Source organism: Camelus dromedarius, chromosome 2 (assembly GCF_036321535.1).
Source record: "Camelus dromedarius isolate mCamDro1 chromosome 2, mCamDro1.pat, whole genome shotgun sequence".
NCBI classification, from domain to species: Eukaryota; Metazoa; Chordata; class Mammalia; order Artiodactyla; family Camelidae; genus Camelus; species Camelus dromedarius.
Window position 1 is genome coordinate 52876546 of NC_087437.1, and position 66326 is coordinate 52942871.

A 66326-nucleotide genomic window follows, 5' to 3' on the forward strand; every position below is an offset into this window, starting at 1 on the left:
TTTCTCCCTCCAGCCTGGATCTCTCCCCTAAACTCCAGACTTGGATATGCAAATCGACTTTCCCACTTGTATTTCTAATAGGAATCTCAAACTTAATATGGCCAAAACAGAATGCCTCTTCTCCCCTACTCCCACCCTCCATTTTTCCTCCTCAGGCTTTTCTATCTCAGTAAACGGCAACCTCATGCTTCTTTGTGTTCGGGCCCAAAACCTGGAAGTCATAATTGACTCCTTTCTTTCTCTGAATAGAGATTATGACTTCCTTGTGCTCTGGTCCAGACCACCATCTCCCCTCACCTCGATTACTGCAACAGCCTACTCCTTGGTCTTGCTTCCTTTCTTACTCCCCTACAGTCAATTTCAACTCAGCAGCCAATAATCCTTTAAAATATAAGTCAGATTATGTGACTTCTCTCCTCAAAACCTCTAGCAGATAAACATTAACAGAGCAAATGCCAGAATCCTCAAAAACCCTACAGGGCCCTGGATGACACAACCCCAGTTACTTTTCTGACTTTATCTCTTATCTGTGCCCTGTCTTGGTCTCTCTGATCCAGCATCACAATCCTTGCTATCCCATAGGTAGTCCAAGAACATTCAAAGTTTCAGGGCCTTTCTCTTCCCTCTGCTTACGTGCTTTTCCTTCAGATGTCCATGTGGCTACTTCTTTATTTATTGTCAAGTCTTTGATCAACTTTGAGGTCTTCCTCCCTATTTAAAATTGCAAACTCCCCACCCCCACCATTCATCTTATCCCTTCCCTGCTTGGTTTTTCTCCGTAGTATTTAACATGATCTAATGAATACTATTATTTATTTGTGTCATTTGCTTTTTGCCCCTTTCCTCAGATGTAAGATCCTTGAGAGCACAGATTTATATCTATTTCTTCCCCTCTTCTAATCCTAGAGCAAGACCTCGCATAGAATAGGCACTACTTACTGGATGAGTAATACTCAGGATGCTATGAATTGTATTCTAGTTTCATGTAGACAAATGTTTCCTCCACCAGCCTGTGAGCTGCTTAAGCGGAAGGTGGGTTTCACTGTGGGATCCCTTCTTCCTCTCCCTGTCCACCCTCCGCCCCCAGTTAAAGTGTCTATCCCGGTGTCTCACACACAATAGATAATTGATATATGTTTGTTAGTGGTATGATAGAAGCAAAGAATCACCCACCATAAGTATGGAGACAAGGAAATAGGTCATGGGGAAGAGCTCCGCTTGTGTTAAAGATGGGTGAAGCAAACACCACGATGCCTGCTCCAGGTCTCCTCTGCGCCCCTGGTTACTGCATCTGCCAGCTGTCCCCAGCACACTGATACCTACGCTGCTTCTCTTCCTGGTAGGAAGTACACTGAAGGGTTGGCATCCCTGGGGATAACCCTCTACCAGTAGGAATAGGAGTTGGCAGATAAATGCCCCAGCCTCCTCAGTCTCTGGTCAATGTGGTCAGAATAAGATGCCAGTAGTGTTGAAGTAAGAGCTGGTGAATAAACACTTAAGAGGTCATGAACAGGGATTTATTTGAAAATGCCATTCTAAATCTTTATTTTCAGCACCCGTCAGTGCGTGGCATCTAGTAGGTATTTAATGGATGCTTAGGGAATGAACAAATATATACCTTTCATAGTGGGAATGAGCAATCTTTAGAGTTTGCTTATAGGTGAGAATGATGTTTGTAATGGTTAAATCTGCCCCCCCCCCCACACCCCACACATACACACCCTTAGAATTCCCAAAGAACTCCTTTCTCCTTTTCCTCCTAAGAGATTTGGGAAGTAACATTTCAGTGCCCTCACTGACGTAGGCGGTTAGGCCAGGATGGCCCTATGAGATTATCTAGTCAGATCCAATCAACCCCCAAGCTGGGGCCAGAACCCCATTGTTCCGCCTCCCAGTGTCTAGTCATCTTTCCACAGTAGCCACTGAGAACATTCCAAGAAAGTAATTTTGGAGGCTAACAGCCATGAATATTTTCAGATTCAATTTCAACCAAGTGTTACCATTTAGGAAAGCCTGCCAAAAAGATAATGTGGATGAAAATGTACTGTGTAAACTGTAAAGTGCTATCCAAAGGTTAGCTGAGGTCTACTGCCAAGGTCAACAAGGCCTGGGTATAGAGCCAATTCTTAAACTGGAGGAGCTAAGGAAGGGCTGGTCATTCAAGGGGCCCCTTCTGAATGGGACTCTGGTGTATTTGCTGGGATCAGAAGGACACAGCGGCTTTTCTGTGTTCTTCTTTCACCCCACCCCCTATTTTAAGTACAATACACTCATGCTGAACAAAATCAGTGCTTACATTATACATGTGTTAAAACTGATGATTTCCTGGCATTTTTCCCTTTTGCTTGTGTTTTCAAAGCCACACACTAAGCTCCAGCCACCTGTACCCCTGGGCAATGGACTGTCTCTCCAAGGTTTCCAACTGTCTGTGTACGTGAGTGTTTTTCTTCCACATTAGTTTACATGTGTCCCAGCTGCACTAGAATTTAGATTCTGCACATACTCTGGCTCTCAAAACCACATTCTTCTGCCATCACACTACCTCTTTGTCATCTAACAACTGAACAGGCATTGTTCCTGGGCTTGGCTCAGGAAAGGGGACCTCGATGAAGAGTAAACTTCACATTTTCTGGGCTTCCTTATCCTAGCGCCCAACAGGAGAAGGGCTGCCCAGTGTTTAGTGACCTCTGCTTTGGGTTAACGATCTGGATCTGGGCCCAGGGGAATAAGGAGCCTGTGAATAAGGGGAGCTGATTGTCAACGCCTTATCGTGGAGACGCTGAGAGGCAGAGCTCGCTTTGTCCTGGCTCCCTTGCCTTCTCCCCAGCCTCTTTGAATCTGTAGAAGCCGGTGGGGTTAGGTGGCAGACATTCATTCCTCACAAGCTCCTATTCAAGCGCTGTGCACCGACTCAGGCTCAGATGTTTCTACACTTAGGGCTTGTAAAACAGTGAAAGAAAGATAGCTGATAAACTTACAGAAAGCCTTCTGTTACAGGCTTGAAAAAAAGGATTGACTTATTTTTCTACTGAAACAGGAGTCTTGAAAAGCCCAAATTAAGGTGCAGAAAAAGGATGAAATAAGAACACTAAAAGGCCTATGCATACAGCTCTGCAAGCTATTTTCTCCCACACTTTCCCCAAGTGATACATATACACCTGAAATCGTGGGTTAAATCCAATTCACCTACCTTCACTGTCAAGGTCGTTTGAAGACTCGCACGTCCTCCAAGCAGCACAGGACCAAACAACGTATTTGACTGATAGTGTCCAGGAACTTGGAGTCAGCTGTGTCTTGCTGGAGCGGAGCTGGTTAAGACTAGATGGGACCACAGACCCTCCAGCTGGTTTTGCATAGTGACCTCCTGACGTCGGAGGGCTGAAAACTCCACTCTCAGAGCATGCAGAGGCCTGTAGCCTAGTTAAGCCTGCGCAGAACCGGGATTCCCGCACCGTTTTCCAATCACCATTCCCCACGCCCCCAAAGCCCTGCCAAGCCTCAGACCCCTGCGTCTTTACTCCTTATCCCATAAGTACCCCCACCTCTTGCCTTGGGGAGGCGGTTTTGAGGTTTTCGTCATTTCTTTGCTGGGCTGTCTTGCGAACAAGTCTTTTTGCTGCAAACCTTGGCGTCTCAGCATTTTGGCTTGCCGAGTGTCAGGCAAAATGAACCTGGTTCAATAACATCATTCAAACTTGGAAAAAAGGTTTTTATTGCTGGATGGCTGGGAGGGGAACAGCCAAAACCTTCCTAAGTTTCTGTTTTTGACGGAATGGCTATAAGTAAAGCTTTTACCTGTTAAGGTCAAAACCTGTTAGGAAAACTAGGAAGTGGGTGAAATTCTTACCTCAAAGCCAAAAGTTGTTGGGGTGAGGGAAATGAGGAAATGGGAAATTTTTACCTCAAAGTCGAAACTTGTGGGGGAAACGGGAAATTTTTACCCCGAAGTCAAAACTTATTGGGGAAAACAAGGAAATCAGTGGTCCTCTTAATTACTGCTTTTCCAAGTATCCATTAAAGGGGCTGAGCTAGACTCATCCTGGAACTAGATGTCCTAGCTTAGTGATCTTTCCATACAACCAGGGCCCAAGTGTGACCTCTGTTTTAAAGTTGCTAAGAGTTGGCACGTAGGTGGGCTCAAGAGGATGGGTGGTGGTGTCAGCTCACCACTGGTTGGGAAAACCTCTCTGCCTTTCTACTCATCTGGAATAAATCTTTAGCTAGGGTTTAAGAGGTGAGGTCAGAGCAGCTGCACACTCACATAAAGATTCAACTCCACAGTCTGCTGGTGAGGCTAAACAGCTGAGAGAGGAAGGGAACGCCATGTTACTGAAGGCAAGTTCGTGTGCCCGCCGCACCATGAGGCTAAACAAATGTTGGAGTTTGGTTCTGCAATAAATCTTTCTCTGCTCCAAGCAAGGAGGACGACAGGGTGGCTCAAGCCCAAGGAGATCCCGAACTCCCTGAAGGGTTTCAGTAAAGCATATTTAAAGGCCAGGTGAGGGAGGGAGTTGCAGGGTACATGATCTGCTCATGCACAGTTCTCTGGTTGATGCTGAGGGAACAAGGTGGTCAAAACTATCAAACCCTAGGCGCCAGAAGGTCTGGAGGCCAAGTGCTCTCGATCGTCAAGTAACTTCTTCCCATTGGTGGTGGCTTTTAGCATCTGAAACTCAGGAAATATACTTGAAATACTATTATCTGGGTCCTTCAGAGGAGCTACAGCAGAGGATATAGGGGAGGGGTTTGACCCTGGAAGGCTCCACAGGGTCCTGCTCGGTTACAACCAGGTGGCTCCTGCTTGCTTTAAAATTAGACCACTGAGGGCAAGAAAGAGGCAGATTTCAGTCACTTGGTAAACCGAAAGCAAACTTCTTTATTGTACACAGTACAGAATATAACGCAGCTTGGCAGGATGCATACGGCCCTGCGCAGGGGAAAGTATTTCAAATCAACTGGCAGGTTAAAGCCTTTCTGCACTGTAGACTTTCCACGCTCTGGAAAAAAGCCAAAACAAAATAAAAAACCCAAAACCATCAGGGAGGTGCGTGGGTCTGATGGGAATGCAACGGTGATGCCGCCAGCCTCTGTCCTGTGACAGCACAGGCCACGTGGCCTCAGCGGGGGAGGGGAGCTCAGGCTACAGAGGAGTCTCTTGTACTTGCTAAGACAGCAGAAATCCATCCAAAAAACCCAACAGAACCCGAACCCGGATAAGTAAAGAAAAGAAAAACAAATCCTATACAGCATTTACAACAAATAAATCTCTAGCCAGCAGGGGGTAAAATATGCATCTATGTATAGACTATGTGTAGGTTAGAAAGCTATAAATACGGTTTGGAAAGAGTCCTTTGATTAGAATACAGTGCTAATCAAGGCCCAAGCTAAAGGTTCAATACCTTTGTGGGCTAATTAGCTTCCAAGAGAGGAAAATTTTGTTTCCATAGCTATAAAATGCACCCCTTATCTCTGTGACCCTCTTCACAAATGTGATCCTGGTCACCAGGGGGACTGTTTGAGACTACAGAGCGTTCCATCAACAGAAAAGCATTTCAAAGCACGAGTCCTACCCTCACCTGTTCAGCACTGTCCTTCGAGTATGAAGAATAGCACAGTAATTTTTTATGTACTGAGTGTTAAGGGAAGCCCAGAACTCTCAGCAGAGCAGGCAGCAAGGTGCTACCACTTTCTAGTATCTTTTCCTCTACTTTGAGCTTAACTTTCATGTAGCTTTAGCCATGTTGTTTAAAACTCTTCCAATATAACAGCAATCAGAAAAAAACTTTTTAAAAAAAATGGCAGGAAACTAAGATGCTAGTACTGTTTTACCTGTCAGTGTCCCATGTTTAAGTCTCAAACCCTATTGAATCATATGCAGGGTTTAAAGTCCGAGAATTAAAGAAAAAGGAAAACAAAAACTGAAATGGAAGTTGTCATCAGTCATACCCAGAGAAGAATCCCTAGGGTTTCCACCAGGTGACCAGGTTTCAAATGGACATGATGTGTATTATGTACATATGCTTCCCAGAGAGGGCATGTGAGGGAACATGGGGGACTATACACATAGAATCTAAATGGTGTGTCCAGGCTACCCTGCACACCTCAAAAATGTACAACTCAGGTGCAAATGTTCCATCAGGCTGTCTGGTGCAGAAAGCACAAAGCAGGCAATAAAGAGGGCTTGCACTTGGCTAAGGGGGCGCCCCCAGCAAAGCCCCTTTCAAGCTGCAGCGTCTTCATAAGTCGGCACTGCCCTGTTTAAAGGATGCAGTGTAGAGTTACCAAAAGGTTTTTTGCTTTAAATACCAAAACTACAAAAATCAGTTTATAAACTGTTTTTTCCAAAACAACCACCAAAACAAAACAATCCCCCGAATCAAAGCAAAACAAAAATACTGTCAAAAGTGTTAATTACCCTGCTCCTAAAATTAAAGCCATCCACACACAGCCATATGACTGGGAAGAGAAAGGGAGCTTGCTCTGTTTGGTGACCACGTGGCCAGAAGGTTCCCAAGAGTAGCAATGGTTTGAGAACCACAGAGTGGGTAACAGCTGTTCATACTCTTCCCCCTTTTTTCCTAGACCAAGGGGAACCGTTTCAGATTGAGCTCGAAGAGCTCTCTGAATTTTGATTTGTAACCCTTCATGGTTTGAGCCTCCCCAGCTTAGCCTATCTCTTGTTCTATGGATTTGAGATTTTTCAATAAATTGTGCAAATCGGAGCCCTTCTAGGTAAAGTCATTTAGTAGTCTGTGATCCATGCAGATTGTCTCACACTCTGTCCTGGCTTGTGGGTATCACCCTGAACAAGGTATTGCTTTGCTGTATTGTCCATGGGAAGGAGGCTCCATTTCAATCTCCTCCCAGAAACCTTGTCAGGATCAGAGCTGAGGCACCAGACTTTTGGTGGTTTTTCTGCCTCTCCCTGTTCCCACTCCTCAGCCAAGGTACCTGGCTTGAAGGGTGCCAATCCGGAGACAGCTTGGGTGCTCCAGATAATAGTCAAAGGGCAAGCTTTAGGAACAGCCAAAAACACAAACAAAACCACTGCCCTCGTTTGCCTGAATGGGAACTGCTAGCTCTAGGGTTGGCCGCTCAGCCGCTCAGAAACTTAGTAAGCAAAGCCTTCGGCATAGGGGAGGCTGCTGCAGCGGTCCACGTCCAGGAGGTAAGCTGGGTTGTCTTCAAAGTGGGTCAGTGGCAGGGTATCCTCCTCGCTGAGGTGGCACTCGGACTCCGCTTTCAGGAACGGACGCTGGTTGTCAGGGAAGGCCATGGAGAAAAGCGCATCAGGGTCACAGACAAACTTGTAGACATACCGCTCCCCAGCCACCTGAGAGAGAAAACACACCTCAGCAGAAGGCTCACCGGGCCACCTGAGAGAGCACACACCTTACAGGGCCCAGTTGGAACAGGGAGGGGCCGGGGCACCAAGGGAGGAAAAATGAGATATCTGTAAGTCATCAAGCTCTCGGGAAGCCTCAAAAGCGGCTCAGTGGTAGCTGATTATCCAAATCGCTCAGATTTATTTTGATAAGTCGTGGGGACCTGCCAAGTGTTTTGTTGACACCACAGCTCAGCAGCTGAAAAAAAATCTGCATTTCAAAGTTATACTAGAAAGGTTCTTCTAACAGAAAATCCTCACTGTGCTATACTCGCAGCTTAGAATGGTTACGCTGAGGCTGGTGCCTGGTGTTACAAGAAGGCACAAGGATTGTACAGGAATTGGACCATGTGTTTGGTTACCTCCAAAGCTGACAGTCTTCACAGCACAGCTTTGTTAGTTTGAGGGGCCAGGAATTCAATCAGAGCTATGTGGAAATTTCAAGTTTGTTCCAAAGCCAAACAGAATTGCTTTTTGGCTTACCTGCAGTTTTAAATTCCTCATTCCATGGTTCTGCTAGACTGAAAAAACTGATAACTACCTTTGTGTGGGTTTTATGCATTATATTACTAGAACTGAATGGTCTTGATCATTCAGAAGCTTCACAGAGTTGATGAGCCATCTAGGTCGATGGGGTCACCCCTTGTCTGCTGGGTGTTTTAGCATCAGCACAAGGGGACACAGATCACTGGAAATCAAACCCAAGAATCGGTTTCACTCAGGTAACACAAAGGGGCAAGGGAAAGCAGCTAAAACACTGACATTTTAGACTCAAATTCAAAATCTTGAGTTTAATCCTGCCCTTCAGTCATTCTGCTGTGATTCTAAAATCTTTTAGTTGCAGAAATATGGGTTTGTTTTCGGTCTTGGGTTTAAAAAGTATGTTGCTATGCAGCAGGTTATAGAGGTAACAGCACAATTATCCAAATATGCCTTAAACATGACTTTATGGGGACTACGTCTAGTCAGAGTGTGGGCATCTGCACCACCGTTCCTCGGAATTCAAACACCAGGAATCAGGGGCTGTGTGTGTGTGAAATTGGACGATCAGCAACTTCACCAGTAAGCTAAGTCTTAAGGATGGATGTATATAATCAAGTCACCCCTATTCATTTTTTTTCAAAGCCAGTTTTATGTTAAATCTCTGGTTCCCCACCCCAAGCCTGAGTTCATGAAGTGGAGGAGCAAGGCAGGAAGACATAGTGGAAATACTAGATCAGAAGCTAGGAGGGGATGGCTTCCAGTCCTGGTTCAGTGCCTCACAAGTCTTAACCTCTATGAACCTCAATTTCTCTTTCAAAAACTGGACGGTAGGGACTACAGCTTTCCTAAGTCCCTCCCCACACTGACATGCTACCACTCCTTCTACTTAGTTCTCATTTACTCATGAGGCATATAATAAGCGTTACAATGATCCCTTACATTGGCTAGCACATTACTGTTTCTAAAACATTTTCACATATATTACCCTTTGAGATTAGAGATTACGATCGACATTTTTATTGGAAATGTTAGGCTGACTTTCTCTAAAGCATAAATAAGTGGGAGTGTTAGGATCTGAACCCACTCAAGCCTCATTCCTGTGCCTTCCTGTTTTGTTCTCAGAGTTTTCCTCTACCTCCTTAGAAAACCTAGGAACTAGTCATAGGGACAACTCACTGCCATCCGTTCAAGTTAACTGGTTACATTCCCTCGGATATGGAGCTGGGAACAGCAAAGGAATAACAGCCCTCCTTCCTGAATTTAGGATTCCACCTGATAATGTTAACACTGACAGGGGAGAGTGGTTGTATGAAGTTTCGGGGGGAAGTGACTGGTAATGGGTTCAGGGTTTCTTTTTTGGGGTGAAAAATTCTAAAGTGGTAGTGGCTGTACTATTGTCAACATATTAAAAACCACTGAATTGTACTCTTAAAAAAAAAAAGTGGAGGGAGGTACGGTGGAGTGACCACCTGTCCTAGGGTATCTATTAACTCTGCCAGCACTGAAACCAAACCCTCAGTTCTGCCCCCGAGGAGCTGACACTCCTGTGGCAGATACTGACAAGTAATGTAGTGATTTACAATACCAGAGAGGAGGGGGTGATGGAGACGCACACAGGTGCTCTCAGAAGCAGAGAAAGGGACTGTAAAGTAACTCAGCCTGAGAACTTCAAATTCTTGGAGTGAAAAGGTGATTACTGAGAAAACAAGCAGAGGCTGGCCAGGTAATGAAGGCATTAGGAATGTTCTTAAGTAGGATGATAGTCTAATAAGGTTTTCATTTTACAGTATGCTTGACAACTTGAATGTGACTTGTATTCTTTGGTCAACAGATACTATATTAAGAGAAAGATGGCTATGCCAGTGAAAGCAGCCAAGTACAAGTTGGTAAAGGGGGGTTAGATGGTGCTCAGACTGGGAACAGCCTGTATGAAGCACTAAAAAGTCTGGATTTTATCCAGAAGACCATCCATGAACAGCTGTTTTAATAAGGTGATGAGAGGAATATGGGGCCACATTACCACCTGCCTATGAGAAAGATAAACCTGGCTTTAACATAGACAAATTCTCCGCAGCAATGACCCAGATATCTCTGCCAAATGCATCTTGGCTACTACCATGTAGACGGCCTAAATGTATAAATGCTAGAATCTGGGTAACAGTTACAGCATAAAATCTGGTGGCTAAGAAAAATCAAGGATTTGCCACTCTCAGCTCCTGCCTACCCACAGCATTTCAAACCTGTGGTCCTTTACCACTTATCAGTGAGGACTTGGTATTGGCTTCCTCAAAACACGCTTTATCCTTTATTCTGCAACCTGCTACCAGGTGATTCTGCTGCCATTTTACAAACCTTGGATTTAACTTGTTCCAGTTTCTGAGAAAGAGAAATGAGACCTTCTTACTTCTCTAATACTTAAGAGTATTTAACCAACATATTTGGAGGTCTTGGCGTTTTAATAACTAAAGACTTCAACTAAGCTCTCATGGGAGCAGAGACTTTCAAGTTGATTCCCTCACTTGTTCCTTTATGGGTATAATGGTTGTCCTAAGTGTCTGGAGTTTTCATGAGGAGAGGCAGTATAAGGAAAGAAGAGGAGCCTAATTTTCCTACAGTGTGTTCCACACATAATCCCTGGTTTTCATGTACCCAAGATCATTAAAGGTGCTCTTTATCTCATTTCACTCTTACGTTGGTTTTTCCAAGATTTTCCTACCACAGAATCACTCACGAGGCTAACATTTTCTCCCAGCCGCCATGATACCCGTCTCACTACAGAGGCCCTGAACACATCTCAGACTGGTCTGTGTCTCAGGACTGCTCACCTTCTGCATGATGCCCTTTTCATAGTAATAGCGTAGGGATCGGCTGAGCTTGTCATAGTTCATGGCCGGCCGGTTCTTCTGGATGCCCCAACGCCGAGCAACCTGAAGAGACAGGAAAGCAATGGAAACTCACTCCCTGGGCCTAGTGGTTTTTCTCCCAATCCCAAGAGAGCCAGTTCTACAACCCGACTGCTTTGGTCAGTGATCCGTTTCTCTAATCTGGAAGGAAAAGCATTTAATTCCCTCAAGACCAAACATTCAACCAAGGTGATGATTCAGTCACAATGCTAAGAAGTGAGACCTAGCGGTGGAAGAATCCTAGCACTTTAAGATAAGAGAGGGCTTGGCTGGTGTCCCAGAGGAAGCAGGCTCTCCACGGTTTCTCCACATATGAATTATTGACCAATACCCATAGACCATTAACATGTTGCCATTAAGTGCTATGGTTTCTGTAGCAGTCAATAAGGAATAATTAGAGTGGTCATTCCTGAAACATTAGAAACACACTAGTGAGTTGCTAATGGGGCCAGCAGAGCAAAAGTTCAATTCTAATAAGATTGGAGAGGGGCTGGGAGATGTTTACTTATTGCAGCTCATGGAGTAAAGGAGAATCAGATCATTTCAGCCTGCTGCCATCCAATCCCCTGCTCCCAGCAGACCTGCAGAATGGACATTAAAACACGTAGCACCATTATCTACTTAATGAAAAATTAACAAGGCTTCCCAAACAGTTCTGCAATGCATTATATCTAACCCAGTCCACCTGAGGTGCAGTGTTGGGCGATCTAATTGGAGCTTTGGGTAAAGAAGCCTTACAGCAAGAAGACTCCCTAGTAGAGTTCAGCAGGACAGCCATGCAATCTCCGTCCAAGCACCCCAACAGCCCGAATCCTACTGAAAAGGGTGACTGTCGTTTGGTAATTTTCGTTTGTATTATCTTGGATTTTATTTAGTTTTTGTGACTCACTTGTAAGTTTTTGGCTTGTGGTTACCCTTTTTTGTAAGTCTATTAAAAGGATGACTGTCAAGGCAGGAGAATTACCCCCGAAATCTGAGATCTTCAAGTGTATGCAAACCAGGGGTCATGCTTTGAACATTTCAGGTCAGTCTCGGAAACTTAAAAACCAAAATAACTATTCCTTTGGCCTTAAAAAAAAAAAAAAAAAAAAACCACCACCAGATGTTAAACGTGGAAATGAGAAGTAGGGAGACTGCAAGTGGAAAAGTAGATCATAAAATCACATTTCACTTAAAGTACTTTTAAGAAGTATTCAGGGCAGAATGAAAGCAACATCTTCCAAATTCAGGATTTTAAGGTGACCTTTAATAAACACCAGAAATGATCTGATAGATGAGGAATGCATCTGTCCTAATTATTACAGTAATTCGACAGCCATGATTCCACTCTGCCTTGCAAGAAACTGAAAGTGAAACGTCTGTTCATTTGCTCCGTGCCCCCATGGCACACACAATGTCCCTGGCCCTCCTCCTTTCTCCATATTGCATCCATTCAACTCTTTGAAATGGCCCCAAAGGCAATATTAACCAAAAATACTTTCCCCTGGTTAGAGAAGAAACATTTTAAACAAATAGAAATAGTGGTAAGAAAACCTGCTAAATCAATACATGTCCTTTTACCCTGCTCAAAAGAACTGACACTCTGAAACTGTACTTGAACTGCGATCAGCCGTAAGTGATGCAGGGATCCTAAAAAGCCCCACCTCATCATTTTACTATATTCAGTGGTGGAATATGCTTCAACTTCAGCCTTGACCTCTGCTGTCACTTGCATATGCAGTAGCTTACTGGAGAGGGGTTTTACATATGCACAGACTTCAAAGCAGCTCTGGTAGCCATAGTGACTGACTCATCCTCTTGGGCCAGGGCCCTGTGATTTGGTAGCCCTCACCAGGACTGCTCCTTTTGCAATAATCATGATGCGGCACAACTGCAGAGCAGCTGGGAATTAGGGCTGCCCCGTTTCTGGGGGAAGGGGAGCAGGCACTAGCTGGCTACTAGCTCTTTCATCTTTTACATTCATTACGTTGATAGCAGGCATCTTGAGGATGGAGGCCGAAAGAGTTTAAAAAAAAAAACAACCTTGCGTATTTCTTCCTTAAGAGAGCAGCCACAGCACAGGGAGTGGCTCTTTCTAGCAGCCTGTCCTTTTAAACTTCCCCATGCCATCAGTTATCTGCCACATGTTCAACAAACAACCCTACCCCCCAAAATATTCATTAATGCAGATTCACAGTTAAAATGGCTCCAGATTAAAGCCGAGTCAGTCATAATTGAGAGGGTGCTAAGCTGGATGCCTATCAAAAGACATTTGATTAGGGGGCCTGCCAAAACGCAGTTCTAAAACCACAATTTCCATGCACAGTGTAATGGATATTATGGATAATTACCCAGAGTGCACTACTCAGCCACACAGCTGCCTACAATTACGTCCCCAACAGCTTCCTCCTCCGCTTCACCCCTCACGCTCCCCCCGCGACAACTTAGAGCTTCTTCCAGGAGTTGGTATCTTCCTGACATCAACAAGGAGGGCCGACAGAGTTACACAAGGAGTAGAGAGGGGAAAAAACTCAAAGGCTGCCTGTCCCGAGGCTGAAGTGCACACGTGGAAGGAGCTGACCCTGGGTTAAGAGAACAGAACATGCCAAGTTCAGGGAGTGCTCAGGGATTTGAAGGTGCGATGGAAAGAAGTACTTTCTGAAGAAACAAAGCTGTCCAATCAGCTGAGGGAGGCTCAGGGCTGCCACAGGCCTCTCACGTGACTTGGCCGCTTGGCATTTATGAGCACTCTGGGTTAGTATCTCTTTCTTTATTAAGTAAGAAAGCCGAGGCCCTCTGCCATCTGTTCATCACTTTCTTTACCACTGGTAGGAGAGCAGAAGATTTAATAACAGCTTTACAAAGGGTCATAACCAGGTCTACCTGCAGCTGTACAGCCTGTGCTCGGGCCCGAGGCACCGGCAATAAAGTCATAAAAGCTCCTGTTTGTGAAATGAGATCAATCAATAAGGGCTGCCCACAAGACAGACTTTCAAAAAGCCTCAGTGAGTCTGGGCGACGTGCTCTCCTCAAGCCTCACATAAACCAGGCCATGTTGTGAGGAAAAGAACGTGGAGCGGATGGCTCTCCAGTGTGGCTGGAAGCCCAAACCACGGCTTTGCTTCTCCATGACTGAGCCAAAAAGAAACCCTTTGAAAAGCACGGCAGAACTGAACTCTGGCTCTGAAGGCAGATTGAGTCTTAACAGACCCTGTTTACAGTGAGATTTTGACACGTTTCCATCTTCATGCATGACAAGAGGCAGGGAACACCATACGTATATCTGCCTTTACTGAAGCCTTCCTCTCTCGCCTACCAGTCAGGATTCTTCCTAAGTTTCCAGTCCATACATTTTCCTTTTATCATCTTAATTTTCAGGCCATGTTCTTGTAGATCAGGTGACAGCTTGTTACCTCCTGCTGTTCACCCTGGTGCCCACCTCTCTCCCCTTGTGTGCTAAAGAGAGCCCTGGAACTGATCAACCAACATCTGCAACTGCAGTTCCTGCTCAAACGCCTTCCAAGAGCAGTGTTCTCAGTTCAGTCACACCCAACCCCAAGGCCCCTTTTACTCTGATGGCTTACTATATAACGCCACCAAAAGAAGCATATGTCAGATCTTCAGGGACGTTATTTCTCCATTCATAATCTCCCTAAATTCTAAATCAAATAGAAATGAAAAATCAACCCCTTTGAAATATGCCAAACTCATTTAAATAAGAGCCTGATTTAACTTACTCTGTTATGTGATATTCAGGAAAGGGGTTTCATGATGTGTCTTCATGTAGCCTGATACAGGCTATGCCATATGAGGGCCAACACCAAAACAAGCTGGTATCACTGAAGGAACCCTTAACAAAAGACTTTCGGTTTTGGTGGGGGGAGGTAATCAGGTTTATTTTTTAGAGGAGGTACTGGGGAGTTGAACCCAGGACCTCATGCATGCTAAGCATGTGCTCACACTTAAGCTATACCCTCCCCCATGACAAAGATTTTCTAAGAGAGAACAGACCCTATTTGACTGTGAGTCTTCATGGCCTCACTGCAGAAGTATTAATAATGCTTTTTATAAAATTCTCCAGTGGAGATCTCTGCCTGTCCGTGAAATGTAGATTATCCTACTAATAGAAAAAAAACTGCCAAGCCCACTGGCCAGGTCAGAACCTGAACAAGAAAGAGCACATTTAACACAGTAAAAAGACTCAATGGAGAACTAAACAGGAACAAATGTCATCAACAAATCAAGTCACCTGAGCCCAGCATCCAGCGCTTACCTCCTCAGGTTCTATCAGCTTGAACTCCATGCCTCTGCCTGTCCAGGCAATGAAGTGGGCATTGGCTGGGTCGTCAAGCAGGGTAACGAGGAATTGCCACAGCTGAAGGGAACCTCGCCTCTGGTAAGGGGGTCCCTCCCGATACATGGTGGGTTCCTGTTTGACTTTGCCTGTTTGGGCCAAAGATATATATGCAGTACTTTAGTCTTGGGTTTTTCAGGTGATTTGGGTAAACGCCAATTTGGCATTAATAAGACTGACTAAGGTGCTTTGATGTCTCGAACCCTCCAGCTTAGCAACAAACTGGATGAGGGGGCTACTTACCTTCCAATCTCTCAGGAACAACACAAGTGTCGTCAAAGTACAACCGGGGATCTTTTTCATATGGAAAACCTGAAGGAGAATTTAAAAAGAAAGACCACGTTGCTTAACAAACTCTATCTGTGGTCTATGAAAACTCTGGATTTAAGGACTAACACAGGATTCTACCGGTTCAGGTCCTAAGCCCTGTGAATGCTGTATCTATGACAGACGGAATTTTGGGGACTTCAAAAGGACTTAGGCATTCGTGTTCTGATGTATCACCCGCACTTGAGTCAGTGGCATCAATTCCCGCTGTTAGAGCGAAGACTGCAGGGAAGCCCTGAGTCACTGGTACGTTCCTTCACATCTTGCTTAAGAGGTCTGCATGGATCAGTGTTGCTGTGACTAAGCCTTTGTATCTGAAAAGACATCTCATCTATTTCAGTTGGCCTCCCTGGGTGGGATTTGGTTGATCTATACATAGTCTCACCACTTTCCTTTTAGCTAATATTAATTTCAACCGTTCTTACAGCTTGTCCAGGCTGCCCACACACCTCATTCAATTATGAAAGAGCTTAGAGGGTAGAAAATGATGCCAAAATGAGTAAAGACTTGGGCCTGTGGAGGACTGTGACAAGCAATAATCTTAAAGGCAAGGTGGAGGGTATTATCACCTCTAGACGCTGTGGAAGGGACCTGAAGAGATTTCCTGGCAATAAAGCTGATTCATGTATAGATAACAAATCAGAAAGAGGAACTGACTGGTCCAACAACAGATGTAAGTGGGAATGAAAGGAAGGTAGGGCAAAAAGTTGAAGGGGTCAAGGAAAAAGAAGGAGGGCCTGGCATTCTGCACCCATTTGCCCTTAATATGTATTCAACGCTGACCACCAGGCACCCTGACAAGATCAGCGGCTCAAACCAAAGCCAGTGAGTAGTCAGGCGTGATGAGACCACCTCTGCCTGTGGCCCAGCCTGTTTCAGGGATGTCCTCTCCTTTCCTCGCACACTTCTCAGGAGGAAGCACCAGGAGCTCCTGCCGGCTCAGCAGTGTTCCCTGTGCTCTGTTCTCTGATTCATCTGGCTTGTGGTCCAGGCACGTGAGTGTTGGGTATGCGGTGGGGGCAGGCAGGGGAGGCCACTCTGCTGTGAAGGGCTAGCATTAGATTTTGAGAGGGATTCGGGCTATGACTTAAAAAACCCATGGGAAAAGGCACCGAGAAATCTGTTCCTTTTTTCCTTTACAATCAGCCCAGATCAAGTTCTTGGCAGGAGGAGCACTACTTTTAAGAGGCCTGGGGTTGGGAAAACACTGCCCAACTTGGAGGAAACAAATTGTTTTAAGGTTTGGTATTACTCACTTTTGTTTCCTCAGCCCCAAGCATTATTTGTTTGCTTAACTACATCAAAGGAGGTATATTTTATTACTTAATCCAGTATTTATGCCAGGCACTGTGCTAGAAGGGGGTAGATAGGGAGAAGAATACAGACTCAATGCTTGCTCTCAGGGAGCCTATATCCTAACTGGTGGAGGCAGACAACAACGTAGGAAAAGAAAGAAATGAGACGTAGTGTGGAACAGTAAAGAGTGTGGACCTTGGAGCCAGATGGACTTAGATTAACTGTGACCTTGAACAAGTTAATCTCTCTATGCTCCAGTTTACTCATCTGAAGACTGGGGAAGATAACTCCTACCTTATAGAGTTGCTGGGAGAGTTTAATGAGTTGATATATATTCTGTTCCACTGAACTACTTATCTTTGCAACAGAGCTGGGAATAGCTCCTGCTACGTAAGTGTGCAATACATGATAGTTAAAAAAAAAAGTAAGATAGTACTTATCACGATGTGCACTTACTATGAAGATAAAGCTCTCACATTATCCAATTCTGTCATGTATTCTAAATTCCTTGAGGATAAGGACCATATCCTGAAAATCTTAGCATCTTCATAGCACCTGGTACATAAGTGCTCAATAAATATTTGAATAAATATGAGGGAATCTATAGTCTTTGTTTAAAAAAAAAAAGGTTTAAGAATGCAACACTAAGTTACAGATTCAGGGACTCCCTATAATCTTCCAGTTTGGTACTAGGAAGCTGACTTGTGTGACAAACTGTTAAACTTCATATTAGCAACAAGAATTACATAATCCATCAAACTTCATGCTTTTTAGCTTGGCTGCCAGGAAGCTATGAATTTCTTGACTTTCCACATGGATTTTGATACTCCAGTGACATTTTAATGGCTTTATTATAAAATCACAGGTAAACTACAAAGTTTTTACATGCCTATCAAACCTGCCATGTTATTTTTGGAGCTTTTCTTCCTCTGAGGTAAGGATAATACCTTCACAGTATATAAGGGAAAAAAATGTAAACCTAGATTAAATTCTAGGTCTGGTTTTCAAATTAATCAGATGAAAGTCCTGCCCATGAGAGTCATTTTGGTGTATTCTGTGGTTTCTAGTCACTGCCACATGTATTTCTCTAAAACATCTGGAAGATGCTGTTGGTTTAAGTGAAATTTAAGTCAGTTGAATTTGCACAGCAGTTACATCAGTTGTGGCCACAACCATCTAATCACTCAAAGGTGGCAGGAAGGAAGAACCTGTTTGAGGGGCAAAGTCGAAATGAAAGATTGAACATAGTATGCAAAGATTCCAGGTGAACGCTAAGGCAGGATGGCTATCTTAGAAATCACAGATGCCAATCAGAAACACTTGTCTCACTAACTGTTTCACGGGCATCTGTAGTCAAGCCTGTTTAAGAAAGAGAAAAACCATGTCAGGGTAATTTAGGGCAATTAAGAATGCAGATCGCTTTGAAACTAACTTTTTCGATGTGTGTGGGGTCAGGGGAAGGAACGGGAAAGAGAAGGGGGGGAAACACACAAGCTTGCCAGATACTGTGTGTAGTAAGCAGCCCCAATGTCTTACTAAAAATATTTCCTTTAAGAGCATGCTCCTTGCTAAATGTTGTAATTATGCAAAATGTTTTACTCCCTCCTAGTCTGCCCACTGCAGACATCGATTACTGCTGTAGAAACATTTGGGAACCTGGAAGAGAGCCCCACACAGCTGTGCCGATCATAGTCAGAGGTCCACTAGACAACCCTTCCTTCCCAAGGCTGGGCGCTCACTCAGAATATCCCTGGGTGCCTGTGGCAGCCAGGCTGTGTCTCCCCTCTAAGTCAGCAGGAAGCAGCTACTTACAGAAACCACTGTTGGGAACCAGTCACTCACAGTAACTAGCCAGTTCTTCCCAGTGCAATCTTAACCAGCTCTTTCAACCTTCCTCTAAAACTCTGGAGAACAGTGGTCGTCACCCTTGGACCCGTACTAGAATCACCTGGGAGCTTTAAACTACTGACGCCTGGGTCCCACCCCAGAATTTCTGATCTACTTGCTCTGGGTGATGCCTGGACACAAGCTTTAAAAGCTCCGCAGGTGATCCTAACGTGCAGCCAAAGCTGAGACTCAAAACTCTGTAGTAGTTCTCAAATGTGAGTGTGCATCAGGATGGCCCAAAAGGCTCATTAGAACAGAGTGCTGCCCCCCGCCCCCCCTGGAGTCTCTGATTCAGTAGATTTGGGGTGGGTCCTGAGAATTTGCATTTCTAACAAGTCCCAGATGAAGCTGATGTCACGAGTTGGGACCATGCTGCTCTGGGTATTTACAGACAGATGCATAGGACAGGAAACAAGAGCTACTTCTGGGGGATCTGTTCTAGGAAAGAAATCCTTTCCTGTTTCAATGTTCAGAAGAGATGTCCTGAAGGTTCCATCTCAAGCTGTGACATAGTTCCTAAGTTCCAGTTTATCTACAGCAGTATAACTTCCTTGTATGGAAATGTGGAAACCAGTTGATTCAGCTATTATTTCTTAAAAGTTAAGGTCATTACTACTGACACTGATGGCAGCCCTCACAGGTCAGGTGTGTGCCTCAAACCCTGTGTGCAAGGTAAATGCAGATCACAGTCAATGAGCTCTCATGTTCATGAGCCAAGGAAGGTTTAAACCATGATCTCAAAATCTTAGCCTGGTAACTTAGCAATTTTAAGCTTCCTTGAATATTATTTTTTTAAAAAGCTACTTACCCTCATGGCTGCTGGAGAAATAGCCCCCTCTCATGTAGGACGACTGGCAGTTAGGCACTTCTGAAAGAGACAGGTGTACACACTCCTGTCAATAGTTACTGCAGCTGAATCAGCACATCGGTCCAACCGCAGCTCTGCAGTAAAGCCCCTAACCCTCTTCTGATCTAAGGTCATGTCTTTTTGGTCTTGTCCTCTGAAAGAGGTATCATGCCAATAAGTATCATGGGAAGCACTGTAACCCGCCATCTGAAAGGACTCTTGACTTGCAAGCAAGAGAACTGGGAAGGAAAAATGGTATGTCGCTCTCAAAACTTGCTCAATTTAGAAATTAATTAACATCAAATCTGGTGACAGTTAATGATAGAAAAAGAAACTGGCTTTCAAAAAGTCAACGTGGTCTTCTGCCTATACTGACTCAAGGGCTTTGGTTTGGAGGGGCAGGAAGATAACTTTAGATCTTTCCCAGTTTGCAGTCCTTTACTGCTGATGGTCGTATCTAATTCTGCTCCAAGAGGTGAGGGTATTTTTGGGTCAAAGAGATTAGGGGATTTGAAGTCATGAAGCTAAGATGAGGACAGGCAGGAGTGGGGGACTGCAGCTTGGCAAGCACACTTCTGCCATGTTGGAACCGTTAGAATGAAACCCATGTTGAGGTGATCTTTTCTTCAGGCACCATGTTACCAAGGCATCCATAGAGACAGTGAGCTGAGCCCACATGGAATGGGCCTTTACCCCAGGAACATGTCTCAGATCAAAGAATTGCAGATACGGTAATATCTGTTGGGGGTCTTGCTTTAAAGGAGTTGGATGGGCTGAAAAACTCATAGGACCGATTAAAATGTCAATCTCAAAGGAAAAATGTTGCTGGTTATGCCTGCTCCTGAGAAAAAAACACATCAAACCCTTCAGGAGGAATGCCGATGAACATTTTAAGCTGTCAGTACCTACACTTGGTAATTTTTCCATCATAAAGCAACAGATATCTCCCTTCTGCCTACCTCCTAGTCTTTCCATAACCAATTTCTGCCTGAGTTGAGCAATCCCTGTATCATCTCAGAGAAGGCCAAGAGAAAATTCTATATCCTATTCCACTTGCAAAAGCCATTGAGTACATACTGCCCCACCCCTGCCCCAGGGTCTTCAAGAAAAGCACACATGGAAAAGGTTGATAACCTACCCATCACCCTCAAATTCCTTTAGCACCAACTGCAAAAAGGCAAAAATCTTATTTAAAAAAAAAAAAAAGGAAATGAAGAGGAGGAAAGAGTTTCTAAATGTGCAAGCTGCAAAATTCCAACTCTCCATTCCCCTAATGATCTCACTGAATAAGCCTGGCCTGTAAGATATGTAGTCAGCGAATGAGTGTGTGGGTGGGAGTGGAGAGAACCCCCAAAGATAGTTTAAACTTCTTGATGTGCTTAAGTTTCTGGACAAGAGGTAACCCAAAACCAAACAATAGGTGTTCTAACATGTTATATACTTCTCCCTGTGTGTACCAGCAGCAGCTGAAGGACACAGGAATTTTCCCAGATGGAAGTATTGTAATAGAGCAGGGGATCCTATGAAGTGGCCAACAGGCCAAACTTCTCCATGACGTACCCAGCACCCATACAGCTATGACATATCAGGTCCTTTCTGAGAACACCGCTCATCTCAAGAATAGAAAGAATCCCATCCTACACGTGGACTCACACTGGGGGTTTAATGCATCGTTGTATTCAAAAAAGCCACAAACCTAGAGGTAGGATTAAAACGCAGACATTACATACCCAGTGTCCAGTGACTCTAAGATAACAGGTTTTTAAAAAGGGGGCATCACGGAGACTGGACCTCAGCAATCCACTTTTGAATGCCCACTGCGCCTCCTATCATTTTCATGGCTTTTCTGTTTTGTATCCAATTACACACAAACATGTTTGCTTTACTAGCTCCTAAGTTCTTTGAGGGCAAACTTTGTAAGACTATTCCCCATAGCCCCGCACATTAAAGAGCACATTAAAGATACTCAGTAACAACCAGACAGATAGATGAATGAGAGAATGAAGAAAGGAACAGCATGATTTTTCTGCTTACCTGAATCAACGCAGTAATCCCGGGGCTCCTGCTTGATTCCCAGTGGTGACTGGAACCCATGTGCTGGGGGGCCAGGCATGCCTGGGACCCCATGTTCATAGAGTGGGTCATGGTATTCTTGTTTGAATCCCTGAGGGGGTGGGGGAGCTGCAGGGACAATAGGTTCTGACATTTGCCGGTGGTAATTGGGGCGATTATCTCCAGGAACTCCGGACTGAGGAGGGAAGGGGTGGCAGGGTTCAGACAGTTGTCTCTGAAATCTGCAAGAAGAAAGTAGTTATATTGTTTAAGAATATGATGAATACCAACTATGATTTAGCATTAAAGATTAGAAGTTCAAATTAATGGAATTATTTGCAAAGTATCTTTTTTTGGAGGGGGTAGGTAATTAGGTTTATTTGGAGTTTCTGCAAAGTATTTAATGCTTATTTCTGGACATTTTACCCTCTTCTCAAAATTATATCACACTTCAAACCTTTTGAGTCAGGGACTGGCAAAAAAAAAAAAAAAATCAAAACAATGACATGGTAGCTTATTTTCCATGCATGTTTATTTCATGTACAGTCTGTATAGTTGGGTCAGATTATGTACCTGAATATTTAAAGCCAATTATTTGCAAATATCACTAACATGTTATGTTTGTTCACCGGTTCATTCACTCTCTCACCTGTAGATAGAATTCATTCTTAAAGACTAAAGAGTCTTTAACCAGAAATTAACTAGAAGATGTAGTTTAAAAAAAACTCAAACGTAATAGCATTCAAAAATATAGTATCCCTAGGGATAATCAGGAAATGTATAGGCTATAAAAGAATAAAGTCTTAAAACTGTAAGCAAAAGACCTAATTAAAGAGAAAATATTTAGGACTTCGAAGTCATTCACTCACTGAAAATTACTCTACCGTAATGCCTTTTCAACCTACTTGACAAAATGATTCTAAATTATTTAAAAGATGAAGTAATTTTAAAAATCTATCAGACAAATATTATAAAGCCACAATAATTAAAACAGGAATACAAGGAATGAAAGACAGGTGTCAAAGAAATGGAATGAGAAGTCGCAAACTGTCAAGTATGTTCCAAATGTACTACTTGTTAAGGTTAGCATTTCAAATAAGCAGGAAAAGTAGACCCCTGTTTTATACCACATGCCAAAATAAGTTTCATATACAGATTTCAATGTGAAACCATGGTAGTAAACATACATGAAAACATAATCGGAGTGAGGAAAAGCCTTTCTACGTATACCAAGAGCAGAAATCAAGACAAATATGAATATACCTCCTTGTATAAATTTCTGTAAGTCAACAAAACAAGACAAAACAAAACAAAACTACAAACAAAACCCAAAGAAAAAAACGGGGGGGGGGGAATCTATAGTAGAAAATACCAGAAGCAAGCCTCCAAATTAAACAAACAGGAAAAGTCTGTAACAGATAGTAATGTTAATACTGCTGACGTAAAGAGCTTTTAAAAATCAAAAGATGGACATGTCAACAGAAAAAATGGGTAGAGAACAGAAATAGGAAAATCACCAAAGAAATCCTTTGGTCATAAACAACATTTAACTTCATTAGTAGTGAAAAAAGTACTAACAGAGAAATAGCTTTTCCTAATTACTTGAAGGATGAACAGGCAGCTAATAAATCTGCACCTGACACACAAAAGCACTGAAGTCATAGATATGATTAGACAAAGCTACAAAGATGGTCACCAAAACAAATGTCTAACAAGGGAACTGCTTAAGTACCTTGTGATACAGCCATTTTCTTGAGTGCAACTATCAAGTATGATGTAATATACAAATATGTAAAAAACTGGAAAGCTATATTTGATACCTATTTTGCAAAAGTATAAAAAGTTCATGTCACAAAATCCTGGAAAAAGCTGCACCTAAATGTTAACATTACTTATCTTTGGGTGGTTATGACTTTAGGTAATTTTTTGGTGCTCATCTATGATTTAATGATATATGTTATTTTATAAGACAGAACAATAAAAGCATTTGTTAATAAGTATAATTAACATCTTATAGCTGTCAAGAAATTCAGATACATGCCGAGTGCCCTCTGTGGGAAAGCAATGTAGTAAAAGTGAAAGCCAGAGGTCCTGAAATGATGCCACTACTAGGGAAGTGACAGAGGGCAAGTTTTCTTGGCTTCAGTTTCCTCATCTGTAACATGAGGATAGATTATCCATCAAAATGCTACTGGAATAATGGAATGAAATCATGTCTACAGAGCAGGCTTCTGCCACAGCTGTCATCACTGACGGACGGGGGTAGAAGTTGGAGATGGTGACCATCTATGTGAGGCCTCGAGCCATGAAATATGCATAAAGCACTAGTCTATGTGTATAAAGAGAAGCATGTGTGAATATATGCCCTCAGGTAGAAAGTATGAGCCAAGGTTCAGGGTACAATACAGGATTTAGGACAACTAATTTTAATCAGTTTTTTTCAAAATCCACAATATAACCCAGTAACATTAAGGTCTTACTCTCTTTTAGCTTGAATATTAATAGCTTTAGTCAAGTGATTTGAATTTGATTTGAATGAATCTGTGACAACAGGTAGCCAACAGATTTCTAGAACATCAAGATTTAAAATCTTAAGCTGAAGAGATTTGTGAGCAGAGAAAACATTTTAGATCAGGGTATAGCATGGCCCTCCCTCTGAGTCTTTACTACCTTACCAAAAGCAGCACCACAACATCATTTTATAACACGAAGATCACCAAACTATTTTATAGTTATCCTTTGATCCCAGACACCAAAAGCATCAGAATCTGCATGGCCAATTACTTAAACAGGTTTTATAAACTCCATAAGGTTCCGTGGGCACTGAATGCATTACAGTGGAACTTTATCAGGAGTGCGATGTTCAAGGTTGCCGTTATTTAAGGAAACCCTTCTATGGTCTGTGAAGAAGTGTAAATTTGAAACTTGGGTTTAGGCTTGACATTTAGAATACAGGCACCAGCAGCATGCTGTAAACCTGAATTTTTAAAGAAAATTCTGAAGAAGCGGGCAGAAAAGAAAGATGAAGACATTCTTTAGGACTTATTTTTGTAAAGTATCCAAACTTCATGCTAGCAGAACAGTAGCAAGGGCACCTGCTTTCCACGGTCTCACCCCTCCCCACTCCTGTCGCTTTCCTAGCACCTTCAAAGGTGACCTCCACAAATCACTTCCTTGATGGCTCTGAGATGGCACGAAACCACCCAGTTCTGTAACCAGAGCCTGAGCAGCTGGCAGGCCCAATCACCTCACTTCCGCCCAGTGCTCATCTTCTCACTTTCCAGCATGAAACTCTAGAGGTGGCCTGGTACGGCCCCCTCAGGAGAAGGTACTTCCGAATGGGCACCAGCCAGCAGCCCTCATCCCTTCCCCCCAGCATAACTTTAAGGATGCATAAAGCTTGCAGGCCTGGGATCTGCAGAACAGATTCTGTAACTGGGATTGTTCCGTCCTGGTTTGTTTTGAGGGAGCGAGAGTGGCACAGGGGAGCTTAAGGGTAGGTCACAGAACCAACATATTTGGAAGAAAGATTCTCTCCGAGCTTGCTGCCAATCACAGCTTTTATTTGTAGAGATTAGTAACATAATTCAGTTCTTGTCCTCAAAATACATTCTGTGAACTTTACTCACTGACCTTCATTCGAACCCCCTCCCCCATTCCACAGTCCTTTTGAAGTTTCTAAGAATGTGTTGTATGCACAGTACAGCTATGACATAATGCCTCTTGTTTACTGAGGCAGGCAATCACTGTCAGTGGAGGGGCGGCATGGTTCCTAACAGACCTCTTCTTCCTCTCGCTGACCATCCCACCCACCCTCACTGGTTCCCCCGGCAGAGCTCAGGCCATAGTGAACTCACAGTTGGCGAGCAAAAGGGGACTTCTGACTACCGAGCAAGCCTACATTCAATAGGTTACAGATTAAGGCTTTTTCAGTGCCAGTTTATTTAAAGAACCAGTTATTTATTTATTTGTCAGATTTATATAGCGCCTTTCCTCCCAAGAGCTCACCCACGCTACTAACATTTGGTTTACGTTATGAAAACCGTTAGATGCTTTTTCTGCATTTCCTTTTCAGTTTCTGCTGCCAACACACAGAGTAAACACAATGCTTAGAGGAAAAAAAGGAGAAAAGTGTGGATTCAACGAAGGCTACACAGTGGCTCTGGGTGCCAGGTGAAGTAGTGACGGTTCAGAGGCCAGCTGAGAGATGATACAGAAAACTGGCCAAGAAACCAACACCTCTTAGTTAATATTTCCGTTCAAGCTAAGAGAAGATAGAAAATAGAAGAAGCAGTGTAGCTGGGTTAAGAGGCTCCGGCTGCAAAAAAGTCAGAACATCCTGGGCTGAAATCCAGTCTTTATCACCTGCTAGCTGTGTGACCTTGGGTGAGTTACATAACTGCTCTGAGCCTCAGTTTCCTCACTAGTAAAATAAAGACAACCCAACTGTAAAGATTACATGAGATAATACACGAAAGAGGGCCGGGCACACTGCTAGGTTCTTGATCTATATTACCTTCAGACATCACCACCAAATACCCAACTGCTACCCGCCCAGCATGCAACAGCTAAACTCAGAAGTTAATGCAAATGTAAGGGAAGATTTTAAGGAATTGGAAGACTATCACACAGAGTCCTCTGGCTGCCTAGTCAGTATCTAGTCTCCTTTCTCAGAAAGAAAGTGCTGATTTTTTTTTTAATTCCAGGCGGCAACATGCCATCCAACTTCACATTAACATTTATCTTCCTGCCATATACCAAGAGCCAGGCACTGCTGCCAGAGAAAACCCAAACACTGTCCCTAAAAGCCCACCAAAGAACTCTGAAAGAGCTCTCAGGACTCTGAGGCCTGTCAGCGCTGCTTAAACTCAAATTGGCCCTTCTAACCTGTGATAAAACAGACGAAGAAAAAAATGTCCTTTAAAGGCCTAGATATTTGATTTCTCAAGATCAAATATGGAAGAAAGAAGGTGATGTAAAGACAAGATGTTCCTAGGAGAATAGATGGTGACGGTATTAGTTTTTTGTGTACAACATTAATAAGTCTAATAATGAAGATTAGGGATAAAGGGAGATGTATATTTTTAAAAGTTAACATTAGTTTCTAAGTTGTGGTATCTACATCATTTTAGGAAGATTCCTTTAGAATAGTTTTTTATGAAATATAAAAATGATTTTTTAAAAAGTAAAATTGTCATGAAAGCTAACATTTACTGAGTACATTCTCTGCCAGTGTGACTTCATTGAACTTACCCAATGATTCTATGTGGTATCTAGTATCCCCCCATTTTCAGATGAAGAAACCAAAGCTTGGAGAAGTTAAATGCCTGCCTGAGGTCACATAGATAGGAAATAGCAGAGTTGGGATTCAGGTCTGTTAGTCTCCAACTCTAGAGCCACTGGCCACTGTTTATATAATTGTTTCTATAATTGCTTTTAAATACCCTCTCAATGACATTTAAATAAAAATCCCGTAGTCCAGGCAGCTAGAAAATTCCTATGGTTCAAAGCTAAGAAATACATTTTTTAAAAAGATATTAAAAAAAAAAACAAACTCCAGGATTGATGAAAAACACTTTAAACTGAATTTTGATTTGTGGTCTTCTGAAAAGTTTTGGGATACAGCTAAAGCAGGAGTTGGTTAGGGAGCTCAAATAATTGTCTCAACCAGGATATTTTGGGGGGTAAAAGGGTAAGCTATTAGCAATTACTTTCATAAACCATAAACAACCCAGGAAAAACTTGATGTATGGTCACCCCAGCCTTAGGAAAATTTTTCTTTGGCTGTATGTTTAATTGTTAGCTTTTTTCCTTTATAATATGGGCAAATCATCCAACCAAATAAGTTAGAAAAACAGAATAAACTGAAAGAAAATAGAATAAAATACTTCAGTAGGATCAGAAATCAATGAAAATAGAAAACATCCAATACTATACATCAACAATACTTCAATAAAATTAAAAAAAATCTCCAGTAGAAAGAATGAGCAAAGCCAGTTAATCACTCGTCTTTTCAACAAAGTATCTGCTAAGACTAAGATGGTCTAGATAAAAAGCATCAAATGAAAAAGGGATAAACAGATGCTATAGAGGATTTTAAAAGGACATTATGAACAGCTTTATGCCAATTAATTTTTTTAAGGTTTATTTTTGGAGGGGCTGGGGATTGAACCTAAGACCTCGTGCATTCTAAGCACACACTCTACCACTGAGTTATATAACCTCTTAATTTTAAAACTCACAGTACAGAAAAACTGCCCCCCCAATTTCATTAAATTTACTCAACTAAATAGAAATCCAGAGCAAGACCATAAAAGATGAAGATGCTGAACCAATAATTAAAAATCTTCCCACAAAGAAAATATCAGGCCCAAATGGTTTTACTGGTCAATTTTTCCAAAAATTCAAGGAATGAAAAACCTAATTTCACATGAGCTATTCCAGAATATATAGAAAGGATACCCTCTACACATTTGAGTATAACCTCAATGTTAAAAACCCAACAAGGACAATGTGAGAAGGAAAAATTACATGTTCTCAATCATAAATACAGATGCCAAAGTCCTAAATATATATTGGAAAAACTAGTCCAAGAATGTAATGTATAAATGATAAACCCAAGTTGTTATGTATTATCACAAGAATATGAGGTTGGTTTCATAGAAATCAATGTAATTCACCACACTGAAAAATGGAAGAGTATTTGTTTGATCCTCTCAATAGAGGCAGAAGAAGTGTCTGGTAAGATTCAACATGCATAAATATAAAAGCATCTTAGTACACTAAGGGGTAGAAGGAAATTTCCTCTAGCTTGATTAAAAAGGTAACCAAAAAACCTATAGTAAACATGAAGTACAGAAAACAAGTCCTCTTAAGATTCAGAACCAAAAAAGCCCATACTCTAGCCATTAGAAGTACATTATTCAGTCTGTCAAAGTAAGTTCCATTAAGCATCTATGAAACTCAGTTTCGGATCCCAAAGTGAATTTGTGCTGCTGTATATAACATGCTGTTAACAGGAGTTCGTGGAGAAGGGACAGGATGCGTCAGACTTCATTGATGGCTAAGCTATAAATGTGACTCACAGTCAAGTTCTTCCCTCTCTAAAAACTACAAAATGTGAAAGACAAAAATGAACAGCAATTTATTAGGGATAAACTTTGAGAGGAAGTAGAAGCAAGAGGAAAAACTTGAGTATATTAAATCTCTCAATCTATCTGGCATCTTTAGGGAATAAGTAGTTTTCAATTAAATCACAATTCCAGAAAACATAAGCTCGTCCCTGAAGTTTTGATCACAATCCCTGAGAAAGAGAACCTTCTCAAATAGGTCACTGACTCTTTTAGATGGTGTGGCACACAACCAAGCCTTTCTTGACTCTGGGGACTTGGCTCTGACCCACAATTCCAGGCTGATAGCCTATCATGACACTGATGCTCTAAGGAAGCATCAAGAAGTAGAGGATTTTTCTGCCATCAAGGGTATCTTACATGTTGTCCTTTCTTAAGTTTTTGCTTCTTGGTGCCACACAAATGAGAGAGCAATGTATTCCAAAATTCTTAGATGATGCATTTCTTAGTGGAGCCCCTTCAGATGAAGTGTGGGGACTCAACTTGAGATGGTATAACAAATGGAATAGTAAAGACAAAAACATATCTGGCCAGTACTATGGGCATAATATAGGAAGATTTTCTAAGCTCCTCACCCAGCACATGTAAACAGCATAAACAGCACAATGAAAAATCTCGTGAGATTGGGAAGGCATGAAAAGCACTCCTCCTCATCACGGAGCAGCTGGTCTTGAAGGATAAATGGAACATGTCTGAACATGCCAAATCACATGTTTTTTTTCCCTCCTGGGAGTTTGGGGGAAATCACAAATATGTCACAGCTTTCAAACACAATATTTACCTTCTAAAAATAAATTGAGTTGTGAAGAATTATACTAAGATTATACCAAACATTAAGAATGTACTTTTGACTAGATTATGTCTTAGTTGTTTAAAGTATAATCTTAGCAAACTACTACTATTAAACATATATTGAAGACAAGCTATTGGGCTAAATGTGGTCTAAAGGGGATCTAAATCATGATTTTTTAAACCTCAGAGTTTGCTCTATTTCTTCAACTGAAGAAGTAAGACACTCTGAGCAAAACAAAAGATAGGTGTTACAACATGGGTTTAGATAAGTGATGCAGGAATTAAGTAGGATTTTGTAGTTTTAAGGGATGGATAAAGTTCTGGCAGTTTAGGAGATAGAGATGGATAAAATTCAAGGTCAAAATGGATTTCTCAAGGTCCCTTACTCAGCTCTTAGTGGACATTAATGGTTGTTAGCAAACCAACCCCCCCATCAAAGCATAACCAGAATGGTGTACTTATATGTTAATGTTTGGTTTCTAAATGTAGGACCCTGTATTTGGCTATGTGACCTTTTGATAGTCCTTTAGACACTCTGAGGTCTGATTTTTCTTTAAAATAGGGTTTTTTTTTTAAATTCCGCCTTGATTACAGAGCTGTTTAAAAAGCTCAAATAAGACAGTATTTCCTTCTATCCTGCAAAATACCACATTTTTGTTATGGGTTTAGTCTTGAAGAAATAGTCCCACCAATTTAAATAAAAAGTTAGCAAAGAACAAACTATAGTTACTAACAAAAGTAATCAACCCCACTTTCCACTTCTAGCAGGCATAAGTTTTTAAGTGTGATTATTAAGCTTGTTAGCATACATGACTGCAATTCCTATTACTTTTAGAAAATCAGAACAGGGATTTTAGTTCGTCTCATTTTCTATGTGCCATCCAGTATCTACAAGCAAAATCACTTGTCATGTTTTTGATTTTGCATCACAGATACCACATTATCTCAATAATGGACAAGGGCAATAAGAACAAATTTCAGAGTACTGGGTGCTTGATGCTTAAAAAACAGGTGGGTTGGAATTAGGATATGTATGGGGGTAGAAGAGAGCAGAGTCATGATTTATGATTTCTTAAATGTGTGACAATAATATTTCCAGTTCCTGTCCCAGACCCACAACATGATTTCTGGGATGGAGCAAGAAATCTGCATTTAACCCTCTACAGAGACTTGTGTGCACTCACAGCTGTGAGACTACAGTCCCTCCTGCAGAAGCCTGAGCTCCCAGTCTTGTTTTTCTTTCATCCATTCAGGTGTCTGCAGAACACTCTGCCCTTCACTCCAGTCTCTCAAGGATCTCTGTATCACCTACCTCATGTGTGTGAGGTCTTGTCATTTCAGACCCATCATTCCTAAAGGCAGAGGGTAACCAGGGGAAGTAAGTGTGAGATGGAAAAGCTGAGTTCAGGGAGGAATCATCCCCCCCAAAAATACCTACTTTCTGGTTCCTGCCTTTGGACACCTGAGGACAGACACCCTAAATCTTAGGGATCAAATGTCCTCCTTTTGGGAGGAGGCTGGGTTGCCTGGAGACACACCTACTTCATCACTGAGACAGGCTGTCTGCCAGGGCTTCAAGAGGACAAATAACCACCAGCAAAATTAGGGTATTTCTCCCCCAGTTCAGTTGACCATTGACATTTGTTTACCCAAGCCCCCTGGATAGGAAACATACTGGGGGGAAATATGAATAAAAGAGATTTAACATAAAGTTAATCTTCCTCTACGTGTGATATAACAAATACAAAGTTTGCTAATTATTTCAAATATTGCATGTATACCCCACCCCAACCCTGCTCCTCCATTAATAATCCCTTCAGAAAATCAGAAAGGTCGTTTAAAAACACAAAACCAAAAAAATTATCATAATAAAAATGGTATCCTGGCCCGAGTTCACAAACTGGCAGGCCTGCAGGATGACTTTGCCCACAGAGAGGTTTTGTTTAGTCTGCAAAGTGTTACTGCTGTTTTCAATTTGAATTAGTGGCTGACTAAGAAAAACAAAACCAAACCTGGAATTTCTACAGAAAAATCCAAATTCCCAAATTCTCTTGAAAAAGTACAAGACTGTTAATACAAGGTATTAGCCACCACAAAGCTTTTGCTTGTTATCTCCTTCCGCTGAGCTCCCTGTCGAAACGGAGGCCCACCACTGAGCCAGCCCCCCAGCCAACACTCTGTCCTCAGGCCGTGTGTACCGTTGGCGTTTGTGGCCCCTGGCCTCATCAGGAGAATAGACACTAACCAGCCAAATTGTGTAGTTCTTTATGGTGACTTTTACAACAAAAGGGGAAGGGAATTGGAATCAGACAAGAGTGCTTACTTTTTTTTCCCCTGCATTTCATCTAGAAATAAAGAAAATGACCTCCAATTAAATACTAGCAGGCGTCTGGGTTGGACCAGCCAGGGGAAGATACACTCATACGTCCTTCCTCTCCTGTACTCCTCCCCCACACCCACCAATGCAGAGCAAGCAAGACAGGACAAACAACGGTCACCATCCTGCGGCCCTTGGTAACCACAGACAACTACCGCCTACGTTATCTCCTCCTCCCAGAGAGACTTGAAATAAAAAAGACAGGCCCTCAAAACATCCTCTATAAAGGGAGGCCACAAGCATCCAAAACTTTAGAATACTGCAGATAATGGATTTTGAAGGCTGGGACCTAGGAGGTTAAGTTTGGTGTTTGCAAAATAAGTTCCCTTTACCATTTAGTCTTTCTGAGATTGAATGACTCTGAACAAGTTTCTCCTGATGCCTCAATTTCCTTAAGAATGTAGAACTACCTGGAGTGAAACAGATCTCTCTATGAAAAGTAGAAAATTATAAATGAGGTCCTTAACTGATGCCCTGTTGTGACAATATGTTAAACTCAAGGGCATAGTAATACCTCATAACTCGGCCATCTTCCCTAATACATAAGATGGCAATAAAGTATTTATGAGTACCATAAAGCAAGGTGTGGTTCTAGCAGGCAGTATCCAGTGAGGAGCCAGGAAACCTGCCCTCAGTGAGGGTCAACAGGTTGTGTGTCCCGAGCAAGTCCCTCCTCCTTTACCTCTACAATGCGAGGACAGTGCTAACTACTTCTCCCTATGTACTTCGCAAAGATGCTGTAATGTCTATAAACCATTTGCAGTACCTCAGGAACCGGGTGACAGAGAAACAGGTCATATTCGTATTAGTAGTCTTACCTCACAAGATGCCTCCATGGAATGGGAACTTTAAAGATACCTGGGAAGTATGACTAACTGCTTCCCCTTCTCCCTGTGAGGTAAAGGGGGCGGGATGGAGGTGGTAGAAGAAGCCCAGATCGGCACCCACCTCTGTTCTGATGGATACTGGTTTTCAGGCATCATCTTTGGCATCTGCAGGGGCTGATGTGGCGGCCGGGGAACCGCAAAGGTTTGCTGCTGTGGTCCAGGCTCTGGAAGTGAATGAGGGGCGGGGGCAGGGCCCACACCTTGTACTGGGCCAGCTGCAGGGGCATGTGCCGAGGTGGGCAGTGATGCCTGCGGTGGAGGAAATAGGGAACTCTGGGAGGGTGACAGTGGGGTGGTAGGAGGGGTTAATGGCTTGAACCCCGAGGGAGGCTTCCTATCATAGGCACTGTAAACAGAAAAAGAGAAGGAACCATTAAGCTGCAATGAAGCCATTAGCATGGTCACCCGGTCCAGCAGAACGCTAGGTTGCAGCCCACAGTTGCCAGGAAATGACAGCATTAACATAGTTAAATCGCTGGCAGCCCCGAGGGAATATTTGTACCTCTGAAAAGTGACAAACACACTGCGTCACAGGGACTTGTTTAACACTTCGAGTGATTCTTCTCAAAGATAATTTTAGCCTCTGCTTCCGGTTTCTTTTTTCCCCTTTTCTAAAAGAATTCTCCACGTATGCATGTGAGGAGGTGGACGAGGGGAGAATTTATGCCTTGGGAGGAGTTTTCTAGCCCCCCTCTTCCAAGTATTCCAGGGTTCCCAGGAATAAGAATCTCTGCTAAAGATAAATTTCTGCTATAACTCCACTTGAATTAACAACTCTGCTCCTCCCCCTTTCAGGCAGATCTATGTTTGTCTTCTAGAGCAAAGAATGATTTAAAATTAAAGCTTCTTCCTGGGGCCTGGATATTCTTAAGTAAAGGGCACAAGCATGGGGACTTTTTCATATATTCCGATTTGAAGATTACTTCTTTGGTGCTTAAAGTTCACATTAACATATGATAGACATGAAGAAGTATATATTCCCTCCCTCGAAGCCACAGATCAAATATCCCAGCATTTGAGGTTCTTCCCCTTAGGAGGGCTCAGTACCCCATGAACTCAGTTCCCCTGTGGGGCTGATTTAACAGTTTTGCATTTTATGTGCAGCACAAGAGCCCCATTTGGCCTGGCTCACGCCTAGAGGATCACGACACTGTCCCGAGAGACAGGGTGCGCTCCCCTAAGTGTCTGCTGAATAATACTTGAAACAAGCAGTGTGACGGCCGCTTTCTGGCCAGCCTTTCCCTGGCTCCACTTACCAATAGTTGTAGAGGCACTTTTCTCCATAATTAGCACCGAGAGCCTGCTCATGGCTGCAGGACGACAGCTCAGAGGAGGGGCTGTGCAGCTCCCGTTTGATCTTGGTTGGAGGTGGGGCATGAAGCACCACTGAAATCAGAAGAGGAATGAGGGAGGAACAGAGAGAGGACAGCTGATTAACAGGGAGCACAATGCTTCCTTCTGCAAACCCTATACTAGCTGATTGTTCTTGGAACCCGTGTCAAGTCACGTGCCAGAGAAAGCCTAACACACAGCCTTCCATCTAAAACCAGTGAAGAGATTTTTAAAGTCAGAAATCATCATCTGACACTTTCAACTAGCCAAGTCTTTTTGTCTAAGTTCCTTTGGTATTGGGTCTGCTTCCCAGAGGCTCTGAAGCCCTTAAAAATCCTATGGGTGATGCTTCTTCAAGAAAAATGCAGGTGTGACAGAATACCAAAGGTTGTAGATGAGAAGAATTTTGCTTTTGAAAAGTACAAAACAGCCCAAAATATACTGGTGGGCATTACATATTAGCTTATCAAAGGCTTAAAATTGCTCTGGCAAATACATTCCTTATTCAGAGGCAGACTTACAAATTAAATACATGACCCAGCAACTCTAAGTATTAGCTCTGAATAAGAAATACTCGACTTTGGGGCATTTCAAAAATCTTAAAAGCAGAGGAAAACAACAATGGACGGAACCACAACCTGGGAGAGGCTAAACCACACAGGAGGAGGCCTGGAAACCTCCGTGCTCTTGTCTGCTCTGCCTTTCCTAGTGCCCAAGCAGGAAAGGCAGGCTTTCCCAACCAACCCTTTTCCAGATGGTGCCAATTACTTTTCCTAAATCAATGAACTAGTGCACAGAGCTGTTGTTTTACATTTGGAAGTCAGCTGCATATTCCATGTGTGATTCTGAAAGGCAAGGTAGTAAGAGCTTTTCAAGTCAAGGTGACTTACATGCAATGGCAAAACCAAACAGAACCAAACCAGGTTTGCCTCTCCTGTCTTATCTAGGAGCTAACTCATTTTAGAAACGGTGCTTTATCCCAAGCAGAAGGACAAACTCTAAATAGGCTGTACTACGAGGGCTGTCTTCTAGCGATGGGTTAGAACCGCCACTCCGTCCAGCTACCTGGGAGGGGAGGGAGGGAATGAGTTAAGCTTTCCTGCCGGCCACTCTCCACTGGATCAGAGTTGTCACTAACTGTGGCTAGTGCTCTGGTGACCCACTAAATTTTCTGTTCCACTCAGTGTTTACTCCTAAGCCACTTTCAGGAGCTTGATTTTCTTAGTGATTATCATTTTGCTGATTCTACCTAATATAATCTCTTTTCTGTCTAATAAGATGGAACAATCTTCCCCACCAACTGGTTCCTCAGGTGTCTCCTCCAACCCCAGACTCTGGACTCAGAAGTGAACAAATGAGATGGAAGACTTGATCACAGATGACAAGTTTATAAAGCAAAGTCCTGCCATAATTCCTTTCCAATACAATGCCAACTGCTTTTCCCAAACACACAGAGTAAGTTCAGAACGGGCAGATTATATTTAGAAATCATTAGAGTCTCTCTCATGATTTTTTGATGGTGACATCATGGCAGCCAACCCTCAATTGCTATAAAGTGTTTCCAGACATTCAGACACAGAAAATTGCTACACTTGTTGTTGTTATAATGTTGTCAGTAAACGAGCAGGGAGAATCACACAACGTGACACAGAAAACCATTCCTCCATACTCCGTGTGTTCTCGGCACTGCCCCTCTGTCACTGCCTTTCCTCTTACCAGTCTCCTGCCATTAAGGTTTTGGCAAAATAATGAGGAAACGTGGTGATACCCCAATGCAAACTGAAGTTACATGTCCTGGAAAAGTCCACTTTTCTTACTTTATCTAAGGAAACTCATTTATAGTTGTTTTACCTAAGTTTAGAGAGTAAACAGTTATGGCATTATTCAGTTGGTCTCATTTCCAGTTTTAGAAATGTTTTGACATTTTCACAGTATTTTATAAAAGTTACCAGTTCTTCTGACAAGACTAATACCGGAGGGTAAACCAAAGATTCCCAGAAAGAAAACTTTTATAATGGCTTCAGGATGGCATATACCCATTTGGAAAGAGAATCTAAACTTTTGGCTAACTCTGATGTCATGATTTTCTTCGAACCTACACAGTATTCTTAGTGTGTACCACACCATTTTGGCTCTAAATTATATGGTATCTTCTACCATACCAAACTGTCCTATACTTGGAATCTTATGTTCTCTACCCAAAGGAGGAGTTCAAGAAACATCTGATATGTGCTATGATCTGAATGTGTGTGTCCCTCCACCCCCACCCCCAAATTCATATGCTGAAATCCTAGTGCCCAATGTGATGGTATCAGGAGGGGCCTTTGGGGGTGATTAAATCATGAGGGAAGAGCTACCTGAGGGCCCAATAAGAAGTCTGTGGCCTGGAGGAGAGCCCTCACCTGACTAGGCTGGCATGCTAATCTTGAACTTCTAGTGTCTACAAGAGTGAGAAATAAATTTAATAGCTATCCAGTCTGTGGTATTGCAGCAGCCTGAATAGATTAAGACAATAAGTGATCAGATTGTTTGCAATTAATTCTTACCTTGAAGGCAGGGACTACATCTACCCTTTAAGGAGAGGTACAATGTTAGTTATATAGTTTTTCCCCCAGGGCAGGAAGGAGAGAGAGGAGGGTGGAACATGGCAGGAATGAGAATTGGGAGGTTGACAAATGACAGGAAAGCCATCTGGGGCCCTGTGAGGGCTAAGGAAGAAGGCTCAGCTCTCCAAAGGGACTGTTGGGCCAGAAGATGTATGAAGGAGCCTGTCTGGGGTACGCGTGAGTTAGGGATAGTGATGTATCTTCAGCAGGAACTTAGGAGCCTAAGGAATGGTTCCTGCTTTCAGTCTGTTCCCTCTCTGTAAAATGAGATATGTGATGCTGCCTTGAGAAGTAAAGAAAATGGCCCAGCACCTTACAGATGGTGCTATGATGTTGTCTAATTATACACTGTGCTTTCAAAAATAGAGTATTTACCTTCACACAGGCGACTTACTAAACAATGACAGAGACCTACGACTAAAAAGCCTGGCAACAAATTGCAATTTAAAAAGGAGCATGAACTCCTGAGGAAGTTTGAAGAGAACTATTTGAGTTGGTAAAGTCAAATTTCCTAATTATAGAAAATGTTTAAGCTCAGTAATAGAGGATGGGCCCTGACAACAGTTCCTGGTGAATATGGACCACCCTCCATGTTGGAGAGATTTCTTTCCTGCATTCAACCATTCATCTATCCATCCATTCATTCATTCACTGAGCATCTTTTATGGGTCAGGCATGCTGGAAGTGCTGGGAATATGATGGTGAACAAAACAGACATGGTCCTTTCCTCAAGGCATGCATAGTTTAGTGAGGGATCTGACTTTCAGCATCTTCCCTAGATGCAATTAGAGTTGGACCTCACAGTCCACTTAATTCAGGCCCTTGCATTTATAGATAAGGATCGTGAGGCCCAAAGGAGTTAAAGGAACTGCACAAGGTCTTGGAGCTGCTGCTACCGGAGGGGAAAGGAGGCAAGAACCCCCTCTCTGTCATTTCAGTAATCTGCCACACTGACAGGAATGGGAGACTCTGCACTCACCCACTTGGTATATCACAAATGGAGGACATAAACCTTTTATTCAACTAAAACAACAAAAATACATCATACCTGGTTGAGAAAAAAAAATGCTCTAGGACAAAGAACAATGGATAAGAACTAATACCACTGGAAAAGGATGAGGTAGACAGATCAAGAAAGAGGCAGCCAGACAGGCTCCTTATTTGCTTTAGCCAGTTTGCTTACATACATCACTTTATTCAGTCTTCCCAACTCAGTGAGAAGCCTACTTCCACTGTCTCCACTCGCTTTTAGAGACGAGAAAACCAAGGCTCAGAAAGGTAGGTAATCCGCCATTGCCTCACAGCTGTAAGTGGGCAGGAGTCCTACTACACAGGCATTAGTCATTCCATCATACTGCCTCCCAGAGGGAATCTGAGAGACTAAATCAAAAAGATTAAAAGAAACAGGGAAAGAGAAAAGAGATGGAGAAAGAAGACAACACCAGGGAAGAGGAAGGAGGGACACCGCTTGCAATACTTAGGGTCTGTATCCTCATGCTGACTGTGCTCTCCAGCTGCAAGCACACCGGATGCGCCTGAATCCACTCCGGGACTTACACCCTCCCCTAACTCCAGGCCACCAAAATGCCCAGGATCCCTCCCTCACTCCTACTGGAAACTAATATCTGGACTCCAGCAGCCTCTAACTTATAATCCTTGCCTCCCATTCTAGTATTCCATCTAAAAGATCTCGTTTCTTCTACTGTCCAGCTGACAAATCTGCTCATTTAAACAGATGCAGGCACTCTGGAAGACCTGGCGTCTACAGCCAGTCACTGACCAGCCAGATGCCACACTGTTGCCATGGATTCCATCTTGCACCCCAAGTCCCTTGCCCCTTATGAAACTGCTTCTTGACAGTTCCCTCTTAAAGCCACTTCTGAGGCAAGAACACTCTGAGCTGTCTGGACCCCTACCTGACTGTAAGAACTCTGTTAAGGATCCATGCACGAACATTTACGAGAATCTCTGCCTGTCAGGGGTAGGAAAGACAAGGGTGGGTGGCTGACAAGATTTAAGTCCATATCTGGGGGCACACACTACCAACTATAATGCATTGCTTTGCAGCCCGCCATAACACCACTTAAAATTTAGATATGATGGTCACAAATCAAGCAACTTAGCTTCATAGTTGCTTTTCCTTCTAGGGAACTTCTTGGAAGATTCTATCTGACATAGTGATCAAAAATCAGGCCTGATCATAGCTAATGCAGTAAGTCAAGAAAAATAAAAGGATTAGAAAGGAAAAATATAAGTCATTATTCACAGATGCCCTGGTTGGATATACAGAAAATATAAAGTATTCACAAAGTATAAGAATCAATAAGCTAATTTACCAAGATCATTGGCTACAAGGCTAATATATAAAAATAACTATTTCTATATACAGTAACAAAACCAAGGTGAAATTTTAAATGCACTTACAATAGCAACAGATAACATCAAATACCTAGAACATATCTAATAAATGACATGTAAGATACCTACACTGAAAAAGTATAAAACACTGAGGAAAATCAAAGAACTCAATAAATGGAAGGATATATCATGTTCATGGGTTGGAAACCTTGATATTATGGGGAAGGTATAGCTCAGTGGTAGAGCACATGCTTAGCATGAACACGGTCCTGGGTTCACTCCCCAGTACCTCCATTAGTTAATAACCTAATTACCCACCCCCAAAAAAGGAAACAAAATTAATCAATGGTGTTTAAAGTCTGGATGGAGGTTACTGCCGAGTCTGGGGGTAATGCCTGTTTAGGGGGCACAAGGAGCCTTCTCGTATTCTGGTAAGTTCTGGGTCTTGATCTAGATGTTTGTACAGTTTATGAAAATTTAGCAAGCTGTACTCCTATGATTGCTGTGTGTTATTTCAATTGTTTTTTTTTTTTTAAAGCAGCCTTGTCCTGGTCAAACAGCATCACTGAGTTAATACTTACTAAGATTTCTCAAATTTTAGAAAATCTTTCTTCTGTGGTGGTATAGAAGCAGTTTTTCAAAGAAATAACCCAATTGTTTCAAAATAGAGAAAATAGACACACTGGCCCATTCAAAAGGAATAATAATAATTCCCTCTGCTGACAAAATCTGTTTCCTGCCCACAAGTACAGGCTTGTGGATTCTGTCCAAGGCATCTACCCCATGCCAGTGCTGGCACTCAGCTTCACTATTACAGCAGAGGATCAAAACAAAGGAAAACACTTTTGTTGAATGTTATGATGAGCGACAGTTTGATTCAAAAGGAATTTTTTTTTTTCAGAAAGACAAAACCACCTTATCTAATAAGCCTTTCCTTTGGTGCTTCATGATCAAAGTTTCGATTCGACACAGACTTTGTTGTGAACATACACAACATTTAGGTAGTTGCTGAGTGTTAAACTGCCAGTCAGTTAGCTACACTGCGGTCTGAGCACGGGGAGACCCAGCCCATTCTCCTCCTCCCGCTTCACACGCAGGCTCTGCCTGCCTTCTCCTGGGTGTAGCCATTCAGGCTTTGCTTGGGGATTTTCCTCTCCACCTTCTTCAATTTCATTGCCTTCATCTGGAGCAGACTCATCTTTCCCAAATCAGCTGTGCAGGCCTGACCTTGGGAGGACCTTATTTGGTCACACTTGATAGCCACAATCTTCTTACTTTAAAGGAAGGTTGTGTCTCATGACGGGAGTGGACCAGAACACCAACACCTGCCTCCAAACGACACGTCCACGAGGCTATGTCTCAGGTGGCCAGCCTGTATCTCCAGAGCCTCTGTCAGTGCTTGTGAACAAATGTGGTGTGGATGTACACAGTCGTGGTCAAGGGACTTCTCAGGATTCCGGAGCCGTGGTCCTAAAGTGAAGGTCTGTTCCTAAGCTTACTACTGTCTTTGCCACCAACTTTGGGACATTGTTCCTCTCTTAGACCATTACCACCCCACCTCATTTCCCTCCATAGTAAGGAATATGTACTATTTAGCTCAAGAATGATGGTGGGAGGAGCCCAAGACATCTGCCCATACTGCTCTCTGCTTGTGGCAGTTAGTAGAACACAAGGGAAGAAGGCAGAGGGACATATGAATATAAAAATGACACTGGCAAAACAGAACTGCAGAAGCCTTCGGGAAGGAGCAGGTGGGGTGTGGCCTCTTCTCACCTGATTTACCCTTAGCCTGTCAGGGTACCCCCGCTGGCAAAGACCAGAGGGCTTGAAGTCACCAGATGCGTTGAGTTCTGTGGTTTGAAAAGCACAACAAAACCAAAAGGCTTACTTTCCAACATACTGCTACCTTTCCTTAGCACTGGCCTTTTAAAAAAATTTTTTTTGACAAATTCTGAGACAAATCATAGATAGCTAATTAGTAAGAAAAAAGAGGTAGACAGGATGGGGCTTATTAACTTCTATGCTATTGCTAGAAGAAGTCAGAAATACGTCCTTATTTTAGGGCTGAGAAAATTAGAAATTCATTTCAAGCATAAGATATATTCCTAATATCTCAATATTCTTTGTAATTGCTCCAGTGCAAATGACAAGGACAGGAGGTAATACCCAGCTATGGGAGCCAGGGAGGTTTAAGGAAGATAAAGTGGACAGGTTCTGGCACTTAAAAAAAGGTATCTGGAAAAGGAGATGCCTTTTAGATTTCCAAACCAAACAGACATGCTTGAGCCTGTCTGAGTGGATGATTAACATTAATTCTGCCTGGCAACAGTTTCCAAAAACAAAAATTTGAAATGTTATCAAATTTAGTTAGGGGGCACAGGTTCTAAAAGCAGATTTAGAGGAGATATGGGGGAATGTGCTGTTTTCTTTAATACCTGACAGTGCTAACCTTTGTAAGCATAAATTCATAAGCTGAATACAGTAAAATCATCCATAAATAGTAAAATCAACAATTTAGTAAGCTGTGCTTAAAAAAAATTTTATGAGTCCCTCAAAATCCTTTTCAAACATGCACAAACCATCTCCATCTGACTCACTGTTCTTTTACCTGTGTTTTAAAGTCAGCGTAATAACATGGATATGAAAGGTGAGAAAAGCCAGAACATAGGAAATTTCTAGGCCTAAGGTCAGGATGTCTGTATGTATTTCTACATATCCTTCAAAAAAATGTCCCCTAAAAGTCAACAACTAGAAAACAACTGGTCAGGACTTTTTTTTTTTTTTGAAGAGTCAATGTTATGGGGAGTAGGGGGTGGGATAGGCAGATTGTTGTAGATTGAAGATAAGAGAAATAAAAATACATATGATTCTTAATCAAGTTCTAGATCAAGAACAGTATCAATATCTGTTAAAAAGACAACTGGGGAATTCTTTTTTTTTAAACTACTGGACACCTTTTTTTAAAAAAAAATCTATTTATTCAGTAGATGTACTGGGGATCGAGCCCAGGAAGGACCTCATGCGTGCTAGCTATGTACTCTACCCCAGCACTGGGGAATTCTTAATATTACTGAATAAAAGTTAATTAGGCTATGTAGATGAATGCCCTTAATCTTTGGAGATGCACACTAAAGTATTTGGGGGTGAAATGTCATAGTGCCAGCAACTTGCTTTTCAATACTTGGAAAGAAAAAAATATAGAGAAATGAAGTAAATGTAGTAATGTATTTATAATCAATAGAACAGATACCCCATCTCCTCTGAGATACTGGAGGAAAAAATCTCTTTATTGTGGACTAATAAGTCAGTAGACGTTCTAATGACTTCTAGACGATGCAGTCACGCATGAAGGAAGCTGCCCTGGCCTATTACCAGATTGGAAGGATACTGTCCTGTTTATCCTGTACCTTTACCATGTTTGTATAATACAGCCCCGGGAATCTAACATTACACAAGGACAAGTGTTGGTCATACTCTAACATCTAAGCCGGTGGTTCTCAAGTATTTTTTTGGCCCTGGCCCACCTAGAAAGGAGAAAGGAACATCCAGGAGAGGGCAAAAGGAAAGCTGCCACTGCTGTCTCCATGACAGCTGCCCACTGCCGCCTCTACCACTGCCTGGGCGAAAAGACCACAAGGACACAGGACAAAGTATTAACAAAAGTAAGATCAATCAGTAATTCCACACACATATTAATACACAGGGACTAAATAACAGGAACTGAAACATAAGCTCAACTCAAGATCACAAAGCATTCTTGGGAAAAAAATAAAGAATGTCCACTCCTTGTGAATGTATATGCGTAACAGGTTTAGAATGGTCGGACCACTCATTAGATTTCATCCCCCGAGTCCTCATGAAGGCACAATGCAGCCATCACCTACCTGTGAAGGTTGGCAGAATTAAAAGGAATTAAAGTTCTCTTCCTTGAAATTCTTTTTCTGCCCACAGAGGCTAAGCAGAGTCAGGGCCAGGATAGGAAATTTGAAATGGGTGGCCTGGGCTGTTAGTGCCCTTAGCTTTAGGGGAAAAAAGTTTCTAGAGGCTCAGTCTAGCCCAACCTAGCCTACCGGGCTGGGAGGTCAGAAAGGAACGTGGAGCTGAAGACCTAAATGGTGTTAAAGAAAGCATGCTGTCTTGCAGGATTCCTGGGCATTTCTGTCTTGGGGATTGAGGGTGGCAGGGGAGTCTGGCATGGAATCAAGGATCTCCATACAACTCATGGAAAGTGTGACAGACATCTGGTACAGCCCACACCCAGGTGAGCACACCTCAGACAGGGGCTGAGATTTCAGGGTCGGTTCATTCTAAATCTCCACCTGCAAGAACAGCTGCACTTGTCCTGGGTAAAGCCCCACATGGAGAAAGTGAGGTTTCTGTTCTGGGATAGAATTTGGCACCAAATAGATACAGGGTGGAAATAGGGAAAGATCTCTTCAGGATTGGCACAGCAGCAGTATTCAAATTTTCATTTAATGTTTATTTTCATCACACTAATAAATTCAGTTTACAAAATCAAATAGTACTCCAAGGCTTATGATGGGTAAGAATGGTAGTATTCAGGATTTTAGATTGGTGATTAATCATGGTGGTGGAGGATGGGGGGTTATGGTGCTGATTATTCCAACTTATTCTTTCTTGTCCTGTTTCTCAGCAAGGACCAAAGGACTGACTATCACCCTGGTGGTAGATTTCAGCGCCCCAGGGTATAGGATCGACCATGAGGTAGCAGAATTCATCAATTAACAATTATAGAAGTCCCCCCTATATGACCAGTATCTTCTGTACAATAAATAACGCAAGAGCCAAATTAGGAACTGATAAAAGCTAGTTCCTGGAACATCTGGTTCCAGGAATCAGATTTCTCCCATGCAGGAGGAAAAACCTACAGTCAGCAGAAGAGAGGCTCCAGGAATTGGTATGTGGACCAAAAAAACCACTCTTATTTTTTATGATTTAGAGCAAGAAACTTGGGGTAACATAATCAGCTCAAGAAAAAGCCTTTGAACTTACCGTGACATGAACTATCAGAAAAGACAGTCAGATCCAACAAATAGAGCCTGAATTACATTGATAAGGAACAGGACCAACTCGAGAGCCAGCTTCAAGTATCAATGACTCTGCATGAAAATGTTTGGGGGAATGCCAGAATGAAATAATCACCTACAAAACTTGAGCCAGGTCTTCCTGCACTGGGAAGAGGTGAGGGAAGAAAACACCTTTCTTGCCCATAAAAGTAGATGAGGCTATACCAAGCATTTGGAAATTCTAGAGCTGGAATCTTTTGGGGATGCAAGCTCAGGAAAACTGAGTTCGTATTATTAAAAATGATAGGCACTTAAATGAAAGATGGTCTGGAGACTCTCCGGAGAGACCACTCTCAATCCACAAACGGTGCGGCAGAAAAACAGGGTTAGCAGGGGTCTCAGAAGATGACTTCAGAATTCTGAAAATGGAAACCTAGAGGCCTTGAATGTAAGAGTTAGAAAATAAAGGAAGGAAAAGGACCTTAAAAAGAACTGGCCCAACTTTGAAAAGGTATAAATAGCATTCGTAGAGCGTGGTATCTGAAACATTTCTGAGAGGTCACCTGCAAAGGCAGTGGAATTTCTCTCAGGATACAGGAATTTGAGTTATTGATAGAATGTCTCCCACCTGGGTTTTAAATTAGACAACAGAGTTGATACCATGAAGAAGTTAAAACCATAAGGCCTCTCTGTAAGCCTCTCTCCCATTTTCTGTTTACCTTGGATAACCCAAGTCTTCTGCTGTGGACTCGAGCTAATGACGGCAACATGGGTCTGGGCTGTGCCCCAGATAAAGCATTTGCAGAACGCTGCTTTCTCTGGGGGAAATGCTGGCTGTGTATGGGATTGGTGCTTCGGTGATGAGATGCTGCAGTGCTCACATTGGCTCTGGAGAGTGAAGCGTTTCTAAATTGTGTTTGGATAGGGCTGGTGTTATGATATTTCATGGTCTTACTGCTCTCTGGAATGTGGAATATATGATACAAGATAGAGTCAACAATGGAGAAATCTAGCTCTGAAGATGCCAAAGATCCAGCTTAAGGGACCCCCAGGTTATAGCTTCTGTTAGACCCTAAGACAAAGGCCTTCTGGCTAGCAGGAAAAGATAAAAATGGTGGTTTTATACTTGTAAAGTGACTTAAATTTCTCCGTGGGAAAGGAGGACTGACTTGACAAAGGGGTTTCACTTCGTAGAAAAGGGCTCTTTTGGAGGCATTCCTGCACTGGTGGGATCATATCTCAACTACAATACTTACTATCTAGTAACGTCACATAATGGGGGAGGGGAGGCGTGATTTGAAGGTTTGCTTCTGCTAGGCCAAGTTCAATGATTATAACATCCCACAAAAATTCCCTCTCCCTCCCCGCCCTGCCCCACTGCCCCTTCCAGCAATGGCAGCAGAACCAGCACATGATGTCTCAACCTCAGATCACCAGCTGAAATACTACTGGTCAGAAGGTGAAAAACTAAACTCTGCCCATGGAAGTCAGTTGGGGAAGTCACTGTATAATGTACAACTGCAAACCAAAAGATGGAATAGTACCACGCAGACCACCCAAATGGGGGTACTCTAGCCTCCAAAGGGGGCTCAAGGCTTCCCCTACGTCTTTACTCCACCTACCTATCTACTCCCCCTCTGGAGAGGAGAAAATGTGACCTAAGTCAGGGATGATGCCCAGGTCCTAGAGGGCAGACAGGGTGGGGACAGCTGACTAAGAAGAGTAGACGTGGTCCTTAAGGCTACCGGTCTCTTGCTGGAAGGGGCTGGAAAGGCTAGGAGGGCCCCTGGGGAGAGGTCAGGGAAACCGGTCTACACACAGGGAGACCTTAGGAGCAAAAGGAGCCCTCAAGGGGGACCCAAGGCCCAGGGCAAGCTTGCCAGGGTAAGAAGATTGGCTGGTCATGTCCCTGGTTATCAGCTAGGAGGAACAGCTGCTAACTGGAATTTAGGCTATTGGCCCTGTCCTTTTTTCACCTCTACCAGTACTGACAATAACGACACAGGCGATTTTCAAAGGTTTCTATTCTAAGCCTGTTTAAAATAGAAGGAAAGAGATTCTTTGTATTAATGCTCTTTTTTCCCTCCTTCCAAAAGAAGCGGTCATGTTAGTAAGAACCCACCTTGGTCAAATGTTCTAAATCATGCCTGTCCTGACTCAGAGGGGAGGGAACTGCAGGTCAGAGTGTTGTCTACCAGGGAACTGCAGTGGTATCAAATGAGGAAGATAATTTAATGCCAATGGTAGTAGAGAGGGGTTTTTTGACCCAGATGAACTAGTTTCAGATTCACTTTAAGTTCACACTCTCTTCACACTTGAGTCTTATTCTTGAAACAGCTTGGATTTGTGCAGTTCCTTTTCTTCAAGGGACTCATTCACCCTAACAATTTTGGACTGCTATTTTAGAATTCTGAAAATGGAAACCCAGAGGCCTTGAATATAAGAGTTAGAAATTAAAGGGAGGGAAAAGGAGCTTAGAAAAGAAGTAGCCCCACTATGACTGAGGCAAGGCTTGCGTACTAATACATACGGGCTCTGCCGTGGAAGAGTTTTGTACAGAATGAATCTAATTGCATCAATATGTCACATCCCAAAACTTTGGGCCACAGAGAAACCAATATGATAGACATCTTGTTTGTTAATTTTTCACCATAGGGAAAGAGCTCTAAATTAGAGAGCCCTGCTCTCCCAACTCTGTTAGAGTTCTGTTAGAGGACAGCATGGCTTCCTCCACTGGGGGCTTTCCAGCAACCACGGCAGACTGGACCATGAAGGGCTGCTCACGGTGGAACACGCCATCAGGAAAGGGGGAAACAGGACATTTCTCCTGAATGGGAAAAAAATGCAAAACCAAACCTTCTTTAATCTCCCTTCTATAATTTATTCCCCATACATTTGATTCTCATCTAAACTGGCATTTAAGAGAAGCATCAACAATACTTGAAGGAAGATTTAAGCACTGTGGAAATTTTTTTACCTTCAACTTCAAAGTTAAAATTCATCTTAAAAATTTGACAGGAGAAAACCCAAGCCCTAGGGAAACTGGCTTCTCCCTCTGAGAACCGATCCCTTCTATCTACAGCTCGGCTTCTCCTAAAGCAGACAGCAGCAAGTGCAGCAGGGTGCCTAAACCGTGACTTGTTCTCTAGCACACATCTTAGTGGGGACCAGCATTAGCTGCACGAAGTCTAGATGCAGCCTGGGAAGCCTTGGCTAGTGTATGCGTTTAAAAGAGGAATCAGAAAGCGAGAAATCACCCTGGCTAGTTGTTTTCTATTTATCTCTAAGGTCATCCCAAGAACTCTCAGAACTCATGTTACAGAGTTACTTCCCTACCAGCTGAAGGCTGGTGTTGGGGGCTGTTGAACGATGGCGATGGGGGGTAGGGGGTGAGAACGGAGAAGGTGGTGGTGTGCAAAATCCACTCTCCAGATATCGGCTGTGTGAGGAGCAGGGGCTGTGGCTCAGGCAGATGCGCAGAAACGTACTTCATATGTGACAGGAGTTCTTTGCTTTTGGACACACTTAGAGCCTAAGAGAAACTGTCTGCTTCTTGTGTCAATAGGAATGGAAACTGGGAAGTGGGGACTATGTTTAATATTTGTCAAAACACAGAATACATTACAGCCCTATGCTGCTCTCTCCTTATTGCTCAAGAAATAAGATTCCAAGGCCGGAGGGGGGAGGGAGGAAAGAAAAGGAAGTTGAGGAGGAGCAGAAATGTTCAGATTCAAGGTATCCCTCAGTGCAGTGAAGTTATCAGCATTAAATTATTCTCTATTAAAATTCAGATTGGGAAACCTGGGGTAGGCATTCCAGGATCTGGTCTTTACTGCAGGCAGCCAGTAGAAGAGACACCACCCCCCTACTTTCTATTCTACCTTTTCTATGGGAGAAGTACAAAAGACCCTCATTAAGTGCCCTTTCAGGCAATTACAAAGCATTTCCAGGCACTCAGCTGAAAAGTGTTTATGTAAGCTAAGTCCTCCTCAGCCCCTCCGGAGAAGCATCCTCTTACACAGCCGATATCTAGGGTTACCTCCTGAGAGGTTTCAAACTCTCTTACAAAAGGACAATCTGCCCAGGCCTGTTCTCTTTTTAACAGGGAGGGGAAGACAGTCTTGCAAGACCAATTTATAGCAAGGGAAATATTTCAGGGGAAAAAAAGACATGCAAAACACAAATGCAAACAGCCACATTACAGTTGTGAGGATGAGGACCAGGAACTAAGAGCTCTTAATTTAAAATCCTGAGGAAATGGCATTGGATCATTCATCATTACTATTACGTTTTGCTTTGCTTTTTAACAGATTGTCCTTTTAATGCTTATCCTACAGCCCTGGTCTAGCCCTTCTACGTGGGGGTGGGAAGGGAGTATCTGAGCTGCTAGCCAAGAGGTTGTAAAATGTTTAAGTTGAATGCTACTGAGGCAAATGTACCCCTAAAATCTGGCCTAGATTCGGGGTGAGAATGCCACTCTAGTTTAGGGGTTGCTCAGAGGCTGGGTTCTATCTGGAACTTCCTGGGATGTTCATTTGAGGAAGCAAGGTGTTTGAGTGCACAGTGGGAGGGTTGCAGCCATAGAGAGACTCCCCCATAGTGAGGACCAGGCTGGGAAGGGTCATTTTAAAATGACATGGATGCAACCAGAGTGAGAAATTTAAATAGGACAGAGAAGGAAGGCCAAGGAGTAGAGAAATTACAGCTTGGTCCTTCCCATTTTAAAATGTAAGAGTTAAGTGCTGTGGCAGGCAAACACCCGTCCTTCAGGCCTGGAGTAAAGACTAGAACTTGCAGTATCAAAGCAGGCAAGAATCTTCAGTGGGAAGATAAAGCCACAGCCCCATGGGAACCAGGAGATAAAAGGGTAATATCCTCAGATCAAGTCTCAACACCTCTCTCTCCAGGGAAGCTACACCACCCTCTCCTATTATCACTCCCTTTAGACAGCTACAGTCTAAAATGGGAGACAAAGAAAGGGGGGCGGACTCACGGAACAGTAGCAGCCTTTTGCCTAAGCCAGGACACCAGCCCGGCAGTTGGAGGGTTAAAGTCAGCACTTAAAAGAAAACTCGAACCCCATTAAGCTCAGGCTTGGAGAACAGGGAGCAGCAGGGAAGCCAAAGGAAACTAATTTTGGAGGTTCTCCAAGCTGCCAATCACAAGCATATTTCTAACAGTCCCAGTGTTGTTTGAGTTGGTTGTTTTTCCCCAGGCTGCACAATGGGGTCTGGTTATTCATTGAAAAAGTCTGCAAGGGAGCCCCGCCCTCCATTCACAACCAATTTGGAATGCTCCATTCAGGCAGGAGGGGTACTCTGCAGCTCAGCTCGCTGGGGCAGGCAGAGCAGAGCCCAGCTGTCGCCACAGGGACGCTTGCTCGCCCAGCGCGCTGTGTTTACGTAAGAAACTCAGACACTGCAGGCGCCTGCCTGCTCTGCATGCTCCCTAAGATTCAGATGGCCAAGACCCTGGCTGAAATCTGCAAGGGTGTGCAAGTCAGCTCCAAGTCAGGTAGGCAAGTGCCCTCTGGCAAAAGAAATCTATCTAGTTCAGCCCTGTTCAGAATCTGACTGTAGCTACCAGCTGAGAGAAACAGACCTCAGTGGTATTTCTCCTGCCCCCGGGGCAGGCTGGTTTGCATTAGAGGACAGCTCTCCATGATGGAAGCCAGCCTTTCCAGACTCTTTGCTTTTCCATTCATTGCCAATAGCTGTATCGGGAGCCACCTGGCTTCCTCCCAAAGGAGAGGGTCTCTGGAGACACTCACTACTAGATTCTCTGGCTGCAGAGGAGGGGGAGAGCTACCCATTATGAACAGTTTCACAGTTCCTTTCTCCAGCTTCACATCTGGCCTGAAAGGTTTATAATACCCTCCCCTGTATGCCCACAAGACATCAAAAGAGAAGAGTGGGGAGATCTAGGGTCGGAGGGCAAAATCTATTCCAAGGACAATGCAAAGTACAAGGCTAAAAACTGGCTGGGTTTCTTAAGATTCTTTCCAAACCTTCAATAATTACCCTGAGGGAGATCTGATGAATCCAGTGAGATGACCAGACTTGATCTCCAGGAAGAGCATGCTACTGGAAACCAAATCCAGGAGAGAAATTTTAGCTCATGGGTGTTTCCTCTTTTTCAGCACATAGTGGGCTGTTTTCAAATGTCTTACGTTAACCTCTTCTCATTGCCCGCCCTCCCCCGCCCCCACACCCCCAGTCAGTGAACTCAGGGAAGCACTACTCTGAATCCTAAGCACAGCCCCCCACCCCCCCATTCAGTGCCTTGGCTGCTCTGCAGATCAGTCCCAAACTCCTGGCCTTTTAAGAGCTAGATCTTATCCCGCTCCCCAGAATCTTGCACCCTTAGTTGCAACTTTCATCTAGATGTTTCCTCCTGCTAGGCAGGGAGCCTCCTTTATTCACTAGGCATAGTCTCTGGTCTCTTTAAGAGGGAGCTCTTCTCAGCTTTAACATCTAAGTTGCTAGTCCATTGTCATTTACCTGCCAAGCTCAAAGGTGTACTTACCTTATGGTTACACACACACACACCCCCAATCCACAGACACACTAGGGGCTGTGTGTCTCTCCTTTATTTTAAGCTGAGTCTCTTAGGGATGGGACAATGATAGAAACTGACGACCAAAGCCTCTGTGAAATGAGCTTGATGAGTTCACAAAATGAATTTTTAAAAAAGAAACCTAATCCAGTACTGGCATCAGCACGCCTGGCGCTTGGCCAAGAGCTGGGAGCTGCAACATGACAAGACTCCGAGCTCCTTGGATTCCAACTGGAGAAGCACTGTGTGCCAGGGCACAGATGGGGCCCAAGCTGCCTCAAGGGCAGCCATGCACCGAGAGGGGCTGTCAGCCTCTGAGCCTGGATGCACGTTATCACCATTAAAGCCCCAGAAACGTGTGGTGGGAACAGTCTCTGGGTGGAGAATTACACCCCTCTACCCTACCCCACTAGCGGTAATGTTTTCTCTGGGTCTGAAATTAAAACAGTGATACTACTAGATGGTTGAAATGGCAGACAGCACAAATGCTCAGCTTTATCAAACTACCCATGTCTTAACCTTATAAAACTGAAGAATGCTGAAAAACAGGCCATAGACTGTAATTTCTTGATTGATGTTAGGATTTTGTTACCTCTGGAATCTACAAAAGTGATCTGCCCAGCAGAGACAGATGTAATTCCCCATCCCAAGTCTTTCTTGCCAAACACAGAGGACTAGAAAGGTTACTGGGTTTTATCAGAGAACTAAGAGCAGAGAGACAGAAAAGACAAAGAGAAAAATCTATTGTTTTTAATAAGCCTAATAATTAAAGTTAGATGAAAACAGATTTTGTGCAGACATGTGGCTCTGTTAGATAAAAGGGAACGCTAGGTCTTGGGTCCTTAGGAGTCCTGCGTCTAGGGATCGTGGAGGCTATCAAAACAGGAAGGATCTCAAATCATTTTACCCTCTCTCAGTGGTAAGGGAGTGGGCTAGCTAACAGACGTTGGAGGTTGTTTGACTTCAAGTTTTATAAGCCTTTGTTTTCCTCCTCTTGCTTTAGCACTCATTTCTTCTCCCTGCTTTCAGAGCTACCAGCTCTGGGAAAGGGTAAACGGATAGCCTTGATTCCCTCAAGCCTCTTATTTGTAAAGTGCCTACTATTCTTTCTTACCTTCCATAACAAAAAAGACCTTAGGATGCTCTCTTCATATAGAAATGGCCCAAGAACACAGAGCAAGTAAATGTAGAATTTTGTTACATCATGTCTGGGTCCAATTAATGTGCCCTCTCCCAAAGGCAGGCATTTCCTCACCATATCAAAACCTCCTATGCAGTTAAAAAAAAATCCAGATGAATAATCTCATATTGATGGATTAAGATCAATGTATTTTAGACTCAAAGGCTGTCATAACAGTTAATTCTATTTCCCCAGCCATCTATTGCAATGTATTTATGAAAAGTCGATTTTATCAGTTAATTAGCCAGTCCTTAGGAAATTACCCGTACTTCCTCTAGTCGGTCCGTTCTTTTTGAAACACAGATCTAAAAAATACTTCAAGGGAAAAATAAGGTCATTTGAGTTTTAAAACAATTCTTTGAATTATATTTGGTATGGAGACCATGGTTTTAAAATGAGATTTTACCATGCTTTCTCCCCAGCATAAAATATTTGAATTATTCAAAATGCTGACAGGTAAAATATTCACAACATCTCAATTGAAACAAATGAGATTTTAAAAAAATCAGAACTGGAATCTGTATTTTAAAAAACCTATTTATATATGCTAAAATCTAGTAGTACCCTAAGGTGTTCAGTTAGTTCAGAAAAATGAATGTAGAAGGGAGGGTATTGCTCAGTGACAGAGTGCATGCTTAGCATGCACAGGATCCTGGGTTCAATCCCCAGTACCAGCATTAAAACAAATAAAAACCTAATCCCCCCCAAAATTAAAAAAAGAAAAAAGAAAAATGAATGTAGACTCACCCACTCCTACCCTAAATCTGAGCACCTTGAGTTCCACTCTTATTCATGGTTTGATTTGCAGCTAATTCTGTGAAAATGTGTAGTAAAAATGCGTACACATCTATCTCCTGACCCAGATTCCCTGGTTTGGTAGCTCTATGTGTTAATACACATATTCAGCTGCATACATATTTATATAGCTATACACACATACACACATTTATAACATACAGGATATATATTCAGTTTTATCTGTACACACACTTCTAGGAAACATGTCAGTTTTATAATTCATCTGTCTTATAATTTCTCTCTTACTTCCAAATCCTACATGAAAACACTCAAAGCACTGAAATGTTGAATAGGTTTCTCAGGGTCACAGAATGAAGAGAACTGAGGTGTTAGACTGGGCAGCTCTCCAAGGCCTTCCTGAGGGCCATCTCCAGGTTTCTGAAATAATAAGAGAGCCCTGACAGTGACCTCCGGCTTGCAGCTTTGTGAGAGCTTCTTTAAGGATATGATTTTATATATTTCCCCCCCTCATTTCACTTAATCCCTCCCACTTGCCCCCAAACACTAGTCAGTCTCTCCAGCTATCTTATCCTCTTAGTAAAATGAAAGGGCTGGGCAAGACCATCTCCACAAGAACTTCCAGCTCAAACATCTGGAATCTTCAGGGTTATGTCTCAGGATCAAGGGACAGTGGGTGGCACTGGCAGAACACCTATGTCTACAGGCTGTACTTTCTAGTCCCTTGAATGTGACCTTCAAGAGTTTCCAGGTGGAGGATACTTCACAAATACAGACCTTAGTAACATAAGGTCAATCTACACAGATAGAAAGTAAGCTGGGCATTTTTATAAGATTTAGAACAACGATTTCAAATTACACTTCTGGATGGATGCTGATGGGTAGGAACACAAATCTGGAAAGTTTACAAAATCGAATCTCTTTAGAAGTTGAGCTTATAGCGTTTACCTACACCCACCACCCCAACACACACAAAAAGGTAAGCCATAATCTTCAAACCTGACATTCTAAAATAAAAAGTTATCCATGTTACTTGGTATTTCTTTCTCTCTCACACACATCCACAAAAACTCTCACATTCAAGATGGAAAATTCATCAACTCATCAGCGACAGGGAAGGCAGACTACTACTGGTGGCAGGCCACAGAAGAGTATTTGTTACAAATGTTTCTGCTACCCTAGGGAAGAGGTTTGCTTTACCCGGCAAGACACGTTTGATTTACACTTCATTGATTGAGTTAATAAAGCCAATTCCTAAGATTTCATTAAATTTGAATGAGTTTTTCCCCATCTCCCGGAACCATCATGGGCTCTTTCAGAAGGTCACTAGAGTGGAAGCTGATCTGCAACACAAGGTTGTATGACCCGCACACAGAGAAGAGTCTGCCCAGCCCTGGGCCCTGCCAGCACCCAGAAGTCTATACTGCTGGCCTCAAATGCAGGCAAACCAGGCACACAGAACAGCAAGGATAAAAGGCTCAAGGACACACCTCCCACACTTATGTTCCTGCCTAACCTCAGTTTGAATTATCCTTCTTGAAGCTTCATCCCCAGAAATAGGAGTCAGAGAGGGAGAAAGAATTATTAAAAGACTTTCTGGGGCCACTCAACCATCTGCTTTATCCTCAAAAGACAGAAAAGCTCAATCCTAAGAAGTTAAAGCAAAAAGCAAACAAAGTGAAAAAGACATCACACTTGGTAAGCAGAAGCATCTCCCAAAGCAGTGCCATTGTAGGTATGGCACTTTAATTAAAGAACTTAGCACATTCTATTCGCTGAGCAGGAATTATTTCTAAGGAGCCAAAACACATTTATTGATTCCTTCACTTTAGCTTCTTCCTGCAGATAAATATCTCTCCAAATATAAATCCTGTTTGCTGACATCGTTCTAAGGCACATACCTTTGCTTCAGCACATGAAATCAATTTGGATGCAGTCATCTCACCTCCCTTTTAACTCTTTTGGGTTACAGAGAAACAAACAAAAGTGTCATAAAAGCATTTCAAAGGACCTCTGCCAAGAAAGCCACCTCCCAAACAGACTGCAGCTTATGCTGCTCTGAGCAAGCACTGGAAAGGCTGGGCCAAATTGTCAACACAGAACAAAGTAGGATTACAAACTCTGCCTTTTATCTTGCATGTGTGTGCGCACACATACACACAGAATCTGGGTTATCTTTATTTAGCCTTTCAGTGGCAAGCCTCCCAATCACTTGGAAGCAATCAAAGGGCAACAATTAACATGCATTTACTTTCCTACAGAAAACATCCTTTGCAAGCTGTGACAAAGCTAAGGTAACCACACATCTGTGGGTTACAGTTTGTTCCCTTTTAAAGCGTCATTCTTTTGCAGCTTAAATCATTAATGTTTGGCTGGTACCGCTGGTCTTTCATTTATTGATTTAGAACACCCAGCTTTTACCCAGACCCAAAGATACCCTCTCTCCCAGTGGCATTTTTACATACACACACAAGATAAAACAAAGCTGGGAAGAATTTGTTGGTGCAAAATGAGAAACTGAATCCTTGCCTGGCTCAGGTGCTTGCTATTATAAACTATGACTAAGAGACATGAATTTTTCTATGATGCAACTCTCAAGAGAGGCAGCATTTTCTCCAGGCCTCTCTTAAACCTGCTCACTCGCCGGTGACTAATGCTCTCTAGAGCTGCCCTGTGCTGCTCAAATTTCATCAGCCAGCTTTGTCCTTGATAGCTCTGCCTGGACCACAAAAGCTCCCAGACCTGTTGAGGACAGCCCCAAAAGATTAGTGCAAAGCTAACCCTCGCCAACACTGAGAGCCATCTTTTGAGCTCCCACTGCATATGTTATTTCAGGGATATGACCATTTTAAGGAAAAGTTTTTACTCTTCTCTGAACAATAAAGTCCTGACAACTACATGAAAAATAAGTATAAATCAGATCACGTTGTGACCACTTTTTGTCAACTTAGAAGTAGAAACAAAACTGACAACATGTTGGGTGAAGCCACAATTAACTGGAATCTTCCATTAACTACTTTCTGCACCTTTAAAAGAAAAAAAAGTCAGGCTCATGGTTCACATCAAGGACTTAACTTATAAAAGAAACCAAAAAAAAAAAAAACACCAAAAAACCACACACTGGAAAGATAATGTCTGTTTATAAGATGTTGGACCAAGCATCCATTAATTTCAATTGATAATTTTGAGCTTGAAGTCTTGCAACCTTCTTAGGCAAAAAGAAATTTAGGATGAAATGATGTTTAGGTAAATCTTACCCACAATAGAATAAAAGCACTTTAGAAATAATTTTAATAAGGAATGAAACAAAAGTTTATGGAGGGGATAACTTAGAATTATTAAAAGATACCAAACACATTCCACTGTCCAAATATGGGGGCTGCAGCTGAAAAGAGTATTCTAGACACAGATGATCCAAGACCAAACAATTTCAGAACACATGTGCCACCACCACCAGAAAGGTACTTACAGTTATCAGACTGAAAATCTGGGACAAACTGTTCATCATCAGGAACTTGTGCTGGAAAAAGAGATTTTTATTTTAGACCTTTAAGTTTTATTTAAAAGCACAATAAAATGTTTTATGTGGAAAACAGGACAGCCAAGAAACTTGCCTTCAGCTAACCAAGCCTCTTGAAGTTGACTGAGATCCTGAAACAACTCTGGAATTGAAAACAGAGGACACCAGAATGAGAAGAACTTCTCTGCTAGGGAGAAGAGGGAAGGGCCGGCTATGGGCTACCTGCCACTTCCGCTGGGAGCCGTTTGAGCAAGCTACAACACCCAGGGGAGAGCATCTCTACCTTCAGAATCGTGAGCCAGATCTGTGTCCAAAAACTTCCTCTTTCTGTCAATCACAGGCCGCCCTCTACACTCCTCTGATCGAGATTTCTGAAAGAGGCCAACAAACAGTGAGGACTCAAGTGTAATAAAGGGGTCCAAAGTGGGTTGTGCCACTAACCCAATAACGAGAAGACTCACATTCGAAGAGGGAGGACAAAACAAACCAAAAGCCACATAAACTTACCCCTGGGACCATAAAAGGGACTTGTTGATCATAAAACCCATCCATGGTGCTTCCAACGTCTCTAATGTCACTTTGAAAGGTCTCAGCATTGAGTAATTTCTGGGGGGAAAGGGGTCCTCCTGTAATTTGAATTTGGGAGATTTTAACTGAGAGGGGGGAAAAAAGAGAAATGAAATAATTTTATATTGCTCTTTCTCTAGGGCCTGTGCAAAAATCACTACCTTTCTCTGAGGTACTTAAAGCCCACTCAAGGTGTAAGCTTTATAGACTTAATGCTGGGCTTGATTAAGGGCATCAAAGGTTCATGGTGTACTTAGTGCCAAATCCATTTACCTAGTCATTCTTTTAATCTTTCTTTTATTTAATCATTAAAATTACAGGTTTACTACTATTTGTCCCCTATCCAAAAAAAAAAAAAAAAAAAAGCGCCGTTTTCACTATGAAAGGGCAATTTCTCTCCAAGATTCTCTCCATAAGAAGATTCCCCAGGGCATTTGTTAGGGTTAGTTTTTCAGTTTGTTTTTTGACATAATTTGACAGTACAGTGACAGGAAGTAGAGAAACTGGGTTTAAGCATTCCAAATTATTTGCAAGTAAGAATCTGACATACATAGTGTTTCTAAAAGTATTTTATAGGTCAATGGTAAAAGCACTATATATAGTTCCAGGAACACATCTATCAGATCAGAGGTATACTTATCTTCATACACAACTCTTCATTAAAATCTAAACCTTTTGTCCAAACAGGTGTAGTGTCTGTAATGTTACAGATATCTCCACGGCAACTACAGATATATATAGAGACAGATATCTGTGACATCTCCAACTTCTAAAAGAATAAAACAGCTAGGAAAGTAACACACATAGTTCACTAAATTCCACTGCACGTATTTTTAAATGCACCTCTACCACAGATCTTTAAAAAGCATTAAAAGCAAAACATTCATGGAAAGAGAATGTTTCTTATAGTGAAGTCAGTTTTCCCCAAACATGACAAAATAAAATTAAACTTGTTTCAGCACTGTTAAGCGTTGGGGCAGGGACAGAGGTTGGGGATCAAAATGGAGAGGAGGGAACTTTTTCTAATTTGGGAGGAATAAAGTAACAATTTTAGGAACGTGCCATCTTCCTTAGCACTGTTTTATTCAAATAAAAATGCAGTTGAGCCAACAAAATGGGGGAAACATTCATTTCTCTCACCCCAGCTCTAAGCAATGCAAAACACTTAAGGATAAATCTTTTGTTTAACTTGTACACAAATTTTACATAAGAAACCTTTTTCTCAGTGGGCAATTCCATCCAATTTGTTTTTCACACTGTGTGAAGCATATCAAATTTTTCTAAGTTAGCAGGATGCAAGGAAACCCTTCACTGCCAGCCTTCTCTCAGCACTTTGGTCCAAGTAATAAGTTATTTTCAAAGTCAAAGAAAAAGAGAGAGGAGCAAAACTGCCCACAATTCATAACTTCCTTGAAAAACACCCGGGCTAGCCTGCCTGCGTGCCTTCCAAACAGCGCTAAAACATTCAGAAAAACGCTTCTTTCTCAAATGTCACCAACCCATAAACAAAACCTGAGTATCATCTGCAGTGGGTTGGGGGGACATGAAAATGAGTTCTCTGTAGCCTTCAGAAATCTGTCAGATTAAATAAACCGTGGCCTCAGAAATTTTGTAAATATCTATTTGGAGGGAGAACGGGTAGGAGATCGGAGAAGGAGATACTTTCACAGTCTCACGATGAAATACGCTGCAAAAATACTTCACCGTGAAGAGCAAAAATATCTTTTAAAAAATTAAATGGAAGAAAGAAGCTGCCAGAAGTGAATCGAAAAGAGGCATCGAGGGTCTTTAAAGCAGCCTTCAAAATCTCAAGGGCTAGAAAAATCGTGTTCAAAGTACAATTTTTTTTTAAGCCTTAAGGGAAGGCTCGAGTTCATCTAGGAGTTTAAACCACTTCCTTTGTGGCCCCCCCCCCCGGTGCCCCCAGGAAAACTTTAACACGGCGCAGCGGTGAGATCGAGGCCCCTCCCCCGCAGCGCGCAGCGGGCCCGGTTTTATGAATGGGAGAGCGAAACGCGGCCGCCACATCAGGTAAAGGCTGTAACTGGATCCCTCGCACTGGGCCCCATTCACAAAACAAGACACACTTCCACCCAATTCCCAGCCTTCTCCATTCATGAAAACTCCTTCAGATGCGCCCCCGCCCCCACTCCCAACGCACGCCCAGCCTCCGACGCAGGCCCCTCACCCCAGCGTTTTAGGAAGAAAGCTCAATGCTTCATTCACAAAAAAGGAAAGAAAAAAAAAGCCGCAGGGAGCAGCGAGCCAACGAAAGAAACCCGCTTCATTCATAAAATCACCCACATTCATAAAACGAGCTGAGGCGCCGGGCTCTACCAATCGCCTCCAATCCACCTCCCCTCGCCCCAAACAGAAAAACCTTCCAAACATCTCTCTCTGGCACTCCTCGATCAGGAGTTCGGTTCCCCCCAGAGGTCCCCCTCCCCTTTGAAAATGCGGTCAGATCCCTAATCTAGTGCGAGGTCTCGGCATCTCTTCATCTCCCCACCGCACCCGTTTTTCCCTCTTCCACCATCCCCAAGCCGCTGTTCTGATGCTCCCCGATTTCTCCAGAATCGCCGTGCAGGCTGACACCCTCAGTTGCTGGGGGTGGGAGTTGGGGGATTGGGTGTCCACTTTCCACAACCTGAAACTTGCAAGGCCTGCATAAGTTCCTGGCCGACCCCCAACCCCGCAGGCTACACATGCCTATGTCACTTAACCCCTTCTGGTGCAAGGGTGGGGGTGGGGTGGGGGTACATCACCTCTCAAACACTCTCCCTAAGCTGCTTTCCACCCACTCCTTGCCACTGCAAAGCTCTACCGAGTGCCTTTTCTCGCGAGCCTCCAAGTCCCCTCGAGGCTCTCAGATCTTCAGAGACTGTAAAGCCCGCAACTCGGCGCCCCTCAGTCCCCACCCGGGAGCCCCCGCACCTCGCGCTACCGCGCGCCTCCCCCGCGACGTGCTGAAACCCGCTCTCCGCGCGCTCCGGAACCGTTAGTCGCCCCCGCTTGACGCCTCCCAGGAACCAAACCGGACCCGGCCGCGGGAGGAGGGGGCGTTCAGTCCCGGGGGATGAAGGCTCGGCCCAGATAGAAATTCCATCCCGACTTTGAGGATTCTGAATCAGCCAGTGAACTCTCGCCGGCTGGGCCCTTCCTGGACACCCCTCCGACACCCCCTCCCCCCGCCCCGGTCCCCTCGACGCCCCCTCACCTGAGGCGGCGGTTCTCCACCCCTTGCAGCGGCCCCGGGGCGCAGGCGCGCTCACGCACGCGCGCACCGGGCCTGGGCGCCTAGGCGAATGGCTGCGCCGAACCACTCGGGGTACGCTGAACCGCTCCGCGCACCAGCGGCTGGACTCTGCGCCGCAGCTGCCAACCGGGCTGAAGCGCTGGCCCGGCCCCCACCGGCCCGCCGCTCCGTCCGCCGCCATTGGCTCACCGCTGTAGCCTAGCCTCATTTCCATTGGTCCATGGCTGCTCCCGCGGCTGTCCATCACTTCTTGTTTACCCTGTCTGCGGGCAAATCCAGCCAAGCCGCCCCATCAACTCCGGTCCCCATTGGTCAACAGCGCGTCCCTCCCCACCCTCCAGGGGTCTGTTTTACATAATTTATGCACCGGGGGGCCTTTGGCCAATCAGCACAGGCTTGTTTATGTAATGAATGTAAGGACGTTTTTCATTCATAAAAAACGCGACCTGAGGGGGAAGCTTAGCTGAGTCAGTGAAGCACTTAAAGGAGCCGAGGGCCTAGAGGAGCCACCGCTATTTCCCTCCTCGCAGCTCTCCCAACTTTCCATTGAGGCTTGGTTCTTTCCCCTTCCCACTTCACCCCTATTTCTCCTTCCCCTGCCTCCCGCCCCGGGCCCCCAGCACCACCACCGAGAGGACTGGGCCGCTGGGCGCCAGTCGTTCGCAGCTGCAGCACCAAGCGAAGTTATCATTTTAGAATTCAGGAGACAGGAATTGGTCATTCCACCCGAAGAGAAACTCGCTGACCGACCTGGGCGTTCGGCCTACAGAAACACAGAAAACGGAAACCGAGCCCTCTAATCTTAGTTACCTTTAAGAGAGGCCTTAATTTCCTTTAACCAGGTTTCCAGTGCGGGAAGAATAAGTAGTATGTCCCTTTAAAATCTGAGCTCTCAAACAGATTTTAGTTACTATCTTATACTGGCAGGCCCAAGGCCCAACCAAATCCCGTTTTCTCACTGTGTTTAATTGCAGTTTATAACCTCCGCCAGCGTGGGTTTTGGACCCGAGATGAGAGAGGGTCAACACTCAAATCCTCTCCAGAGCCTGCACCAACCAGTCAACCGACCTAGAAGCATAAATCCCTCCGAAACGGGCTTGCTGAGTTAGATCGCCTGCCTCCCTCCTGGGGCTGCTTGTTTTCCATTTAAGAGTTGAATGCAAGATGGTGCATTTGCGAATTAGATCCCGTGCAGCTGGGAAGGACTGAGAAGCTACTCCGCTTGCCAAACGATCTCACACTAACCGCAACTGCTGAGATTCTTAACAGGGTGTTCCAGGAAACAAATAAGCAATCCTCTCCCTTCTCCACCCGCTCTGCCCCCTCCAGTGCTGGCCATGGGGCGGCTTTCTGCTCTCCTCCAGGATGCTGAGGCTTGTGAGGGAGCTCTTCTTGTCTTGTTCTGTTTGTGTGCCTTGCCATTCACCCCGTGTGCCAGCAGTGGGGAGGAAAGACGCCAAGTATGGGGTTAGCCCCTAGCAAAGGGGGTCCCAGCCAACTATGGGGCTGCCTCCTACCCGCACCACGGGGCATGCAGTGTGAACTTTTAGGGAAAACTTGCTCACCTTCTTTTCTGCTTCTACTTGTGGGCATTTGGGCTGTCGTTTATAGCCCAAGAAATGTTGAAATTCACGAAAGGAAACCTAGAGTTCCTGGGCCCAGCGCTCATCAGGCATGAACTCCTGACTTTGTAAGAGAGTGGGGTGAGCACGAATGGGTGGGTGGGAAAGTGCTCTGAACTTTAAACGAGCAGTTCCATGATATTTAATTTTGTAGTAGAGCATTTTGCTACTGGCCAGATCCAGTGGAGTTTTCCCTCAGTGCTTCTCTTTATTCCCCAGGTAACACCAGTGCTGTTTGGTGGCTGGAGTGCAATCCTAGACCCGCTGTCCTCCTAGTGATTTGCTGACATCCCTGAGGGCTCTGTCTCCCCCATTAGACTCAGAGCCCAGGTTAGATCCCGAGTCCTCCTCCTCCCCAGTTTATCTGCCCCCATCCTGCTTCAGCTCATCCCAACTTATTCTGCTCTCTAATCTAGTTTCCTCAGAAGTTTCTGGATTCATCTTCAATGATGTCTGTCTTCAGGCCCAGCTCTCGGAAGGCCTGCAGCCCATGGGGCCACACGTCCTTTGCCGTATAATCACAGAACATCAGTCGCACTCTGGCTACAGGGAAACAGTGCAGGACACTTCACAGCGACTTCCTCCATGGGGTTGGACTTGAGGCCTGGAGTGTGACTCCTATGACCTTTGCCTCAAGCCAAAGCTCTCCATTCCACCTTGGGAAGAGAAGTTGGGTATTTCTGGATTAGGTAGTAAGTAATGAATATCGGTAGGGGAGGAATTGGAGGGTGGGTTTTTATAAGATTGTCACAGACATGAAATCATGTGGAGGGATTTACACCAGAGAAGAGCTCTTGCCAATTAATTATTTAGTCATTTGGTATACATTTGTTTTGTACCCAATACTCAGCCAAACTCTGTGTTCAGCAAAAAAGTTAGAGATAAGTTCCAGTCTTTGGCTTGGAGGAGCCCACAATCTACTGTGCAATTTCAGCTGCTGAAGCTAATATATGACCTGTTTGTGTCATATACAATTCTCTATAGGTTATCTCATTTAATCCTTGTAATAATAGTACTGAAGTGGTCTCTACTCTTTTTTTTTTTTTTTTAATGGAGGTACTGGGGATTGAACCCAGGATTTCCTACATTCACTAAGCGCCAAGCATGCACTCTACTCCCAAGCTATACCCTCTTCCCCTGCTACTGTTAATATCTGCATTTTATAGGTGAGAAGTGGAGGCACAGAGAGATTAAGTAACTTGCAATAGTTGCACAACTTGTACGTTGCTGAATCTGGATAAGCACTAAGGCAGGCAGGTTCCAGAGCCCACAAGTGGAGACTTAGCATGTGCCTCTGTTGCTCAGAAAACCACCATGAAATATCACTTGAACCTGGAATGGTAGAGGGCAGAACTGGTTGAAGTCATAGGGAGGCAGATTTTTAGTTCAGTGTAGGGTTAGGAAGGACTTTGGGATGTTTGGAGTGGCCCTGCTCCATTGAAGGAATTCTGCTGCTAATGAGTCTCCCGTCACAAGAGGCATTTCTGCAGAAAGATTTAGTGCAGAGGGACTACTGCACTGGATGGGATAGATGAATTCAGAGGATTGCTCCAGCTCTAAGAATATGGCTCTTGAGAATTAGGAGCTTGTGTTGGACGGGGGTTCAGGGCCTGGGCCCAGGCACCTTGGCTCTGCTGTGAAATGTGAGGGTACAACTCGTGATGAGCTACCTTGCTAGATGCACTCCTGGGCCCAGAGTTGGTTCCTCACTGTTAAGTGTTTATGATGTCTTTTCTCTATACCTCTTCCTTCTCTCTGGATTCTCCTTAGTGACTTACCTCCGCCACTCCCATCCTCTTCCCACTCCCTGTCTTCTTGAAGTATTTAGAAGTTTTTAGATGTTCTTTGTTTAGCACATTGAGTCTTTCCTCCTAAGAACATCACTTACATCGGGGCATTTGTCCAGCATACATTCTAAGGTACCATTCCCTCTCCTCCAGGAGAGAAGCCAGGCTGGAAAAGATAACAAAGAGACCAGCCCTCTGGAACATTCATCTAGTGTCAGTCTAGCCTTTGTTCTCTGGCAGTAGCAAAACTCACTTAATCACAGTAGGGGAACTAGCCCCTTGTTCTTCAGTTTGCAGCACATCTTCAGAGGAACAACATGGAAAGATAGAAAAACAAGTCCCTTGTCCTCAGCCTGAAAGCTTCTGTTTTCCTTTAGGGGGCTGCTTTTGAAGTTGTCCCTTAAAATCCAAAAAGCAAGTTCAAGTATAAGGCAGGTAACCCTGCCTTGGGCTGATCACAAGATGGCAGTGGGAAATTGGCCACATCACTATCTTGGTCCCTCACATTGGGGCAATGCCTCCCATTCCTCTGGTAGAAATGCTGCAGGGAGTGTAGCCTGTCTGGAGTGGAGGTGGGGGAGTGGGCTACATGGCCCTAGGGGGCCCTTCCTATTTTTGTACAGCTATGGAGGAAGGGACTTGAGGACAGCGTCCAAAAGGTACAGCCACGTTTTTCTTGTCATCAAGTGATAAAGGATTCTGTCTGGCTGGCACACCTTTCTTTGTAAAATTCAGGTATAAATACCCTAAAAACCAAGGCAAGAAAAGAAAATCTTTTAGATTCAATATCTCTTTAAACAAATAGGTGCCATATTGTCTTCAGGGTTCTTCATAGTCAGGGAGTAATAATAGCTGACATTTACTGAGTGCTTAATATGAGCTAGACACTTTTCTAAACAGTTCACATGTATTAGCACATTTAGTCCCAACAACACCCCTCTGAGGGAGGTGCTATTATTATCACCTCCACTTTTCAGAGATGAGGAAGTTTAGGTACAGGAAGGTTACATAAATCGCTATATGGCTATCACACAGTAAGAGGGAAAGTGTACCCAAGAGGCCCCCTCCAGAGCCTGGCCATTAACCACTCTGCTGGGCTGTCTCAGCTCAGTGACCACAGCCAAAACCGGAAGATCGTTATTCTGTGCCAGGCCACTTAGGGGCTTTGCTTATACTAACCCCCTTGATCCTCCCAGCAACCCTGTAACATAGATACCATTATCATCCCTTTTTTAAAGACGATGAAACTGAGGCACAGAGAGGTTAGGTAACTTGCTCAAGAACACAAAGCTAGTAAGAGTAGGAGTCGGGAGCCCAGCGCAGAACTTGAACAGGGTCCTTGCTCCGAAACAATTTAGGTGGTTCCAGTTCCTGTGATCTCCCACTCTGTTGGTTTCTCTCATCTCTCCTTTAGGGCTCTGACGGCTTCCTTGCCATGCCCACAAGAGTCACTGTGCTTCCTTGGGAACGTGCTCCAGTGACTCCAGCCAGACTTTTGAATTACTATCCTGGGCCGGCTCGAATTTGTCTCCACTATGGCCACTCTAGAAAGAGAATGGAAATTACCTGTGCTGAGCATCCCCTAGATGCCAGGCTCTGTGCTGGACACTTCACACACATCGTCCTTTAGCACTCCCAGTCCTCGTTGGGGGTGGTACTAATACCCCCTTTGCAGATGTGAAAACTGAGGGTCAAAGTGCGAGGTTAAACATGTCTGAGGCTCTACAGTTAGGAAGGAACAAACCAGGCTTCTGACCAAATAGGCTGACCCTCTGACCCCTTGGCCTAGGGGGGCCTTATTCCTCTTCTGGCTCATCTCCTGAGATTGCAAACATCCTCTCTCCTACCTCCTTCTCCTCACTCTCAATTTTTAGAGTTTATAAAACATCCACTGTCAAGAAAACCTGGAGGCCCCTGTCATATTTAGATTCCTGATAGCCGAGGAATTTCTTCCTTAAGCCCCAAACCTTAAACAAGAGGGTAAAAATCTTTGGAAACTTCCCATAGCTTCCTACTGCCTTCAGAATGGAGTCCAGCTCCTCAGCAGAATCTTAATGCATCCTGGTGACTCTGCAGCATCTCTCGAGCTTTCTGGGCCCTCTGGTCCAGTCATGCAGGGCAGAGCTGCCTGTTCCTCCAGCCAGCCACCTGCCAGCCTCCTGCTCCACCCCTGAGGCCCATGAAAGTTCCCTGCATGAAGGAGGATTCTGTGTCTGATCTTTAGAGCTTTCCTGCTCCTTTAAATTGTTAGGTCATCAATCAGAACTTCTTGAGACATTAAGAGCATGCTTTTCCAGCTGTCTCTCATGTTCACTGTCATCTTCTGCCTCTGATCCATCATCAGCTTAGAACCCAGCAAACCAAATGAGTTTGAAATGGACGTCATGGGTTCTGGGTGAGAGCTAAAGGGTCCTCTCCAATGAGGAAGTGGATGAACTTGAATGTGTAGACTTGGCAAAATCTCTCTTGACCTTTCAGAGCCTCTTTTTGCTTCCTTCTATGGCCTTAGTGGAGAGTTTCATATGGCCAGGGCTTAACCCTTGCTTCCATGAGCTTAGAGTCTAGCCCCCGAAGTCTGAGTAGCAGGCTAACCTAGAACTTGCCCACCTCGAGCTGTGAGAGGACTTGCTCTGGCAGCAGCCAACAGCTCCCCTGGGAGAGCGGGCCGAGGGCCTGGTGGGGCGGGAACATGCATTCTCTCGTGGGCCTGCTTCAGCGTGGCAGCTGGAGAGCGGGTGGTGAGGAGGGCGGTTCTTTCAGCTCTTGGCTTGGCTTGTAAGTGCCCGCCCCCGCCGAGGCTCTGGCAGGCCTATGGAGAGGGCTGTATTTATTTTGAGTTGGACAAAAGGAAGATCAACTCTGCCCACTGGTAACAGAGCCTGCGGGTGAAGTGATCCATCCGTGGATTCTGCCACATGGTCTCAAATGGGGCGTCCAGCCTGCCCTTTCACCCCAAGACAGTCTTCCCGCCTGTTGTCCCCTGAAGCCAAACAAGCAGAGTGTTTAAAAACAAGTAGATGGCCTCTGCTCACCTTTCCCCACCATGGTTCTTGCTCATAGTC

The 66326-nt window shown here is 43.7% G+C and overlaps 1 protein-coding gene across 1 annotated transcript; it reads right to left on the reverse strand.

Annotated features, from left to right (window-relative positions):
- Positions 1–4856: 4856 nt before the first annotated feature.
- On the reverse strand, positions 4857–59961 carry ETV5 (ETS variant transcription factor 5). The gene is made up of 13 exons (XM_031452764.2): positions 59817–59961; positions 56540–56658; positions 56316–56403; positions 56127–56174; positions 55982–56032; positions 33955–34084; positions 32760–33044; positions 21495–21754; positions 19422–19481; positions 15347–15415; positions 15023–15192; positions 10693–10794; positions 4857–7333 (listed from the first exon to the last, which is right to left on the reverse strand). Exons 2-13 carry the CDS (start codon positions 56582–56584, stop codon positions 7112–7114), a joined length of 1530 nt encoding a protein of 509 aa, XP_031308624.1. The 5' UTR covers positions 56585–56658; positions 59817–59961; the 3' UTR covers positions 4857–7111.
- Between the last annotated feature and the right edge of the window lie 6365 nt (positions 59962–66326).

Coding starts and splice junctions, on each gene's coding strand:
- ETV5 (XM_031452764.2), bottom strand. CDS start 56,584: ATGGATGGGTTTTATGATCAACAAGTCCCTTTTATGGTCCCAGGG. Junction 34,085..55,981: donor AGATTTTCAGTCTGATAACT/GTAAGTACCTTT, acceptor TTCTGATTTCAG/TGGTGCTTCATGCCCCACCT. Junction 33,045..33,954: donor AAGTGCCTCTACAACTATTG/GTAAGTGGAGCC, acceptor TTCTGTTTACAG/TGCCTATGATAGGAAGCCTC.